We start from the raw sequence: 69,256 nt of genomic DNA, 5'->3' as shown, positions 1-69,256 counted from the left end.
ATCTCTTTTTAGACAACTCGCCTCTATTTTTTTTCATCTATTCTTGAGTAATTCCTGGGAATAACATGAAGAGGCATAAGTGACCTTCACCTGGACACAGGTCCAGCATTCCCTCTGATGCGCTTCAGTAAAATAAGGTGAGAGCAGAAACTGGTATATTTTTAGATGAAATTTCTTTGAGAAATAGTTTCTATTTTATCTGTAATCCTCTGGCTAATGTTTAAAACCAGTATTCATAATGCTGCCTAAGAGCTTTAGAATAAATGGATTTTAATAAAGAAAAGCTATTTTAGAGTGCTGTGTTGTAAGAGGGGCTCGGCAAAGAAGAGGAGTGGAGAGGAGACTAACAGATGAGGGGACCCCCAGGGCCCAGAGGGAGCAGCCGGGAACCAGACAGAAGTGAACGCAGGGCAGCAGACAGCCAGGTGCCCGTTCCTGGACCTCCCGTGAGGAGAGAAGTCAGCAGCAGCCTCAGAAGCTGGTTTAAGCCAATATGGGCAGGCCTCTTTCTAGTCCTGCAAGGTGAGGTGGGTGCCCTGCCTGCCCCTTTGCCTCTCCCTCCCCCTTTCATCTCCCAGCTCCTATCAAATGGGTATTTTTATTTGTGAAGCTGATACGTGTGCCTTTTGTTCTGTAACCATAATTAAATCCCTGGTCTTGGTGTCGGGTGCACAGTGTGTGTGCCTAAGACGCCCCACACACTGTGTCTCCCCTTTCCTAGTTCCACCCACAATTACTGCTGACCATTGCTCACACTCTGTGTCAGTCCTGTGAGGTGTGCCTTGAACTAGGTCGTAGCAGGAATGTTTACACCCCAGATGCGGGCATACCTGCAAATCAGCACTTGATTTATTGCTTTGCAGAGTGTCTTGACTCAATAAAAGGATAGAGAAAACGTTAACAGTGCAGATTAAACTTAATACTGTGTTGAAGCCAATACAGTGTGAACAGCACAAGAAAATGGAGGAAATATTCTTTTAGTATTAGAAAACTATAATCCAGTTCAGTCAAGAAGTCGTTGACAAACAAGAGAGGATCTGACTGAGTTTTGTGGCTTCATTTTTGTCTTATCCGTTAATGCAAAAAAAAAAAAAAAATCCACCAACATGGGCGTGGGAAGGATCCTCGCTGATCAATTACAGGCATGGGTTACCTGTAGAGACAAGAGTTCGCCAAAAATCAACAGAAGTATTCTGTGAGAATCAATTGGTTGTTTGGAAATTACAATGAAGAGTACTGTGTATTTTTTAAATTACTTGTAAACTATGTGCTCCAGACACTTTACTAGAATTTACAATAGGCTTGTACACTTACGTACATGCATATGTTTTTGCTCCTGAGAGCCAGCTGTTAGACCTTTACCCACAGTCATGGCCACCAGTGGGGTTCTGCCCTGGGATGGGTCAACCTTCATTGCTTATTCCGTCAAATTCTTGCAGTTTTTATACCTGCAGTTATGCAAAGTTCAGATACAAGGAGATTTACTTACTGCATGATGCACCCATTTTTGCATAGATTTTGGTGGTTTTCAGTGATTCTATTTGACTCTTATAATTGTGGCAAGTTGTGCATTTACTCAGCAAATGCCCTGTGGTCTGTGCTGAGCACATCATGGCCAAGGATGCTGTCCTGGTCCTCAAGAGGTTAGACCCGAGTGAGACCCTGTGAGGGTCATAGCAGATTCCCAGGTACTTACAGAAAAGCCAAGAGACACAAGACAGCCTCCTTCTCCTCAGCAGTGTCTAAGAGGCTAGTCCTCGCCGGCAACCCCGTCCCTCCTCTCTCATGGTCCTGACTCTCCAGGGCCCCTCCCTGTGGCCACCATCGCCGAGCCCTCTTCCCTCCTGGTCTTGGACCTGCTCTGCTCCACACCTGGGCTCACTCCGGAGCTGAGCAGGTCCTGAAGCTACACCTCAGGGGTCTGATGCTTCTAGAGACATTTGGGGTTGTCATGGGCACTCCTGAAGGGACAGAAGGCTGGCCCTGAGGGCAGGTGATTAGTCCCAGGACACAGTGTGGATGGGTGGCTAGGGTCACCTCTGCAAATGCCGAGCCTGGGCTGGGTGGGCCACCTCCCCAGACGGAGCAGGGGTGGAGGACCTCGAGCGTTTCAGTATGGACTACTTGCCCGAGCTGCTTCTGAATGGAACGCCCCACATAGTACACAGAGGGTGTATCTGTGACAATAGGTTTAAGTGACAGGATCATCCCAGAGACATCAAACGGGTGGTGGTGGGAGGGTTGTACAGCCACATGCCGTGGTCCTGCGGCCAACCTCCTCTTGGCCCTGGCCCACCATATGTGTGGTGGCCCAGAGAGAAGGAAGGCACAGGGCTTTCTGGTCATCGTTGGATCTTCCTTGAAACAAAGAGGCCGCCGGTGTGGCCTCCCATTCAGATCCCATCAGCAGCTACACGAGCCCTCCCCACGAACTGTCCACCATCCACGTGGGCAGTGCTGCTCTCCAGGCAGCTCTGGAGATTAATTAAAGAAAAAATAAACATCGCTGGGGACATTATAGGGCATGACACTTGCTGCCCTCTCTTTCTGAAGCTGTAACCATGATGGATGACCCATTGTTGGATTATTATGAAAGATGGACAAGCTTAGAATTTCAACAAAACCTAAAATATCATCAGTGAGCACAGTCGGCTTAATGGTTCATAAAGCAGCTGCTTGATTGCTGACACGATAGGTCTAGAAGGAGGGCCTGGCCTTTCCCAGCAACCTTGCCCTGAGAACATGGATTTTCTCCAGAGCCTTTGTTTCTTTTTCCTTCCTGTCCCACTCCTGGTGCTCTGGTACCTCCGAGATCTGCCTTCTATACAGGACCTGTTTGTCTGGGGCAGTTGCGTGGCTGCATTTTGGGAACCAACTGCAGGTGACCAGACTGGCTCAGCTCCTCCCACACGAGGTTCAGGCCTCGTGGGCAGGTGACACACTCCCTTGGGGGCACAGAAGTTTCAGGTGCCGAGGAATTGACAGCAGTATCTGGGCACAGGCTGTACATGGTTTACATCCGAAGCCTGTTCACACACAACAGGCGGTTAAGACAACAGGTTGGGTTTGGGTGGACCTGAAGCGCACCTGCTGCGTGACCTTGGATGGTCACCTCCCCCCCATCTCCAGAGCTGGGGTCATGCCATCCACCACAGAGGGCACCACATGGCACAGTGTAAAGAGGTGCCGAGCGTGCAGCGCCTCCTCGAACCGGCCCGAGGGCAGGTGGCCGCTGCACGTGTCCCTCTCTAGGCCCCTCTGGAGACCTCTGCCGCCCTGTTCCCTTTCTGTTCGCATCTCAGCACGACAGGCAGCCCGGAAGCTGTGACAGAGGGCGTGGTCTGCAGGGCAGAAGACCCTGGTCCAGGAGGTCTTACCTGCTGACAAGTGACAAGATCAGAAAGGAGGGACTTTATGTTAACCAGTGGCGGCAGGACGCTGTGATGAGCGGTGGACATTGAGTCACAGGTTTCCCGGAGCAGGCGAAAGCTGCCTCCTGAGCAAGGTCAGAGCGGTCAGTTCCTCTTAGCAGCCTGGGGACCGAGGGCCACGATGAGAACATGGATGTGGCAGAGGATGCTGACAAAGGCTCTGTGTGTTGCTGTAGCAGCAGCCGCCTCGGAATAATCACAGATGTGGCCAGTGTTGTTTGTTATTCCCATGATTAGGTTCAGCTGCGTAAACAGAAACCCAAAATAACAGTGGCTAAAACAAGTCAGAAATGCATTTTATTCCATGTTAAGGAAGCACAGAGGTTGGCATTCCCAGCTGACATGAAATTCACACCCGGGTCACTAGTGACCAAGAATGCTTCTACCCCATTGCTCATGGCTTCCCTTCTCCCTCCCAGAGTGGCTGCTGGAGCTCCAGCCTTCATATCTGCCCACTCCCCAGCTTGCAAGGAGATTTCCAGAAGCTCTCAGACACCACTCCTGCTTATACATCTTCAACTCCAGCTTACCTGTCCGCCTATACCGGCTGCAGCAGAGTCTGGGAAATGCATCAACAGTTCAGGTGACCATGTGCCCACCTGAAAGTTGGGCATTTGTATCCTAGATCAGCAGTACCCAACCATTTTGGCACCAGGGACCGGCTTTGTGGAAGATCCTTTTTCCACAGACGGGTGGTGGGGAATTGTTCAGGCAGTCATGCACGCTATCGGGAGCGGCGGATGAAGCTTCTCTCCCTCGCCTGCCGCTCACCTCCTGCTGTGCGGCCCGGTTCCTAGATCACATCCTTTACTATAATAAACCAGTAAATGTAAGGAGTGTTTCCCTGAGTTCTGTGAGCCACTGTAGCAGATTACTGAACCCAAAGAGGAGGTCAGGGGACCCCCTGTGTTATAGCTGGTTGGTCAGAAGCACAGGTAACAACCTAGACCTGGCACCTGAGTGGGGGCCATCCCAGGGGTTGACCCATCACCCATGGGATCTGTCAGAACTGAGGGCACCATAGGGTGCCCAGCTGGTGCAGGAAAAGCCCACTCTTTTGGTGCAGGGGGTGAGTGTGACTCAGGAAAGCAGGGGTTTTTTCTAGACTTCAGCTCGAACTAGCAATCTTTGTCACAGGTATTCATAAATTCTCCTTCTTTTTTTTTTTTTTTTTTTGCTGCTCTTCTGATGGAAAGTAGAAGCTCCCTGAGAGGAGGTGACGGCCCAATTACTGCGGGAAGGAGGAAGGAGGTGAGTGGGGAGGGGCCTCGGTCGTGCCTTCGGGAGGGGCAGCAGCTCTGACCGTGGGGAAAGGTGGGGGCAGGGAGAAGGGGTCCGAGACAGATGTGAGGTAGACAGAGGGAGGGCAGAGGGGATGGACAGAACCCTTGACTTCAGAGGGCAGGCTCACGGCAGGTGTGAGAGGACATGGTCGGCCTATCACACGACCCGTAGGAGAGGTTCCCCAGGCTGTAGGGCATGTGGACCTGGATTCAGACCAGGGGCTGGGGCTGGGGCTGGGGATCAGAGGCCGATGCTCAGAGCCGAGGGGTCGCGGTCACGAGCAGGACAGCGACGCGGGGGAGAGCAGTGCCAGGATGGAGCCAGGACGGTGACGCCGTGCGAAGGAGGCTGGTGAGGCCGGGTGGACCAACGAAAACAGGAAAATGTGGTGAGTGGGAGCCAGATGGGGAAGTGTTTCAGGAAGGAGTGGGATCTGTGGCCGGTCAGGAGAATTAGAGGGCGACAGGGAAGGGCCGCGCCATGCCATGGCCACGGGAGGGAGCGTGGTGCTGGGTAGACCGGCGTGGGCAGCCCCTGTGAGCACAGCCGCCAGCTGGCCCACATAGTTCAAAAATTCCCTAAACTGAGGGCTGTGGTTCCACTGGGGTCGCTGGAGGGCCTCCTGCCTCCTGCTCCACCCCTTGGTGACACAGAGGGGTCACAATTTACCCTAATTGCCTATTTCCCTTTCCTTCAGAAAGAGCCCAAGAAATATGAATTTTACTGGTGAAGTTGTGATCATTGGGGCTGTTCACTTGCAGCAGAGTTTTCAGGTCTGAACAGAACTCCTTCTCTGTGGGTGTGTGTGGAGGGGGTTCAAGCTGGTCTGTCCTGATGCCCTCCTCGGTCCAGGCTGGGCCCACCGAGGCCCCTGAGGAAATGCACAGGCGGCAGAGCGTGGGGCACAGAGCCAAGGAAGACAGAACGCTGGAGGACACGTCTGCACAGCAGAATTTCCTCCTGGATCACTGTCCGGTTGCCAGAGCCACGCGTCTGCCTGTGAGGGTACTAAGATCTCGTCCACGATTCATCACGAGACCAAAGTCCCACAGTGTGAGAGGGGACGGGCCTGTCACCTGGGCTTTCTGTACAAAAGGCCCTGCGGGAGGAGGGGGCACACCTGTGTCCCTAACAGGGTCTGGAGGGCCAGCCCCGAGGTCAGACACACAGGCCTGTTCAGGGGCCAAGCTCCGCCCGTTGAGACGTGACGACAGTGCTAAAGTCTGTGATTCTAGGTGAAGATTTGGGTACAGATGCTATCAGGGATGAACAAGGACAGCCAGTATCGCAGAGTAGATTTTTTGGGGGGTTGCGGGGGGAGGTGGCACACTGTGCAGCACGCGGAACTTCCCCGACCAGAGATCAAACCCGTGCCCCCTGCAGTGGGAGCGCAGAGTCTTAACCACTGGACCATCAGGGAAGTCCCGCAGAGTAGATTTTATCTTCACTAAGATGTGGTCTGCGCCAGAATCACCTGGGACTTTTGTGGAAAATGCAGATTCCTGGGACCTGTTGAGTAGAATCTGTGGTGGAGGCCCTTCAGTCTGCATTTAACAAGCTCCCTCAGTGAATCCCATGTTCATTGGAGCTTGAGAACCAAATTATTGGTGATTAAAGCAATGGGAGCTGAGTAAGGCTGCCCCTGTTCCCAGACAGGCGACCCTGGACACCTCCCTGCCCATCTGTCCGGACCCTTCTGGCTGCCAGACCAAAGATACCGCAGACTGGTATTTATTTCTCACAGTTCTGCAGGTCCAAGATCGGGGTGCCATCACGGTCGGGAGAGGGCCCACTTCCTGGTTCAGGGATGGCTATCTCCTTGCCATGGCCTCACTTGGTGGAAGGGGCCGAGGGGACCCCAGTCTCTTCTTACAAGGGCACTAATCCCTTTCATGAGGGCTCTGCCCTCATGACCTAGTCGCCTCCCGAAGGCTCCAACCCCAAACGCCATCCCATTGGGCATTAGGATTTCCCCATATGAATCTGGGGAGGACACAAACATTCAGTCCTTGCATCACCTAAGCCTCAAATTTCTCTTTTGCAGACTGAAGTAGCATCTCTCTAAGATTCTTTTTGTTTAAAGTAATAGAAATCAAAGCCAAATTAAATCAGGCAAAATAAAAATTAAACATAATTTTATTAGCTCAGGTCATTGAAAACGTCCAGGAGTTGGACTCTGGCAGACAGATGGACTTAGAGACCCACAGAGTCGCTGGACCCTCCCTCCCTCCCTCCCTCGCTCGTCTCCAGAACTGCTCCCTGAGTGCGGCTTCGCTCTCCAGAAGCTCCTCCACAAATGTCACCAAGACCCATTCTGGGCTTACCTCTCCCTCAAGCTGGTGATCTTGAGAAACAGACCTCTTCTCTCTGCTCCACACTTGAGTTCACATCAGCCTGCAAGGTGGTCTCCAAGACCGTGGGGTCGTGCTCACCCTGGGCCCATCACACATCAGAGGGACCAGGGGCTCGGGCTGGCCAGCCTCAGCCAGGTGCCTGCCCACCAAATCCCACCAGATCTCACCAGATCCAGGGAAAGAAAATGCAGCTCACCAGCAGAGCTCACGTGAGGCTTCCGACAAAACCCACAGCCGGCCTTCCGTACAGGAAGAAGTTGGTGAGCTTGTGCCTGTGAATGACACGGCCTGCATCTCTCAGAACGAGGGCTCTCCCGGTCCAGCCCCTGGTAGACGTGTCCTGTGTCACATTCACGGTTCTGCACGGCCCTGGCTGCTTCTAGGACACGGGACCCGAGCAGGTGGTGTCAGAGCAAAAGCAGAACAGTCCTCTTAGCTCTCTCATTCACATCTAATACCAGCTCTCCCGGCTCCGCAGGTGGACGTCCCATCCCTGCCGGGGCATCAGGTGTCAGGCAGAGACCTCGCAGAGGGTGTGCAGCTCCCCACGCGCATGGAGAGACTGTACTGGGTGCTCTGGGGAAGGATTCCCTGAGCAGGCTTCTATTCTGGAAAGTAGAAACAAAAGCCCCTGGTCGCTGTTTGCCAGAAGACAAAGAAATCCCATCGTCAAGGGCAGCACAGTGTTCAAACTTGAATAAAGTACCCATTGAAAATGTTGAAGGTTTCCTCGGGGAAGAGTCTCAGGGACATTTCCCTCAGCTGCTGTTTTTGTTGGCTGGCCCCACAAGGTGCTGACATTTACCTTGAAGGAAGGTCCGGAGGGACACATATGCAATGGGTGTTGACGGAAGGAACCCTCCGGTCAGAACAGGAGAGCCACACTTCCCAGAACCTCTCCTGGGGCCAGTGGCGCTGATCCTGTGGGCGTCTGTCGGGGCCTGGACACAACCCTCACCTGGCCACACAGGTGTGGTTTCATTCGCGTCCAATTCAGCTTTTAGGAAGGTAGTTCCTCGGGGCTCAGGGAACAGCGTCACGGTCACTGGCTCAACATCCCGATTCCCACCGCGGCCCGCGTAGAGCTCTCCTTAGCTTTGGGTCCACGACAAGGACCCTCTCCTACAAGCTCTGAGCAGATGCTATTGTGCATGCAGACCTGAGGGTCTGCCCTCACGTCCCGTCATCCTTGGCTCACGGTGTGATACCAGGGGGCCAGGTCTCGGCAGTAAAGCTGAGGTGGACCAACAGTTCCTCATCAGGTCCCAGTTTAACCATCTGATAAAAATCATGGGTCTGAACAGTAGGCTTTCTTAGAGGAAACGGTGCTTTCCCATCCTGGTAACAGACGACAGTGGGTTCCTGAGCTGTGAGGTTAAATTGTGGAGGGACTCTGGGCACCAGAGCCTGGCAGACGCGGTCATCAGGAGCTCCAGCCGGTGACCAGACAACTTCCCTTGCCCCCCAGACAGAATCTGCTTCTCTGAGGAGCTGGAAGGATGAGGGCCGGATATTGCTTCTGGCCAGTTGCCAAGTGCCTCTCATGACCCTGCCATCTTCCGCCTGTACCTCCTGACCCCGCTTATTCGAGAGAAATGCCAGCAGGAAGGACGAGCTTCCGGCCTCAGCTCTCACCACTGCTGTGCCCTCTACCCCAGACAGGCTGAATGTCCCCCAGCCAGATGCTAGCAGGGCTGCCCCCCGCCACCGTGGAGGGCCGCTCAAGGCCCTGAGGGGTCCGCTCAGCACCACCCCGGAGTGTGAGCAGTCCTCAGGGCAGTTGCTTAGGTGAACATCCAGGTCCACAGCAGCTGCCCTCCAGCCCAGAGGACAAGCCAGAGGTTTTCAAATTGTGGTGCTCAGAACAAGCTTCACGTCCCAGGAATTTTGGTGGGCATTCCAGGAGGGGCTAAGTCAACCCTACAGGTCCTCACTCCCACCCTGGCCTGCAGACACTGGCCTACTCTGCCACAGAAATGTTTGCAGTAAAGTTCCCAAGCAACCTGCAAACGCACAGCCGCTTTTGATGGCGCCCACTGTTCCCCACTCTTTCTTCTTGAAAGCAGATGGTTTCGTGTCACGTCATCACCAGCCTCACACAATCTTCCCAATCCAGGTGTAGTCTTGTGGACCGGCTGCTCGGACACGGTCTCCGCGGCCACGTGGGTTCCCGTGACACCAGCATGGGGCAGGGGGTGGTGTGCACAGCATCTCCGTGGATGTGGCCATCTAGCCCCCCCTGCACTGCAGGCATCAGTGGGGCTATTCAGTTCCTGGTCCCGACAGTCAGAGCCAGGGGGGGGCCAGGCCAGTGGGATCTCTGTGACTGGCCACCTTTCCCCTGGACTCTGGGGGCAGGCAGAGGTGTCCTAGCCTCCCTGATGGGAGCAAGCACTGACAGAAGAAGCAAGTTCTAGAGGGTCTCTCCGTGGCCTCAGGTGCCGCCCTCCGGTCTGTGTGTGAGAATCACTCATCCACCACCCACCACCGACAGCTATCTCTCTGGCCACACAATGTCCGTGGTTCAGTGACCTCTCAAGCAGCACAGTCCTCTTGGCCGTGGGTACCACGCTCCGAGCCAGACCAGCCCGCCTCCCAAACTGGAGTCTGCTTGCAGGGAGCACCCCTGTGGAGCCGCCTGCGTGGTCGGCCTGGCTGCTCCCAATCTAAAAGATCCAGGGTCTCCAGTGGGTCCCTCAGATCCTGCAGAGTTGTCGGGGTGTCCCTGGCCCCTCCAAGACCAGGGTCGAGGGATTCCAGGTCCCCTACCCTTTGCAACTCCTTCAGCGGCTGCATTTTGATGTTTTATCCACTTTTATTTACATATCCTCATATTTTTGGTTATTTATTTATTCATTCAATTAATCAAGGGCTGAACTTTAATTTTTTTTTATTTTATATCAGAACATAGTTGATTAACAATGTTGTGTTAGTTTCAGGTGTACAGCAAAGTGATTCAGTTATACATATACATGTATCTATTTTTTTTCAAATTCTTTTCCCATTTAGGTTATTACAGAATATTGAGCAGCATTCCCTCTGCTATACAGTAGGTCCTTGTTGGTTATCTATTTTATAAATAGCAGTGTGTACGTGTCAATCCCAAACTCCCAATCTATCCCTCCCTCCCACCCTTCTCCCCGGTAACCATAAGTTCGTTCTCTAAGTCTGTGAGTCAGTTTCTGTTTTGTAAATAAGTTCATTTGTATCCTTTTTTAAAGGTTCTGCATATAAGCAATATCATATGATATTTGTCTTTCTCTGTCTGACTTACTTCACTTAGTATGATAATCTTCAGGCCCACCTATGTTGCTGCAAATGGCATTATGTCATTCTTTTTAATGGCTGAGTAATATTCCATTGTATATATGTACCACATATTCTTTATCCATTCATCTCTCAATGGACATTTAGGTTGCTTCCATGTATTGGCTATTGTAACAGCGCTGCTATGAATATTGGGGTGCATGTATCCTTTCGAACCATGTTTTTCTCTGGATACACGCCCAGGAGTGGGATTGCTGGATCATACAGTAGCTCTATTTTTAGTTTCTTAAGGAACGTCCGTACTGTCCTCCTCCATAGTGGCTGCACCAATTTACATTCCCATCAACAGTGTAGGAGGGTTCCCTTTTCTCCACACCCTCTCCAGCATTTGTTGTTTGGAGATTTTTTTGATGACGGCCATTCTGACTGGTGTGGGGTGATATCTCATTGTAGTTTTGATTTGCATTTCTCTAATAATTAGCAATGTTGAGCATCTTTTCATGTGCTTCTTGGCCATCTGTATGTCTTCTTTGGAGAAATGTCTATTTAGGTCATCTGCCCATTTTTTGATTGGGTTGTGTGGTTTTTTTTTTTTGATATTGAGCCAAATGAGCTGTTTGTAAATTTCGGAGACTAATCCCTTTATCCACTTTTATTTACACGTCCACATATATTTTTTAACAAGTATAAAATCATTGAATCTAAACCACTTGTATGTTAAAAATCAAGAGGACTATTTCAAAGGGAAAATGGACTTGAGCTGCTCCCTGTCTCAGGGGAAGACCCCCCTTCCTATGAAATCCTTAAATGTGGCCTTGGTTGAACAAAAGACTCATTAAGTCAGGGCTGCTCCTGTCCCGATGCCCGGGACACAGGTGTGTCTGTCCCTTGCAGACTCCTGCCACTCCCTCCCCAGTGCCTTAGGTAGTCATGCAATTTCCTCATTGCGTGAGTTTCAGCCTGGCTTTTAGTCACACCCACAGGATTGCAGGAGGAAGAAACAGACCCCTGACTCTGTGCGGATACAGATTCCATGAATATTCGCCCTGACCTTTGCTAAGTCCAGCATCATTAGCACTGCAGACATTCAAACTCTCCTCAAGGCCGAAAGCAGGACTAGGCATCTGCTGTGCTTGCTTAATGAGCCATAAAATGAGCCGGTGGGCAATTGCTTCTCACCATCAAGCCCCAGCTTGAGTGACAGCCGCCAGGATGGTGGGGGGAGGGACGTATCTTGTCACAAAAGCCCGAGGCACTGCCTTCCTTGATCACAACTGACTAAAGGGAAAATATTTATATGCACACACCTCATTTCCCATTATCTTAAATTTTTTTTTCAGTACTTAGTTTCTCCATCATCATTTTGGGAGAATGTTAACACCATTAATCTTCCTTTCTTTAATTACGATGAGCCTGACTGAGAGGTTCCCAGAGGCCGGGCCTCTTCACCCCGACCCTCTCCCCACCTCTCCCTCCTCAGACCCACCTGTTCCACCTCCCACGCCCCTGGCCCCCCCACCCCCCCCAGGCTCTTCTGGCTCAGCAAGGAGCCCCTGCCCTGACCCCTCATCTCCTCTATGTTAGCAAAACCTGGATCGTTCTGTTAAAGAGAAATTTGAGGAAAACACACACCCATAATCCTGTTACTTTAGCACATTCTTTTTCACATTTGCTCACACCTACTACCATTTTCAGCACTAATGTGGACATTCCACGTGGCCTCTGTCTCAGTGCACAAACCACCTTGTTTTAACACATAATTGGCACTATTTTCTCAGGATCTAAGTCATGCTGAAACCTGTCGTAACACAATCATATTCCAGTAACTTCATCAGCCATGATTCACCTCCCATCACTTGAATGCTAAAATGTTCTTTTCCTCCATGTGTATATTTTACACGTAATGTCACAAATATCTTCAGGAATGGAAGCCTTTTTTTGTTGCTATTATGTTTTTATTTGTTTGTCCTTCAGCTGAGTAATTTCCTTCTGGGTCGATGGTATGAATAGCTTTAAGGGTCTTTTTTTTAATATATAAATTTATTTATATTTTATTTATTTATTTTTTGCTGCGTTGGGTCTTCATTGCTGCGCACGGGCTTTCTCTTGTTGCTGAGAGCGGGAGCTACTCTTCGTTGTGGTGTGCCTGCTTCTCGTCGTAGTGGCTTCTCTTGTTGCGGAGCACGGGCTCTAGGCACGCGGGCTTCAGTAGTTGTGGCCTGCGGGCTCTAGAGCGCAGGCTCAGTAGTTGTGGCGCACGGGCTTAGTTGCTCCGCGGCATGTGGGATCTTCCCGGACCAGGGCTCGAACCCGTGTCCGCTACATTGGCAGGCGGATTCTTAACCACTGCGCCACCAGGGAAGCCCCTAGCTTTAAGGGTCTTGACTTTCAAAAAGGTTGTGCAGAGTGCAGGGCTGCGACACTTGCACTCGGTGGAGACCTGGGTGGGTCCTCAGAACTGAGCCATGGCAGGCAGGACACTTGGAACAAGGGGCAGGCGCGGCTCTGGGGTCAGGTGGGGTCCCCTCCCCTTAAGGTGTCACGTCTCAGTGTTATCACCCCAGACAGTAGCCACCCTTGTGCACCCCCCTCACTGTGTGTGTAGCCAGGACCCAGGTCTAGGTTCTAATGGGAGAGTGTGGGGATAGAGGGCTCTTCCTCAGAGATCAGGGAATAAGGGCTCTGACCTCTCTCTCTCTCTCTCTCTCTCTCTCTCCCCCTCTAGAAAGGCTGCTGCCCTGCTGGGAGCAGCCAATGAAGAGGCAGAGGGGCCCACATGACATGGACTGGGGGCACCCATGGCACCCCTAACCCACCCCCTGACAGCCCTCAAGGCTGAAGACACAGCCAGGCCGCCAGATCCCCTGACCACAGAAAACATGAGAAGCCAAATGCTGTCATATTATGATGCTGGGTCCTGGGCAATTTGGTAAGTAGCACCGGCTTTGGACCACTTTATGGTGCAGTGCCTTTCCCTTTGTCAGGGGTCCACACAGCCATCTCCCCCAGTCAGCCTGCCCTGCAGCTACCCCTTGCTCTGCAACGCCGTGTTGGCCCAGGGCTGTCTGCACACCAACTCCCCAGGGCTCTGGTGTAGAAAGCAGCCTCTGTCCTGCAAGGGGGTCATGAGGCCTTTGGGAAAGTGACCCTGGGGCTCCCAGCCACCCCCAGGGAAGATGCAGCGATGCCGCTGGTCTCCTGGCGATGAGTGGGAGCCCTGGGCCCAGGAAGGACGGGAGCCCCCGTCCCTCTTACTCTTCGTCCTGGACGCACCACACTCGAGGGCTGAGGGCAGAGCCCGGCTCCCTGTGGGCACTTTGGGATGTGTGTTCAGTTAACGAAGGGGTGAGTAGACCAGAGGGTTAGACAAGGCCTCTGTGTAAGGCAGGTCCCCAGTCAGCCCCAGAGGGTCCTTTCCAAGGAGCCCCAGCCTGCCAACGTGGCTCCGAGTGGGTGGGTCGGGGGCCTTCGGGGGGCTTGCGGGAGGACAGAGCAGACGGCCGTCCTGCTGCTTCTTCTCTGTTCTCTTTCCACGGCCACCCGTCTGCCTCTGGGCCTGGAGCCAGATGCTGCATTCTAGATGGAGACAGAAAAGGAGAGGTGGAGTGTGGCCCCGGAGCGTCAGCTGAGGGTGACCCTTTCCAGACTCGCAGGGCCCAGCGGACATGGACCTGCTCTGGTGATTCTAACGTCAGGTACAGCAGGGCCCGCTGCCCTGGGTTTACTCACCTCCACGAAGCTGCTCCAGGATGGGGGCTGATGCCTAGCCTTCTGGGTGGAGAGGAGCAGGGGCTTCCTGGCCCTTTCGAGAATCCCTGCTCCTCCAGGCCTGGAAGGGGGCTGTGCACACGCATATACATACTAACACGCACGTGTGTGCACACGCACTTGAACACACGAACACACGTGTACACGCATCACACACACACATGTGCGCGTGCGCATCCACACACGAATACGTGTACACGTGTACACACTCACCCACGTCTGTGTGTGCACACATGTGTGTTCCTTGTCCCTCAGCTCTTCCCAAAGGGGCACATCCTAATTTCCTTGTGATGGGACTGAATGTCCAGCATCTAAGCTCTCAGGCACCGCTTGGGAAGGCCCTGCCCTATGGTCAGAACAGAGAGGTCGGGGCCCTACAAGTGGGCAGCCCTGCTCTCGCTGCTCCCCTGCCATCAGGACCCCAGGACCTGGGCCTTCTGGCCGCCTGGGCCTTCTGGCCGCCTGGGCCAGTGTTTCAGAGGGACCAGTACCCATGGCTCCAGGGCCTTACTCCTGGACTGACCCTGGTGTGTGCCTGCCCTGGGGGACCTCAGTTTACTCACTTGTGCAGCGAGCAGGGGGGCCACCAACCCTGGTGGTGGACGATGCGATGCCACTTGCCCAGATCCTGGCTGGTTTTTCCTGCATCCCTGCAGTTTTCTGACAAAGCGGAGGCATGTTAGCGCTTGACATGTCCTCACCTCTTGCTATTTTTGCAAGAGGCCTGAGCACAATATTTAAAAATAGAAATAATGAGGGAAAGCAGAAGCTCTGACCTTGAGTCCTGAGGCCAGGACAGGATTCCCAGTACCCTCTCTGGCTCAAGATGATAAATGATCATTGTGCTGTGTTTGCCCTCGGCTAATTTATCCTTGGCCTAGAGAGAAAGTTTCTGCTTTTTTTTCTCTTTGTGGGGGGAGGCTGGAAAAGTGCTTCAGGCCTAACCTCTGTGTCTGGTCTTTTGTGGCGGTTCTCTGCCTGGAAACGCTGTGCGGACCCCGTCCCAGGGGATCGGGGGTCTCACCCCTCCTATGCTGGCCAGAAGCCAGTGTGTCCCTACCACACATCTGGGGGTATTAGGGGAACGACCTCCCACTTCCCTGCCCCCAAGCTGCACCCATCCCCCTGCACAGGGACCGAGAAGGCCGGGGATCCTCCAGCACCCATGGGAGGCCGTGTGTCAGTGGGACCCTCAGGCATGGACGTCATACCTACCGTCCTCCCGGCCTTGCTTTGGTGTCCATTTGAAATTTGCGATGTGGGACACACTGACCCTTCCCCACTCTCCCGAGGCCCCACTGGGCTCCTGAATCAGAAGGACGTCTGCAAGGACCCGGGGCCAAGGCCTGGGACTGTCTTCTGGTCCCCACACCTGCATATGGCTGTGTACCGGCCCCCAGCCCAGGCCCTGTGTTTCTGAGGTGTATGCACACCTCTATATACAAGGTCCAGAGCGAGCAGAGCTTGACCCGGAAAACCGATGTTTCTGAACCTCACTTGGAGCCTGGGCGACCGCTGGCCTCCCTCAGCTGGTGGACACCCCCTTGGCCTCGGGGGTTGCTGCGAGGTTCCAGGCGTCCTGGGTCCTTCGGATGGAACGAGCTGTGGGAGGGTGGATGGGGGGGTGCCCTGCCCCATGTATACGTGTGAGCCGGGGGCTGCGGTCTCAGGAGTTGCCTCCCCAAGGCTCTTGGGACTGGCTGCCTGGGGCGGGGCTTCAGGCCCAGAAGTGTAGGACAGAATCTGCGAATTCCAAACCAAGTGGCAAGTGTGGTCTTAGAGTAACATTTTTTTAAAATGTGTATAAATGGAAACTTTATAAAATATTCTGTATTTAAAATATGGAAACCAAAGGGTCTCTTTCAAAGGGTCTCTTTAAAAAGAACCATCTAAGGCCAGGGCAGAAAACTGCAGATCTGAGCCCCTGTTCTGCCTCCATCTTTGCTTACCAGCAAACTGAAATGATTTTTGTATTTTTAAGTGGTTGGGGAAAAATATAAAGAAGAATATTTCTTGACGTGCAAATTATATGAAATTTAAATTTCAGTGTCCATAATAAAGTGTTATTGGGCCCAGCCTCCCACCAGCTACACCCGCAGAGGCTAAAATGTTCCGTGTCACAGACCACGCCCTCTTCCGCTCCAGACACCCCGACTTCCTGTGTTGGGCTTGCATGGAAGGCTGGGGCAGAGCCCGACGAGGCTAGGAAGCCAAGCATCCTTGGTTCTCCAGGTCCTCCTGGCAGAAGAGAGATGATGGATCCCAGGGACTGGGAATAACTTGCCCAGGAGGCCGCTGGATCATGGCTGGAGCAGACACTGCTTTGAGCACCGAGGCCTGGAGGCCAGCTGGACGGCCCCCACGTGGATGAAGAAATGGCCAGGGGTTTGCAGATGGTGTGAGTGTGAATGCAGTGGCCGCGCTCTCCTTGAGCCGGGCCGGGCATGCAGGGTGCGGGCAGAGGGTGGAGGTCGGGCCTCAGATGCACAGGGCCTGGGCCAACAGCTGGGCTGGCAGGGGTCCTCCAGGGTCTCTCAGGGTCTCTCTGCTGGGAGAGGAGCTTGCTGGCTGTCCCCTCCCCTTCAGCCTCCCCTCCCAGCTCTTCCCAAGCCGTGTGCCGTCCACTGGGAGGGCGGGCGGGCTGGTGGCTGGTCCAGGCAGGGGTCAGTTCCCCTTCTGTTTTGCCAAAGGATTTGGACTCTGGGATGAGATGAGACCCAGGCAGGTCCTGCACCACTTCTGCTGTAGACCGAACATTTGGGTCCCTGCCAAAATTCGTGTATTGAAACCTGATGCCCAACATGACTATTGCAGGAGGTGGGCCTTTGGGGGGTGATGAGGTCCCGGGGGTGGAGACCTCATGAGTGGGATCAGGGCCCTGGTGAGAAGAGACCCCAGAGAGCTCTTTTCCCTTTCAGCCACGAGGATACAGGGAGAAGGCAGCCGGCTAGTGACCAGAAAGTGAGGCGTCACCAGATGCCAAATATGCCGGCGCCTTGATCTCGACGTCCAGCCTCCTGACTGAGAAATAAATGTTACTTAAGCCGCCCAGGCTGTGGCGTTTCTGATAAACTCGCCTGACCACCCTGTGAGACCTGTGTGGACGGAGGGAGCTGAAGGGAGGTGGACACAGGCCCCCAGCCCACCCCACCCCTCCCGCCCCCTGCAGCGACCAGGAGGGAGGCGGAGCCGGGCCCCCTGGTGGGAGGGGAAGGAATACTCGGCTGCTTTGAGCTCAGTGCTTTCAGAAAACGGTTTTGTTTTTATTTTATTTTATTTATTTTTTTTTTTTTTATTTATTTTTTATTTTTGACTGTGTTGGGTCTTCGGTTCATGCGAGGGCTTTCTCTAGTTGCGGCAAGTGGGGGCCACTCTTCATCGCGGTGCGGGGACCGCTCTTCATCGCGGTGCGCGGGCCTCTCACCGTCGCGGCCCCTCCCGCTGCGGGGCACAGGCTCCAGACGCGCAGGCTCAGCAGCTGTGGCCCACGGGCCTAGTTGCTCCGCGGCATGTGGGATCCTCCCAGACCAGGGCTCGAACCCATGTCCCCTGCATTAGCAGGCAGATTCTCAACCACTGCGCCACCAGGGAAGCCCCCGGTTTTGTTTTTAGATCAGCTGGTTCCATAGGTATTTAGAATAACATTAGCCACACCCCAAATATTCACTTTGTTCTTGGTCCTAAGACACTGGATTGGGTTCACGGCGGGCGTGGCTCCAGGCCCGCAGGCCTCCGAGGGCGACATCAGCCCTTTGGGAGCCTGGTGACTTTGTCCAAGAGGTCACTTCCCGGGGACTCGGGATTGACAACGTCCCTCCAGTCACACCTGGCCCCCTGCTGCCTGGTAGTGCTGGCCTTGTGCCCAGAATCCGGGGGAGCAATTCCAGATCCCTGTGTTCCGGGGAGGCCACACCCCACTGTAGGCGATGCGGGGCCTTGGGAGGCTGCTGGGGGAACCCCAGTGCTGGGGGCTACCCCAACCATTCTGCAGAGTGAAGGATATGGATCGGGCAGGGGACTTCAGCACTGGGGCGAAGGCTCCAGGACTGCAGGGTGGGATTTCTGGAAAGTTCCATTGCTTTGCGTCACTGTGGCCACTAGTGCTTGTCCAGCCTTCGGCTCCTGCTTCTCCACTTCTCGTTGACCCTATTTTTAGTCCAAACTGCTGAGGCGTCTGAAAACATCATTCAGATCTCCTCCACACCTGCCTTCTGAAATGAGAGGCCAGGCTGAGAGTCAGACATGATGGGGGAGCACAGACCATTGCAGAGGCTGCGTCCCAGGGAAGGGTCCCATCCCCTCCAAGTCCCCTGAGGCCTAGGGCCAGTCGGTGGGGGGGGCTTTCTAAAGAGAACTCAGCCTCCCCACAGCCTCTCAGGGGCCCCTCCCTGGCTCCTCTGAGAAAATAAAGACCACTCTGCATGGCACCAGCGTGGACCACAGTCAGATCCTGTCTGGGGGCAGCAGCCTGTAGTGGGCTCTGCTCAGAGGCACAGGGGTGGGGTGGGGAGTGCGGCCTGGGAGGCACAGGGGTGGGGTGGGGAGTGCGGCCTGGGAGGCACAGGGTCCACTCTGTGGTCACTCAGATCACAGAGCGCCCGAGGGAAGTGGGCCAGCTTGACGCCCGGTTCTCCTCCCTCCTGTGAGCTGGAGACATGGGCTTGGGCTGTTGGCATCCTTTAGAGAATGGTCTGGACCCCCTACTCACATCTCTGCCACCTCAGTCCCTCTGCCCCTGGCTTTGGACCATTCTTTCCCCGGGGCTCTGCCCTGCCTCACCTGCCCTGGCCGATGCTTCTGAGCCTTTCTCTGACTCCTCATCCTGGAGGCTCAGCTGGGGTCCTGGGTGCTGGGCCCCCTCTGGTGGGCCCAAGTTTTCCTTTAATCTCTGGAGAGAGTGGAGACGAGGAGCCAAAGCTTTGAGGGGAAGTTGAAGCTGTTGCCTCTTTGGATCAAACACAGTGATTTCCCTGGAGTGAACTCGGTCCTTCTTTCCAAATTCTGTTGCAGCGCCTGGGAGGCTGGAGCAGGTCAAGCTTACGGGAGCCCCCGGGAGGCAGGCATCCGTCGACCTCGCGTCCAGTGGGAGCGAGCAGAGGGGAGTGAGGCTTTGGCCTTTACCCCTCGATGAGGGCCTGGACTGGAGGGGCGCAGATGAAGAAGAAGAATTGCTTTTGTTGTCTTCTGATAAAGAGAGCGGGGTTTGGCCAAGGAAGTTTGTGCAGGTGACTGCAGAGCAAAGTGGGGATAAAGGAGGCCAGAGGCCTCCGTGGGCCCTGGAGTGGACGCCATCCCTGCGGGGGTGGGGCAGGGGGCACGGGCGCTGTCCTTGCTGCAGCCACTTGACCGGCCGGGAAGCTGCAGAGAGGAACGCACTTGGTCAGGCCTCGTCCAGGGGCCCCTGCTCAAGGCCCGATCTGCAGAGTCTGCCCGCGTGCAGCCATGCGGTACCCCGTCCCAGGGCAGCGCACAGCCCTGTCACCATAGCGATGATGCAGAGGTGTGATAAAAGCCATCTGCCACTCGTAAAACACGACATCACTTTTCTGCAAAGCCAGAAGCCAGCCTGGGGCTCAGGCAAGCAATGGCCTATAAAATCCTGAATAATCACCTCAAAGCATACTTTCCAATGTAAAGAACATTCTAGGCAGCTGTTTCCAGATTATTTACGTGAAACCATTTTACACCCCTGACTTTTACCGTGTTCACTGTCTGACCCTTCCTAAACCCTCCCCTGTGGTCCTGCAAGCAGTCTCGGGAGCACAGGCCACTGTCCCTCTGAGTGACAAGTGGCAGAGCTGTGCTCCTGTGCCCTTTGCCCCCAGACGCATTGGCAGGCAGGGCCAGAAATGCCAGCGATCTCCAACTTGCCAGGGAGGAGGAGCTGAGCTCTGTCCTGTATCCGTTTCTATGGCACCATAAAGAACAGCAGGTTTTGTCTGGGTTGGACGCGAAACCCTAACTCAGGGGGTCCTCCCTGGCCAGGGCTGTGAGGGGACCCCTCTGGCCATGCCCCGCCAAGGGCAGAGCCTGGGGCTTGCCCCCCGACACCAGAGGAGACGTGGAATCTTCATGGGTTGGCAGAGGAGGAGATGGAGTTCTCAAAAAGGGCTGATTACTGGAAGTCATCACTGTGGCAACAGGGGTGTTGGATGGGGCCACCAGGGTGCACCTGAAGCTGGGGCGGGGTCAATGGGCCCCACAGCAGGCTGTTCCCCCAGGGAGAACCTGACGTCCCACCATGTGGCTTGTCAGCGTGAGGTTTTTGCTCCAGATCCAGAAATTTGGTAGCTCTGAATAAGAATTTTTGCTGTAATTTATTCTCTCACTTGAATCTTGCATTTGCCTTTAAATATCAAATCTTACTTGTCTGGTATTTGCATTTTCATCTCTAATCATTAAACCTGTAAATTACATTCATGCATAAAATAATGTTTGGTGAAGGCCTTTTAATTTTACAAAATGCCTCCTTCTAAAATTATTCCCCTACACCCCGGAAAAGACAAAATGGTGTCACTGGTAACTTGGAGACAAAAATATTTAGTAAGTCTTATCAATTTTGTCTTCTGCTATTCAGGTTAGCAGTGGACATCTATTATCCCTCAATTATTGAAAGGAAAGAGACAACTAAATTAATAACGTCTCTAATTACTGCGTCCTCATCCTGCCCAGACCCTGCCATCCCGGGGGCCATGGCCCTGGATGATTCAGGTGGTCCCAAAGCAGCACCCCAAATACTCTTGCGTGCCTTTCCGTTTCGATCTGAAGGCGCCTGCGTTGTGATATCTGTGTGTTCACAGGACAGAGTGCACTATGGTGCCAGCTGGACACCACAGCTGGGCCAATACGGCAAACAGTGCCCAGCCAGCACCCAGACCCACAAAACCTGCACCAGAGCTTCTGGGAGATGGGTGCTGCAGACGCCCTCAGGAGGGCCACTTCTGCCCCAGGTGCCCTGGACGCTCTGCCCAGTAACTGTCCCCTTCTTCTCAATCTGCCAGATGCCCCACCCTGCGGGGCCCTCGTGGAGCGCCCCCGGCCCCCGGCCCCCGGCCCGCCGTGCTCCCTGGGCACGGGGGGTCCTACACCACCAGCTTCCGAGCACTCCGCCTTCTCCCCTGCTTCTCCCGAGGCCACAGATCTGCGGGACCAGAACTCACTCCCCTAGCCACGCCGCCCCTTCGCTTAGAGGCCTCTTTTTCTTCTCTTTCCTCTCCATCAGATTTCACAGCATTTTGACTCTTCCACTGGTCTTTTCAAAGAAATGTCTTCTTGTTTTATTTACCATCTCCACCGTTGTTTGTTTTCTATGGCATTTGTTTTTGCTTTGTTCTGTAGGAATCCATTCCTTCTTTATTTGGGCTTAGTTTACTGTTCTTTTCCTAGTTTCTCTAACTGAAAGCTTAGTTCGCTTATTTTTAGTCATTATCATTTTTTAACAAATGCGGTTATCACTCCAAGTTTCCTCTGAGTACCCCTTAGGTGGCATCCTACAGGTTTTAATAGGTGCCGTTCTCATTTGTGTTCATTTTTTTTTTTTTAATATTTTTATTTATTAACTTGGTTGCACCGGGTCTTATTTATTTATTTATTTTTATATTTATTTTTGGCTGTGTCGGGTCTTCGTTTCTGTGCGAGGGCTTTCTCCAGTTGCGGCAAGCGGGGGCCTCTCATCATCGCGGTGCGCGGGCCCCTTCACTATCGCGGCCTCTCCTGTTGCGGAGCACAGGCTCCAGACGCGCAGGCTCAGTAGCTGTGGCTCACGGGCCCAGTTGCTCCGCGGCATGTGGGATCCTCCCAGACCAGGGCTCGAACCCGTGTCCCCTGCATTGGCAGGCAGATTCTCAACCACTGCGCCACGAGGGAAGCCCTGTGTTCATTTTTAAATGGTCTAATTTGCCTTTTGGTTTCCTTCATAACCCCCAAATTATATATAGCAGTGTTTTTATTTGTGGTATTAATTTCCAGGTAGAAATATTTTTAAAGCTTAGCTTTTTTTTTTTTTTATTAAACTGCACTCTGTTCAGTGAACAGACTGTAGATGATGTATGCATATGTATCTGTATATATGTATATGGTATATATACGTACATACTCCATGAACCAACTGTAGATTATATATGCTTATGTATCTGTATGTACATGTGTCTGTGTGCATACACACACATACACACACATACACACATACACACACACATACTCAGTGAACAGACTGTAGATTTTCTTCCTTTGGAGTTTCTTGACAATTTTCCTTATAGTCAGTAGATGGACAGTTTTTGGTGGCTATTCCATATATGATAGAAAATAATATATTATGTATTTGAGTGATACAAAATGTGCAAAATAAAGTCAAGCTTTTTTATTGTTTAATTTGCTCGTTGTTTTGGCTTCTTGGTCTGTCATTTTTAATTAGAACAAAGGGGCTCTATTTTCCAAAGACCCCTCAGGCTGTGGCTCTGAGGACGAGGACAGGAGAATGAATGGGCCAGAGTCCCAGCAGGAGGCACTCAATGGGCTGGCTGGTGGGGCCAGCGGGGCCAGGTTCGTCCACAGGACGCTAACCCCACTGCGGCCGCCCCTCAGAGTCCCCCAAGCCCAGCACAGATAACACTGGTCTTATTGTCCCCCTCTCCTATGGAGGCGTCCCTCCTGCTAGTGGTCAGTGTAAATCCCTCTCGCCAGGCCCATTACCCCAACGGCCCCAAGTCCCAGGCAGGCGAGAGAGGGCAAGAATCTTTCCATGTTTTCTAGTTCCCCCTGACAAGGGTTAAAACCCCAAACCCCGTGATACCTGGGTACACGTGGATGTCCACCCCCCCCCAGCTGCCCAGAGACAAGCCTCCTCCACCAGCCCAGCTAGCCCCACCCCCAGCTCCCAGAATAGCCTGCGGCCAGGGCTGGCCTGTGGTAAACAGCCCAGGAGCCTCCCTGGTGGGTCTGGGATGAGTCATCCTTAGGAAAACACAGCGGTGTGACTGGGACCTGAGCTGGTCCCTCCAGCCCTCCTTCGTCCACTCCAGGCTGGACACGGGCTGGCCGGGTACAGAGGGGCTGCAGTGGGGAAAGCAGGCTTGGTGTCCCAGGAGGAGGAGGCATGCCAACCTGCAGGCTATGTTGCTCCCCTTTCTACCCCCCCAACTCAGGAAGGAGGGTCCTGGGCCCTCCTGGAATGTTCCCCAGCCCTGCAGGACAACTGTCACCCTGCAGCTGTCGGCCCACAGGTCCCGGGACAGTCCTCCCCCTCCCGCCCCAAATGCACGCTCGAACTTCACGGCCCAAGTCTCTTCCCAGCCTGTCCCAGGTTTCCGGGTGCCACTTCACAGGTGACACTGGATTAGGCTCCAGTGCTGGTCCCACACCCCTCACATGACACCCACAAGTGAGCGTGTGCACCTCTCCCCTTCTGCACAAAAGCAGCCACTGCCCTGTTCTCCCGTCTCCAGGCGCCCCCGGCAGCCCTTTCTGCTTGAAAAGACTAACAGAGCCCCCTGAGCCAGGCCCACTGGCGGCTCCCCACGGCCTGGGGAGATTTTGGGTGGAAGGAGCACCTGGCACGTGGGGGAACCAGGGGCCCTAAATGGGTAAGAGGCAGGTGGCGTCTCCCCTGTGTCTGTCCCCAGGGACCTCACCTCTCTCTGCCTGGAGCACTCCTCCTCACTGGGAACCCCCATTTGTCCTCTGGCCCAGTCCCAGCACCTCCTGTGAGGTGCACCCACCCCTGCAGCCCCAGTATCCTCCTCCCGTCCTTGCAGCGCAGCTGCTGCGCCTCGAGCCGGGGCCTCAGGTCGGATTTCCTTGGATAAGCCCAGGTGAGGCCACACAGTGGAGAAAGTGGCTCCTGCCCAGGGTCCTCAACAAACACAAGGCTCAACATCCAGGTGACCCCACTCAGGACCAGGGCCGGTCCTGCCAAGGACTCCAGCCCCACACACCTCCAAGTTGCTTATTCCCTCCCATGCAGGTTTCTAGTCAAACGTCCTTTTCTCAGGGGCCGTCCCCCTGTAAATAGCAGTCCCCTCACCCAGAACGTGCATTATTCCCTCTCTGTGGTACCAACCTTATTTTCCTACGTAATTCCTGGCACCACCCGGCGTATTTAACACTGGTTTATTGGAGCGCCAGCCTTTGGGAGGAAAAAGCTCCCAGTGCTACTCCTCAGTCTTGGATGAGGCCGTGTTTAACCCCCTGGTGCCCTTCCTGGAGTAACCCCACCTGTCCTGGCCTCTGCCCAGGGACAGTACAGCAGAGGCCTAAGGGAGCTTCGGACCCTGCGCATTTGCGTGCATGTGTGTGTACCTGTGTGTATGTCTCTGAGTGTGTGTGCGTATTTGTCTGTGGCTGTGCCTCTCTGTGTGGGCATGTGTATGTGTGCATCTGTGCATGTCTGTGTGTGTATGTGTATATTTCCTTGGATGAGTCCATTAAGCCAAATCAAATTACTGCTCAGAGCAAAATATAAGGAACCAGGCAGAAAGACCTGGCCAAGAGTTTTCCATACTCTGACCTCCTGTGGTGAGTGCTCTGTTTTCAAAGGCTTTTTTCACGTCACCTTCGCCTCTTGACACCTGACCCCAAGCTGGATGGTGGCTTGTGGTCCCTTCTTTGACACATGCCCTACATCTGCCCAGGGCACGGGTGTGAACAAGGCACTGATCTTAGTGGAGCATGTGCATTTTAGGGGATACAAACCATAAATGAGAACAGAAGACGGTACAGTATCTTCACATGGTGATGGCGTTGCTGGGAAAATAATTAGAGTGGTGGGATGAGAGGAAGTGGGGTGAGGCTAGTGAGACAATGATTTTCCAAGGTGATGGTTGAGATAAAGCAAGAACTGTGCACAGGAGCCATCCAGTGGTGAGGTCCAAATAATATATGTCCCAAGAGAATGATGGGGGTGGGGGGAGAGGTAACCTAACTGCACAGGGAGCCCCAGTGAGGCCCCCACTCTTAATGTCCATGGTTCATGGGATCCGCCCACCCCACGTCCACCCTAAGGACACTGAACATGGGAGGCCCGGGTGGGTGGGTGGGGTGCTGGAGGCTATAGAACCCCAAGGCCAAGGGAGACACTGTGGTGACCACAGACCTAAGCTCCTTCCTGCCTGGTTCCCCCTCCCCCAGATGGGGGGGTGCTTCTCAACCTCCATCTCAGTTTGCACAGCACCTCCTTGGCCTCTCTGAGTAACCCTGTCCAAAGTTACCTCTTCTGCACACAAATGGTGCTGTCAGTGTGAGAGGGAGGGAGGGAGGAGCTCCATCTCCAGGGGATGAAAATGCCCCCAAATGCTCCATTTCCAGTCAAATCCACCTTCACCCTCTGGTCCCCACCCACCCCCGGCCCTGGCCCCAACACATCCTCCAGATCCAGTTCCAGGAGGGCCCAGCCCTTCACTTACTTCAGATGGCCTCAGAAACATCTATTTCACTGACTTGCTGGGCTGGGACTCCCCTCCTTCACCCCAGGTATCTAATGGGCGCCTTCTGAATGTCAGGCACTGGGCCAGGCACTGAGATTCAATGGTGAGTCTCAGGGAAAATGGACCCTGAATTCATGCAGGAGAAAACTGCAGTCCTGAGAAGCCAGTACAGTCAATGGGAGACTAGGGGTCCCACCCCAGGTCTCCCACCAGAGACTGGCCTCCCCTCAGTCCTGCCAGAGAGGCTTCGTCCTTGGAAACTTGCAGCCCCTGAAGGGCAGGGGGCAGTGAGCCTGGTGGTAGGTGTGTTTGTGACGTCTCCTTTGGCCAGGTTCACTTACCTTCCCAACTATGACTTTAGGCGGAAATGCACATTAGTATTCCCTACTGGGGGGCTTCCCTGGTGGCTCAGTGGTTAAGAATCCGCCTGCCAATGCAGGGGACACGGGTTCCAGCCCTGGTCCGGGAAGACCTCACATGCCACAGAGCAACTAAGCCCGTGGGCCACAACTACTGAAGCACGCGCACCTAGAGCCCGAACCCGGCAACAAGAGAAGCCACTGCAATGAGAAGCCCATGCACCTCAACAAAGAGTAGCCCCCGCTCGCCACAACTGGAGAAAGCCTGTGTGCAGCAACAAAGACCTAACGCGGTCAAAAATAAATAAATTAAATAAATAAAATTTAAAAAAATATTCCCTATTGGGGGCTGGGGGTCCAGAAGCTGTGTGGGCACAGAAGTACCGCGCCCCTGGCTGTAGGTGGCCAATTTTGCGCATCTGGCGAGGCCAATTGATACACACACACACACACACACACACACACACAGAGTCCCGCCCAAAGCGAGGGAGGTGTCACCTCTCGCACACACCGGGCACCTCTCTGTGCCAAGCGAATTCTAACTGGGGCGCCGGCGCCGCCATAGTTAAGGCGCAGGCGTGGTCCCCTCGAGGTGGGATGGGGCCCCAGCGTGCAAGAGCCTCGCCCCGGTGCGGGCCTCCCCTCCGGGTTTGGGCCAACACCCCGCTCCTCTCATCGTCTCCAGCGGTGGCGACCCCAACGCCCCCTCCTCCTCCCCTTCGCCGGCCGCCTGGGGCGCGGCACCCGCCCGAGGCGGGGGCGTGGGGCATAAGGTCGCCGCCCAGAGGGAGCTCATCCGGCGGCGCAGACGCCCAGCGCCTCCGGGGAGGGACTTGGCCTGGGTTCTGGCCCTCGGCTTATCGGGGAGGAGCCGAGAGGCTGCAGCTGGCGGCGGCTTGCCCCGGGCGGGCCGAGGTCCTGGGCGCGGCAGCCAGGCCGGGGAGCCCTTCTCGGCAGAACCCGCAGCGCGGGATCAGCGCCGTCTGCTTTCCTCTCTGTCTTCTCTGGTCAAACCGCGGGAAGAAAGCGCCCTCCCTTTAGCGGGCCGGGAGCTGCAGAGCATCGCGGGGCGCGGCCGAGGGGAGGAGAAAACAGAGGGAGCAGCGTAGGCCCGGGCTCGCGGGGCTGCGGCTCCGCCAATCTGCGGGCGCTGACGCGGGGGGCGGCTCCGCGGCGCTCGGATATCTGACCGCCCGGGGAGAGGCTCGGCTGTGCGGGGGCTGCGCTCCGGGGACGGCCGGTGCACCTGCCCGGGGACTTCGCCGGACGCTCCGTGCGCCACCCCCCGCTCCCGCCCCCTCCTCGGTCCCCGCGGTCCTGCGCCCTCATTCCCCTCCAGGTCCCCGCCTGCGGGCCGCAGCGTGAGAGAACCGAGCCCTGCCCGAAGGAGCCGCCCCTTCTCCGCCCGGCCGGCCCGGCGCCTAGCGCGGCCCACGGAGCAGCGCAAGAGACTGCGCCGAGCCTCGGATCGGATTGCGCCGCGCGGTCGCCGCCACCCCCCACCCCCACCCCAGGCCGCCGCGCCTTGGCCGGGATGGGCCTAAGTGTCCGGCCCCTGAGCGCCTGATGAGCGCGGCCGCGGCCCCGGAGACCCAAGCGGGCCGCTACGTGCGCGGGGCCTCCCCGAGCTGCGCCCCCAGCTTCGCGGACGAGGGCCGCTGGGCCCGGCCGGCTGAGGGCGCGGCCGCTCCGGAGAGGCGAGAGGGAACGGCCCCGAAATGGCCCGGCGAGCGGGCGCTTTGGCGGTGGGCGCCCTACGCGTGGGACAGCCCCGGGACGAGTAGCTGGCCGACGCCAGATGGACCTTGATCCGCGCCGCGGCACCGCGTTCGTGCCAAGCCAAGACTAGAAGGGCACGGGCGGAGCGCGCTCTGGGGGCGCCCGGAGTTCCAGGCCCCGCTCGCCCGCCGGGCCATGAAGATGATCCTGGTGCGCAGGTTCCGCGTGCTCATCCTGATGGCGTTCCTGGTGGCCTGCGCGCTGCACATCGTGCTGGATCTGCTGCCCAAGCTGGAGCGGAGCGGAGCGCAGCCCTCGGGGGAACCCGGCTGCTCCTGCGCGCAGCCCGCGGCCGAGGCGGCGGCACCCGGCTGGGCCCAGGCGCGCGGACGCCCGGGGGAGCCCCCGGCTGCAGCCTCCGCCGCCGGCGACGCGGGCTGGCCCAACAAGCACACACTGCGCATCCTGCAGGACTTCAGCTCCGACCCTTCCTCCAACCTCACGTCCCACTCGCTTGAGAAACTGCCACCCGCAGCCGAACCGGCCGAGGGTGCCTTGCCGGGGCAGGATCCCGGCGCCCTGCGACCCTTAGACTCCGCTCACCGGCCGCTGCTCAGAGACCCCGGTCCGCGTGGACCTGTGCCGCCCCCCGGCCCGAGCGGGGACGGCTCCCTCCTGGCCAGGCTGTTCCAGCACCCACTGTACCAGGTAGCCATTCCGCCGCTAACGGAGGACGACGTCCTCTTCAACGTGAACAGCGACATCAGGTTCAACCCCAAGGCGGCGGCAGCAGAGAACCCAGACTGGTGAGTGGGGCTGCGGCTGCTGAGGTGGGTGCTGGCAGGCCCGACCCCCAAGGCAGCCATGCGCCCCGTGAGAATAAAGATCCACCCCAGTGCCCCTTCCCAGAAAGTGCCCTTGCACATCCCAGGCGCTGTGTAAAGAGGCTCAGGGTCAGAGACTCACAGAGGGCGTGGACCCCATGGCAGAGGCCGCAGGAAGGGGAGCTTTGCGGGGCGGGCAGCGTGCAGGCTCTGGGCACTGCCTTTGTCTCCAGAATGACTGCCTCCCTGAGAAGGGCTGCTGGGTGGTTTGGGAGCTGTTTCCTGTGGCCACTGGCCTGGAAGGCAGACATGGCAGGCAGGAGCCGGGAAGAGTCAGCTCTGCATTTGCAGGAAAGCAGTGCTGGCCTGCAAGGCCCTGGTCACAGGCTCACAAAGGGACTCAGGCAGTGAGTGAAGGTGCTTCCTTGGGAAGCTGCTGCCTGCCGGTGCGTGGCAACACCGCTCTGGTGGACATGTCGGGAAGGTCTGGAGAGGCCTAATGAGCCTTGTAAACCAGCCCCTGAGAAAAAATTAGCAGAGGGGCATGCTGGCCCCCGTGAGGCATAACCAGGGGGTTCTGCCCCCGCCCAGGCTGCAAGGGGGTGACAGCTTCCTAAGAGGCGAGTAGCAGCCCCCAGGAGCATCTCTTTAAACTGTCCTGGTTTAAACTCCTCCCCCAAGGCCCTCCTCAGCCACACAGATCAAAATAAGCAGATGCTGCCGCCCTGGGTGGTGAAATATTAACCAACAGCAAGGCCAGGATAAATAAGTACCTGCAAAGGTTACACAAGCAACAGAGGGGAAAGGCCAGGTTTCCAAAACATCTCAAAAATCCTTTCTCCTTTGCAGTTGGACCAGACCCAGTGTTTTCTGTCTAAACACACCAAGGTGTTCCGTGGCCTCTGAGCTTTGTCTGCTGGCCAGGTTCACGGAAATGCTCAGAAATGTGAGAGGCAGAGCAGTGTGCTGGGCCTGGGCCCCTTTGCAGGAGAGACAGCCCAGAGCCACTGGTCAGGCATGGGGCCCTTGGGCAACTTCTCGGAGCCCATCGTGTCCGTTGTGGGCAGAACGTGGGGCTGAAAAGGCCTCACTTGTAGGTGAATTAGCGCTTAGACAAGTTCCGCTTTTACCTCCAGCATCAAACAGGGCCTGTCCTCCCCCAGACTGGCCCTTTGGCTCAAGAGACAAGGATGGGCCATGTTGGCAGCAGGTCCTCGATTTGGGCCTCAGCTGGAGTGAGTGCCACTTTCCTCTCTCCCCACCCAAGGCTGCTTCCTGAAAATCAAATTTAGCCTTTTGAATCATTGCTGCCCCAAAGCAGAGCACCCAGCGAAGGTTTCCGCCACACTGGGTTCATCTGCCCCCAGGAAGCCGGCAGCCCCTCGCACCCCAGGCTGACATCATGCTTGTCAGGCTGTTTCAGTGACCCTGGGACAGACGCGGCGGGGCCTAGCGCTGACGGTCTGGGTTTGGTCTGCTTTAGTTATAGCTGTCTGTGGCGTCTCCCAAGGGTAAGTGAGAATTACAGGCCTTCAAATATATTGTTAGTTGGTGGAACAACAGCCACAGAAAAAGTGCGGCCGTCGCAGGGTCGTGTTTGAGTAGAGGCACCTCTGAATAAATCTATATTTGTTTGGATTCAAGGTGAAAACCTTGGCATCGATGCCAACTCCCCCATCCATCTCGAGACCTTGCTGTTCTGTTCTTTCCCTGTTGACCTGGGTCACCTTCATTTGTGCAGGCCACACGAAGGTCCTGAGGATGAATTCCTACCCACGGGGGACGCGGCCGTGGACTCCTATCCCAACTGGCTCAAATTCCACATCGGCATCAACCGCTATGAGTTGTACTCTCGGCACAACCCAGCGGTGGAGGCCCTGCTGCGTGACCTCGGCGCCCAGAAGATCACCAGTGTTGGTAGGTGCCCTCCCTGCCCGGCCAGCTCTCCTTGCTGGAGCATCACCTCGTGGGCGAGTTATACTGGCAGCCTTCCCAGAGGAGGCACCTGCAGGCCTTCGATGCTGTCGGTATTTGGGGGCAGCGGGAGGCTGCTTTCTGCTGTTGCAAGATGAGCAAGGCAGGGCAAGATGCCGCCCGGCCAGTCCTGTTGTTCTGTTGTGGGGGGCGCACCACGGGTCCCCACCGCGGGTTAAGAAGAGGCACCCCTGGCAGCTGCAGGGAGACGCCTTGGAGAGCTCAGCATCTTCTGGTTGTCTGGGGAGGCTCTGCCTCAGAGCCCACCAGGTGCTCCTGGGATTTGTGTGGGCGGGGAGTGACAAGGGCTCAACTCTATCCAGGGCAGAGCCCCATACACTGAGTAGTTCGGAGGAGACATCTCTGAGTACTTTGGGATCTGCTGAATCAGAAGTTTCAGGGCATCCAGTTACTGATTTCAGGAAAATGTGTCGGGAGTGGTTTCTGAGTGTGGAGGTTGGATGCCATTGTTCTCAGGCCTGCAGGCAATTGTTTGTGAAGGTCCCGATTAGTCACTAGTAGCTCCAAGGGCAGAGGGGGTGGGCAGAGGCCCTGGGTGGGAGGAGCAGTCCCAGGAGGCGCGTAGGGCGGAGGGAGGCCCCAGGAGCTTGAGTGCTGGGAGCAGGGGGTTCCAGGCACTGTCTTACTGGTGTCTGGGCCATCCTGAGGCTGAAAGGGCTCTGCTAACCTGGGCTGAGGCCAGGGAGCTGGGGGTTGCCTGCGAGGCTGGCGCCTGGGTTTCCAGAGCTCTTTAGAGGCTGTGTTGGGTGTCTCCGCCCGGCGCTGAGCTGTTTGCCAGCACCACCCTCTCCCTAGCGTATAGTTGTTCACCCTGAGAGAGAACTCGCCGGGGCACGACGGTGGTCTCCCCTCCTTCTTGCTGCCCAGGAGGAATCTGAGTGCCTCCCGGCCCCCAGCCCCACCCAGCCCTCCTCCTGTGCTGGAAGGCAATCCGTGTGGACGACGAGGACCGCATGGGAGAGGCCACAGCTGGGGTGTCCCCTTCTCTCCTGAGTAGACGAGGCTGTTAGAGAAACATCCAATGCGATGACCGTTTGTCATCTGTTCAGTGGATTCTCTTGAGCACCTCCTGCATCTCAGGGCCCCTTTCTGGGCAGTGGGAGTTGGGGGTGAATCCAGCCTCAACAAGCTTCTGCTGCATCCTGACCTGCACATGCTGACGGACAGATAAAGTCGAGAGTGATTAGCGAGGAGGTGACCTCCACCTGGGAGGACCAGGTCTTGAATGGGGCGAAGGCTTTCGTGATGGAAGGGGGCAGGGAGCGTGGGCCTTTCGGGAAAATGACAACAGCGTTTTAAAATTAGGGTTTAGGGAAGTGCAGCATTCATGCTTGCAGGCTGCTGTCTGCCCCGGTGTCCCATCTGTCAAGTGGGCTCAGGCACATTGCATCTTATGTCAAGAAGATGGACAGTGCACCCAGGCTTGTAGAGTATTACCTCGGGCTTTGTGCAGGGTCTTGGTTAGGGGCAGGGCTGCAAGGATCCCACAGGCCAGCCGGGCTCACCATACCCCTCAGGGGACAGACAGCCTCCCAGCTCTCACTGGACGTTGCCCTGTGCAGAGAGCAGAGCCCAGGAGCCCAGGGAGCCGCTGGAGGCAGAGGACAGGCCTCGGGGGTTCACAGGCAGCTTTGCCCGCCCTGGGCACCCTCCTCCCCTGTTCTGCCGGGGGCCTGGCCTTGGGGCACCCCCACCCCCTTTGGTCCAACTGTCCTGGGCAATGGTGCCTAGGCTGCCTGACGTCCCAGAGTTCTGGCTTGCTCTGCGCCTGGCAGGGTGACCTGGGGTGAGTGCCTGCCCATCTGTGTCCTGTGGGCTGTTTGAGCTGATCTCACCCGCTGGACTTACCCTGGCCTAGCTGGTCCTAATGGAGCATGTTCCTTGGGGCCGTGGGCCGGTCAGAGCCCAGGCTGGCATTCACGGGTGCCTGATGAGCATGGTAAGGTTGACTTGATGGGACCGGGTGTCATCACCCACAGCGAACAGCAGGCCTGGTGTGTCCTAGCTGCCCCAGTCACGAGTCAGCGTGACTCTGGGCAGATGGGTTAACTTCTGTGGACCTCCCCGCGTCTCCTGTGGATCACAGAGGTGGTCATATCCTCGACCCTGTAATCTCCAGCTTGCAGATCTGAAATCATAACCCATTTGACAGCAAAACCCGACCCAACATGAATGGACATGGAGGCAAAACCTAAAATGAGAAACTGTTTATAAGCCCTTGTTTTTCTCACTTGGAGTGAATGTTCCCATGGAGTGCATTTAATTCCGGGGTTCTCCCCCGACCCGCTCAGGGCTACAGAATCTGGGGGATGGATACACCACCTGCAACTCTTGTCATCTGAAATTTTTAAAACCCCTGAACACTTCTGCTCCAGAGATTTTGAAGACGGGTGTGGACCCGTGAAACCTGCCTCACGGGGCTGTTGAGAGGTTTTGGTGAGGAAGAGGAAGAGGAAGAGGTAGGAGCAGAGGCTAGGCAGCGTCCCCGCTGGTCACCTCTGCGTGGGGCGGCCAGCACTGGGCAAGCTGGAGCCTGCTGAAGGCCTCGACCGGACGCTCAGCCCCGCTATGTGCGGCCTTGGGCCTGGAGGTGCCTGGAGGTGCTCCCAGCAAGTTCACACTTGAGAGGAGGCCCTCTTCCTGAGGAAGCAGGACATCTTCTCACCTGGAGCCCAGTGCAGCCTCCGGGAGCATGGCTGCAAGTGTCCAGGCCCAGGATCCTGCTGGGCGGGGAGCAGGAGAGGGGCTGGCCCAGCCAGGCTGCAGGCGTCCCCGGGGATGCACGCCTTCTCGGGGGTGTCTGCCCCCACATCCAGCTGGTCGTTTTTGTTGAACACCCAGCTGCTGAGACAGCAGCCTCTGACTGGGCCCTTGGCTTAGCAGAGCCACTGGGTGGGTTTGCAGACCGGGGTCCCTGGACAAGAGCTGTCTGCTGCTGGAGGCCCCGCCCCTGGCACTGCTGCGACCTGGGGGGGCGCAGCCCTCGGAGGCCCCATGGGAGCCGGGAACCTGCCTTGGGAGTCAGGGTTCAGCAGCGCCATCCTTTTGAGCTTAAAATGGAAGAAGAGCTAGAAATCCAGCCGATCTCCCAACCCCATCCTGCAAATCAGGGAACAGGCTTCCGGGAGGGCAGGCTTGCCCACGGTCAACACATCTCTGCCCCCAGCTCTGGACTGTGTCTGGACCCAAGCGGTCACTTCAGTCTTGGAACATGAGCCCAGAAATGGTGTGGCGATGAGAACGGGTCCTGCGAGGCCCCCGATGCTTTCCCTCAGAACAGTTCCGTCAAGGCTCCCGTTCAGACCCCTTGATCCACTCACAAAACGCATGTGGCCAGCGGAGATTTCTTTAGAGCTGGGCTCCCGGCTGCTTGGTAATGGCTATTAGCCGCCTTTAAAGAGCCTCGGGACCCTGAAGCCAGGCCTGCGGAGGCTTTGGCTGGGCCAGTGATAGTGTTGATAATTAAATCACTATTGTGCACAACCATGGATGCAAAGAATAAACGACACAATTAACTACTCTGTACTTGGAGTTACTTAAAAAGAAGTCACTCAGCAGGAGAGGATTCGGGCAGCCTCTGGCCTGAAGCACAGACCCCACAGTTGCTCATCCAGATCAGGACAAAGCCAATGGGGGTGCTGAGCAGTGGAGACGGCTCCACAGGACAGAAGTCCTGGGCGCTCACTGACCTGCTAGGACAGCAGCCCTGGGGGCCGTAGGGCCGCCCTGCCTAATGAGTGGGCTCCTCAGGAAGGTGGCTCTGGGCCCAGAAAGGCTGCAGTCCCCCTCCTACCCCGGGGACACCACCGCTTCGGGCCCCAGTCCCAGGAGCCTGGCTCGACTGACCCGGAGGAAGGGAACTGAAAATGCCCAGTAAGCTGGACGCCCAAGCCCAGGGCCGGAGGGGCCTTCAGTCATCCTGGAGGAAGGACAAAGGCCACCCCAGGGGACCCGGAGAAGGTGGTGAATAGCTGAGTTCCTCCTCATCTCTCTCCGCTGTCGGGTTGAAGGTCAAAAACAAAGCCTGTGCGGTGCTGACCCAGCTGCACCCCCCAGCGCTTGCTTTCTCCATTTTGAACTGTTGGCAGCCACGGCTCCGGAATCCAGCAGGCGTGTGTTCCGGCTGGGCTCCGTCTAAGTCCAGGGCGGGAGCTGGTTTCCACCTGGGGCAGTGCTGTGGTTTCCCTTTCAAGAAGCAGAACTCCCCCAGGAGGGGTGCGCTGGATTGTAGCAAATCACGGCGTCAGTCGTACTCCAGGCTGGAAGCTGTTGCTTCTCAGACATCCTGGGGCCTGTGTCACGCACTGAAGTCTGGGCCGCACCCCTGAGTTGGGCCGAGGACCCAGGCCGGAGCACAGGCTTACGTGGGGCAGGTGCCCACGGGGCTGGCCCCTCAGTGCCTGTAAATGGACGCGCTCTCGCCTTTCTCCGTGGCTGTGGGGTGGCGGGGAGAACAGAGAACCCAGCTGCTCCTGGTGTCACATTCTCCAAATCTGAGCCATCCTTGGGCCAGGCCTCGCTTCTTCTGACCCTTAAATCAAGGCAGGGGCTGTGAAAACAGCTGGACCAGCGTCCTGACCGTGACCCCTAAGGACAGACGTTGGTCCTACTTCACAGGTGAACTGGCCGAGGCCGAGGGCACAACGTCATTGGCCCTGCTGGCACCTGGCAGCACCTCCCACACAGAGGTGTCTGTGTGGTCCACCAGTCTCCAGAAGACGGAGTTCATTCATTTAAAGTCAGGGTGGCCCATCCAAATGCGGGTCAGGGATCTTGTTAGGAATGGGGAGGGTACAGGCTCGGGGAGCTTCACCCACAGACCTGGGTCACGCTGTCTCCGATGCTGAGTCCAGGGCCCCTTCAGATGGAGCTGCTGACCTGGCAGCAGGAGCCAGGCAGGTGGCCGGGGACCTGGAGGACAGGTCTGGCCGCGGCACCCATGGAGCCCTGCAGCCCCTGAGACATCTGGGAACTTGGACCTTGAGGTCCTGCCTCTCTCGCCCCTGAAGTCCGCTGACCTGAACATGCCCGACGCTGTTCCAGGTGCTTCACTAGCGTGACCCCGGTCACCACGAGAGCAACCCCGGGAGAGGGTGCAACGCGTCCCGTGCTCACCTGAGTCCCCTGAGGCACCGACCAGTGGGTCTCAGCCCTGGCCCCAGCCCCATGGGGGAGGCTGGGTGGGTGTGCTGAGCCCCCTTCAACAGAGGGGGCCGAGGTCGGGGCAAGCGGAAACACCATCTAGGGCGCCAGCTGGGGCCACCGCAGACCCAACCCTCCAGTGTGGCACCCTCCCACCACCTCTGCCGTCAGCCCATTTTCCCAGGCCCCGTCCACCCTCCTTAGCACGGCTGCTCTGGCCCCTGGTTGGCGCTTCCTGACCCTGAAACATCTGCCTGCCCCAGGCCTTGGTCGCGGACCCTCACCACTCCACTGCCACAACCCTCACATTTGCACCCATACCCCGACCTAACCCCACAGCCTCAGGTCACCGCTACCCAGGGGTCCCCCCAGACCCTGGAGCAGTGCATCATCAAGCTCACGGGCCTGCCCCGAGGCAGCAGGTGACCCTGTATTCTTTCCCTCCTATTGCAGCCATGAAGTCGGGGGGCACACAACTCAAGCTCATCATGACCTTCCAGAACTACGGGCAAGCACTGTTCAAACCCATGAAGTAAGTGCCGGGCCGGTGGGGGTCAGGTGTGGGGGGCTGTGGTCGGGAGTGCGCAGGTCGTGTGATCTGTGTCTCAGCCTCTCAGCTCTGCTCTCCTCGCCCGAGAGCAGCCAGACTCTATGTCTGTGAATGCGCATAGCCGTGCCCGTAAAACTTTATTTCTAAAACTAGTGGGTCAGCTGATTTGACCCCTGATCCCTATTCTAGATAAAATAGAAACTGTGCTACAAAAATCAAAGTGAACCCCTCAGTGGCATCTGAAAACTGTGGGGATGGTGGAGAAGGAACGTTTGGAAGCCAGGCTACTCCCGAAATGAGCACCTGTGGCTTGTGGTGTCCACTCTGATGGTCCTGGCACTTGCTTGTCCCGCACGGGCCGAGGTTGTTTGCCATCTTTGGTTAGTTTCAAACAGGGCCATTTTTGCACTGTTGAGACGGTTCATTGTTTTTAAAGCATGAGTTGTACCCCCAAAAGCCCATGAGGCCATTCAGGTCATGTGGGGCTGCTGGGCTAGGTGGGGACTGCGGCAGAGCTCCAGGGCATGGGCCCCCCCAGAAGGAGCAGCTATCCGTGACCAGGGTGGACGGCCAGCCTGGTTCACACAGGACAGAACCCCAACGTTCACACAGAACCCCAACATTCATGAGGGGTGATTTGGGCAAGGTGAGGCCTAGGCTGCACGTGGGCTCCTTGGGGAAGGTTCTGGAGGGGAGGGGGCTCCTCATAGAACTTTCTGGCCACCGTGGGCTCCTCTGTGCCCTCTCAGACTGTAGCTGGAGTAGAGGGGCCCCTTCCAGGCCTCTTGATGTCGCAACAGTGAGTATGGAGCTGTGCGGGGAGGAGGGTGTGCCAGGCAGGGTCGAGCTCGGATGCTGCATGGACGGCCAGGTGACAGGTGGGCCTGGACCCCTCCCTGGCAGGAATCCGGGACAATAGCCGAAAACCACAATGTCTTTGTTGCCCCGTCGGCCACACAGGCCCCCCGTCTTCGTGGTGTATTGTCCACAGTCCAGTAAGTCGTCTCCAGGTGCGCCCAGAGCTTTGTAAGTTGAAGATTCTGAATTAATTAGGTGGTAGTATTTTTCCTCTGAGATCTTGAAGGATGTATGCTGAGAGCATCTAGAGAGGAACAGCCCTGAGGTGGGAGGTAGAACCTGGGGGGCCTGCAGAGTGTAATTTACGTGGTATGTGCATGACCATTTAAAGTTGTTTTTTTTTTTAAATTTATTTATTTTTGTTTTTGGCTGCGTTGGGTCTTCGTTGCTGTGCGCAGGCTCTAGGCGCGCGCGGGCTTCAGTAGCTGTGGCTCGCGGGCTCTAGAGTGCGGGCTTCGGTAGCTGTGGCGTGCGGGCCTAGTTGCTCCGCGACATGTGGGATCTTCCCGGACCAGGCCTCGAACCTGTGTCCCTTGCATTGGCAGGCGGATTCTTAACCACCGTGCCACCAGGGAAGCCCCACCATTTAAAGTTTAATGGGTATATATTTTTAATAGACGTTGAAAAATATTTAAATAGCACATTAGCCCGTGAGTTGCTGAGTATTCTTGCTTTAGTGTTAAAGTAAGATTTTTTAACAGCTTTATCAAGATGTAATTTACATATTTCATAATTCAGCCACTTAAAGTCTACAATTCAATAGCTTTCAGTATATTCACGGAACGGTGCATCCATCACCACAATTTTAGAACCTTTTCGTTACTCCAGAAAAAAACCTTGTCCGATGTTGCCCTGCCTCCAGGCCTGGACGACCACTAGCCTACTTTCTGTCTCTGTGGACTTGCCCATCTTGGAGTTTCACGTAAACAGAATCACACACTATCTGATTCTTTGTGTCTGCGTCTCTCACTGAGCATCATGTGTTCAAGGTTCATCCACGTTGTGGGCGGTGTCAGAGCTTCCTTCCTTTCTGTGGCCGAACAATACCCTACAGTGTGGATGGACCACATTTTACTTGTACTTTCATCCGTTAATGGGCATTTGAGTTATTTCCACTTTTTGGCTGTATGAATAATGCTGTATGAACATTCATGTACAGGTTTTTGGGTGGACATACGTTTTCATTTCTCCCGGCTGTATGCCTGGGAGTGGAATTGCTGGGTCACATCATAACTAAGTGTAACTGTTTGAAGAGCTGCAGACGCTTTTCCTCAGCGGCTGTGCAACGGGTAGTCCCACCAGCTGTCTCCACGCGCTGCTCGTCAGTACTTGTCTTTATCCACCTTTTTGGTCTTTGCCATCCTGGTGGGTGTGTGAGATGGTGTCTCCTTGAGGTTCTGACTCATAGTTCTCTACTGACTAATGGTGTCGAGTGTCTTTTCATGTCTTTGTTGGTCATTTAGATCTTCTTTGGAGAAATGTCTGTTCAGATCTTTTACCGTTGTTTAGTTGGTTGTCTTTCCATTAGTAAGTTGTAAGAGTTCTTTATATATTTTGGATATAAGACCCTTATCACATACGTGGTGTCCTTTGAGACACAAGTTTCTCATTTTGAGGATGTTGGATTTAACTATTATGTTGTTGTTGCTCGTACTTTTGGTGTAGTATTTAGATTTTAATATCGAAAAATGTACATGCTGGGTAATAGTGGTGCAGGTGATGTGTGTGGCTGAAGTTTAGAAGCATTGGTGTATCCACAGAGACAGCAGGCCTGGCAAGGCCATTGTTGTGTGACCTCCAGTAAATTCATTCCCCCTTACTGGGACTCAGTTTATCCATCTGTCAACAAAGGCATTGTAGGAAGAGATGTGAGGTCTAAACTCTATTGGATTGGTTTAGGACGCAGGGCACCAAGTTTACAGAAGGAAGCCGGGAGGAGCTGGTGTTTGGCAAGTCGGGGTGGGGCTGGGCAGATACACCGGAGTGTGCGGGCTTTGCAACAGGATTCAACCTGCTTCTTGGAAAGGAAGCTTCCAGGTGTGCTCATAGCACTAGCTGTGACCACCTCCTGGCAGAAATCTGCGTTCAGCCACCCCACTAACACTGAGCCCGGCCTGGCCTCCTGCCAGGCGCAGGGAATGCAGTCGTGACTCAGGCCCGTCACTGCTGCTCAGGGCGGGACGGAGAGCAGTGTGTCTGCCCCACCGCGCAGGGCCTGGTCCTCAGTTGGTGCTACACATACGTCTGCAGAACAAACTAGAGAATGAGCCACTGACGGCAGACGGGAGACTGAGGGCTGGTGAGCACTTGGGAGGCAGCTGGAAGGTTTCTCAGAAGTGACCTCCAGCTGAGGCCTGAGCACAAGTGTGACGGTCAGGTGGACACCACCCCAGGCCAGAAGGCCAGCCTGGAGGAGGCGGCACATTCCAGGACCGGGTGGCTTCTACAGTCTGGAGGACCAGTGCTGTTGTGCAGAGGACTCCATCATGTGGCTGTTTATACTGAGGTTAATTTAAGTGAGATGAAGTGACAACCTAGTCTCTCGGTCACACCAGCCACACCTGAGGCATCAGTGGCTGCATGTAACTGGCGGTGCCGTGTTGGACACGCCCAGCATCACAGAAAGTTCTGTGGGACAGTTCTGTGTTTGAGCGCAGAACTCGAGGGGAGACGAGTCCAGGCAGCTGGAGAGGGGCAGGGGCCAGACTCTGCAGGGCATCTGGGCCTGGATGTTTGGATTTTTTCCAGGAGAGTCAGTCAGCCACGTTATGCGGGGATGGAGGTGGGGAGGGTGGGAGGGCTTATCGGCTGTCAGATGAGAGGTGCTGGCGTCTGCGCCTGAGGAGGCGTGAGGATGGGGGATGAGCGTGGCTCTTAGAGACGCTTGGGAGAGGCAGACCCCCTGGGCACGGTGACGGACGTGGTCGGGGCTGGGAGAGTGAAGGCTTCCGACCTAGGTGCCAGTGGCCTGCGGGGCCGTGTGTGTGGGGGGGGGGGCGGTCCAAGCAGGGAGCAGGTGCACGTGGAGGCGCCTAGAAGGTGAGGCCTAGCCATAGAGAGTATCCTTGCTGTGTGACCTTGCAACACTCCCTCCCCTCTCTGGGCCTCGGTTGCCTTACGCTGCACGAGGCTGGATTACAGGAGGCTTCGGGACCCTGCCCTTCTGGGACCTCTGTATCTCCGGTAAGGAAGACAGTAAGTTCAGCACCGGTGGGGCTCCAGGAGCCATTGCAGTCCCCTCCCCGAGTCAGTCCTTGCTCGTTGATTGTCTGGGTGTGCTGGAGTTTGCAATTTTGACTTGCAGACATTCGAGGGATGAGGAATATTTGGTGCACTTGAACAGTGGCTATTTAGGGCGCAACAGCTGAACGCAGGCTGGAAACGGAGCTGCAGCCGCGCTTCTGCTCAGGTCACTTGCCAGCAGGCGACCCGTCGCTCCCCGCGGCCTGGCGAGGCTGCTTTAACGGTCCGTCTTCACCAAAACAGCTGGGCTGCCTCCTGAGCGTTTGGAATCCGGAGCTACAGCGCCCTCTGTGCTGTGTGTGTTTTGGGATCCAAAGCGTGTTCAGACGCAGGGAGGGAAGGAAAGCACACCTGCCCCCGCGGTAGCTTTGAGGGGAAAATAACTCCAGCAGCAGGACGACACCTGCAGTGCAGACGGGCCGGTCGCTGGTGCTACACAGACCCGGCATTGCTCGCAAAGCAGAAGAAAAGGAGGAAAACCCCGCAGGCCGGGCTCAGTGAGTCTGGAATGGGTCATTTCGAGTCTGGCTTACTGAGCACTTGTTATCCAGGGCTCAGGAGCTGGGGGGACAGTGAAAGGCGCCCCCAAAGAAGGCACCCCCCCAGCCTGGAGGCAGATGGGGCCGAGGTCGTGGGTGCAGGAAAGGGCGCCACGCCAGGCACAGTGCCTCTCGGACCCAGACAGGGAGGCCACTGTCACCCTGTAGACCTTGTTGTGGACAAGGAGACTGAAGCTCAGAGTGCCCGAGGGCCCCTAGGGGCACCGGCCAGCAGTAGATGTGGCTGGAGTGGCCACTGCACTGTCCCTACTCGGATCTCAAAGCAGTGGCCATCATCGTCTTTGATGTCATTAACATGTGGGTTCATTTCTGGTTCCTTAATTCGTAACAACAGTTGAGCTCTAAGCCTATGCGTCCACACTGCGTGAGCGTCCCGGGCTGCCGTCGGGAAGCATCACGACCTGGGCAGCTTAGAGAATCAGGAAGCTCTTCTTCCTCAGTTCCGGAGGCCACAGCAGAAACCACGGTGTCGCAGGACCGCCTCCCCCGAAGGCTTCTGGAGGGTCCTTCCTGCCTCTTCCAGCTTCTGGGCGTGGCTGTCGATCCTTAGCGTTCTGTGGCTTGTGGCCAGGTCACTCCCTTTTCTGCCTCTGTTGTCACATGGCCTCTCCTGCGGGTCTGTGTCCAAATTCCCCTCTTCTTATAAGGACACCAGTCACTGGACTCAGGGCCACCCTGACCCACTATGACCTTTTCTTAATGAATCCCATCTGCCAAGTCCCTATTTCCAAATAAGGCCACAGTCACAGGTCCCCAGGGTTAGGACTTCAACATACCATTTTTGGGGAACACAATTCAACCCTTTCCAACGTCCAGGTAAGACTATATTCCGTGTATACCCACACCTCTTCCCAGTGCCTGGGTGACGAAGGTAGGAAAGAGTTTTCATCTTCACTGTTGATGGGTTCACCCGCCACCCCGCCTGCCTTGGTCTCCTCTGTATGTTGTATGAGGAGGGTCAGTTAGATCAAGGGCAAATATTATCAGTGCTGGTAAAATCCAATACAATTTTAGCTTTACCGACACTTGTAATTCCCCACTTTCCCACCTTCCTAAAATGTACGTTTCTGTCGAGTTGGAACATTCATATGGAAATGCACACAGATGGTAAGCGGATGTTTACAACACACGCCAGTAACCAGGTGACCAGGTAACCAACACCAGGTCAGGACCAACTGACAGCCCCCAGACCCCTGTGGCCCCTGCAGTTTCCTGCTCCCAGGGTGGCTCCTGCACCCCGGTTCCCAGCGAGTGCATCCCCACCCCCTGCCCCCGCCCATGCTGCCCACGCGTCTGAGAGATGCCTCTCCCGTGGCCCGTTGTTCTCGTGGCCAAGCCACATTCCGTTGTGTGAAAACCTCCGGTTTCTTCTTCCCTCTCCTGTTGATGGACTTGTGGGCGGTTTCAGTGAAAGGATGTTGTCAGTGGAGCTGCCCTGCCCGCTCTCGTACTTCTGAGGGCTCATCTGGGGGCAGGGCTGTGCCAGGAGCACAGTGCTGGGTGGCAGGGTCGGGCTCTGGTCAGCTTGGCTTCAGTGGCGCTGCTGTCCGGGGCAGCCATCCTGTGGCCTACACTCCAGCAGCTCATTCCAGGGCAGGGTGTGGTGCCCAGGCTGGACGCCAATGTCTGTGACGGCCGTACACAGAGCCTGGACAGGTCACAGGCCGTGAATGCCCTGTCCCTGTGGACCAGGCCAGGCCTAACCCCACGTCTGGCCCTTGGGGCCTCACTCCCTTTGTTTGCGGGCAGCAGCTCCCCTCTGTCCAGCTCTGGGCGCCTTGGTCCGGAGGGACAGCCGTGTGTGTGGCCTTGCGGGGGGAGGGGCCTGTGTCTGCACGTCCGTCCGGGGGCTGCTGCCCGCCCTGCAGGGACACACGGCCGCCTCTGCCCACCACGCGCCCCTTGTTCGTGCCACGGCCTGGTCCCCCTGCGGCTGCCACGCTCGGCCGCGGCTCTGCCCGCCAGTGAAGCTGTTCCCACACCTGCCCAGGCTTGTTAGGGTTTGACAGCCTCCGCTCTGGCCGGCGAAGCCAGTGCCCCTGTAGCTGACACGTCGCGTTTTACTTTTATCACCAGCTCTCCTTCAAGGAGGAGGAAATTGAGGCTCCGAGGGTTTAAAGGTGAATCAGGAGTGGGAGGCCAGCCAGGGCTTGGTTCCAGGCTCTCGGACATCAGGTCCCAGGCCTGTCAGGCACCGTCAGGCCGGGGCTCGGCCGGCTGGGGACCTGGACGCGGGGTCTCTGCTGGGGAGGCGCCATGCTGCCCACTCCTCCCGGAGGCGTCGCACGTGAAGAGGCTCTAAGTACCTGCACTACTTCTGCAAAGAACAGGGGTGTGTGTGTGCGTGTGTGTGCACGCGCGCATCTCCCGGAGAAACCATCCCTGAGCAGCTGTTTGGAGGCCCAGGAGTTCCTCGTAGCCGAGGTGCACACACAGAGGCAGCTGCAGAAACACCTTCTGGCCAGCCAGCCTTTCTCCCCGCAGAAACCAGAGCCGCCCCCCAACCCCAGCCTGGCCCGCCAGGGGGCAGCGCGGGCCTGAGAACAGGAAGTGCTGGAGGGCAGGGCCTCCCCTGGTGATTTCGACCTCAGCCTGCTGAGCCCCGCTCAGGCCCCGGGCTGGGGCCCAGGGGCGTGAGCGGGCAGCCTCACTGAACTGCCTGCCCTCCAGGCCCCGCCAAGGCCCCCCCCGCCCATGACCAGTGTGTCCAGCTGGGAGTGGCGCTCAGATGGGCGCCCTCTCGGCTGTCTTCCCAGTGCTTGCACTGCCTCTGGTTAGTGACACGGTGGTCCAGACCCGCTGCCGGGCCCTGAGCAGGCCCTGCCCCTCGCTGGGGCGCCTCCGCACTAGGACCGCATCCAGCTGTCGTGAGCACCGGCCCAGGGGAGCCCACTCGCTACAGCCTCGTGAAATGAGCTTCTCCGGGGCCAACACAGGGCAGGAGTCACAAGGGACTTGACTCTGTGAGGTTATCTGTCCCTGGAACAGTTGTCCGATGTGGGAGGCGACAGGAGGGGCTGGCTCTTCCCTGACACCTCCTCCCTCCCCCCTCCCTCCAGGGCTGGCAGGCAGAGGGGCTACGGTGGTGTTCTCCGTGGTCCCCACGTGGCCACCGCGTCGGTGGACCTGGGGCTCTGTGCCTCGTTATCAAAGCATGAAACCACTGCACGCTATTTCCACTCATCACTTTTACGAGGAGAGGATTTAAAGAGGCTCCAATGAAAGGCTGTGCTCCCCTGGCCGCCAAAGAGGGAGCCGTGGCCACGCTTATACTGCAGCACAACTGCTGCTACAGCCCTGCATGGTTAGCGGCCGTCCCAGATTAATGTGTAAAATGCAGTTTTGTTGTCCATGACCCTGTACTGCGTGTTGGTCTCCAGGACCAATTTATATATGAGTCAAACAGCGCCTCTCCTATATTTAATCTCTTTTGATGCTCCCGTCAGACATGCCGCATGGATCCTGTACAGCGGGGGCTGGGCTGTGAGCCGCAGAGCTGCCTCCTTTGCTGAGAGAGGCAGGTGCCACCTCCTGTGGGCCCTGAGCTCCCCTGGGCCTCGACGTCCTCGCCTGTAACAGGGGGCACACCAGGAACACAGCAGGGCGGCCGGGCTGGCTGTTTCCTCCCTGAGCCACTGTGGGATTTAAGTACAGATGGGGTCGCTGGGTCGTTCTGGAACTCTGCACCCCTCTGGCCTGGTCTCATCACCTCAGCTGGTCGCTGGTGCCCAGAGTCCCCTTCCTGCACTTACCTCGGGGGAGGGCCCCACCTCCGCTCCGTATCCGGGGCTGCCCAGTGCCCTGCAGTTTGTCCACAACCTCAGTTGACCCCCCACCGAGCCCTGGGTGTGACGCATCTATGTCTCCAGTAAGCACAGGGCCTAGTGGACCCAGGGGAGCTTCGGGCTCCAAACTCCTGCAGTTAACGTGTGCAGCCCAGCAGGGACGCCGTGCGGGGCTCCCATGGGCTCAGAGCAGCACCCGGTGTCTCCACGTGGCCCCTGCCTGAAGGAGCAGGGCCTCTGAGGGCCGTCCTGGCCTCTGCGGGTGGTGCAAACAGAAAACGTCCAGAGCGGCAGCGCCCGGTGCGCCAGGCCCAGGGGGGCCTCCTCGGCCAGCACAGGCCCTGTGACGGGGTGGGGGGGGGGGGGACGGGTCCTGCGGTTGACCTGTGAGGGTCTGAGCATGCAGGGGGCTCTCCAGCAGCTACTCCAGGTCCAGTCCTTGGTCTTTGGTGCATCTCCACGGCGCCCCCCCCACCCCCACGCCACTGGGAGTGATGAACAGACACCAAGTCTCACGTGGTTGATCACCTTGCAGGCCCCCAGTTGTAGGGTACTTAGGTTGTCTCCAGTTTCATGGGTTACTTTTATAGTCAGAAAGCCGTGGACTTTATTAATTGAAAAACAAGTAACAACCCATCACAGGCTTTTGAGAGACTCTCCCGAGCTTGTCAGCAGCGGGGCGGAGCTGTTGGCCCCGTGGAGGCTCGGGGCAGAGCAGCCGGGACCCCGGCTGAGGCTGCACGACCACCCTGGGCTCTCTGCCCAACGGCACCATCGGGAGCCAGCTGTCCACCTTCGAGATCCACCATCACTGAGAGTAAGTGTCTTGAGGAAACGAGAGGCCAGGAGAAGACTCTGGGGGACAGAGGGGCTCGCCTGAGATGTGGGGGGTTGTTGCCTGAGGAGCGTGGTGCCAGGCCTCGGGGAAGGGTCGCTGGAGAAGGGGCTTCTCCCGCTCCAATCCTTGCTTCGCTTCCAGGGTCCACTGCAAGCCTTCTCCCCGGGGTCCAAGCGTCCCCACGTCCCCATGTGGAGGACATGGTTGCCCCTGTCCAGCTGAGCTCTTAAGCCCCCAGGAAAGGCTGGCCTGGTGCTGCCCAGTCAGGGGCTCCCAAGGGTCCGAGGCAGGGGGACCTCGAGAACAGCACAGCACCACCGCCTCCCACGTGCCGTGGGCGCTGGCACACTTGAGCACTGGGAGGATTCTCTTAGTTGGTCCCCACTGCAGCCCCAGGGGCTCGTCATCCTCGCCCGTTCAGACAGGACCCAGAGGCTCAGGGAGGGAATGGCCGCCCGCAGAGCTGCAAGGCCAGTGTCATGGCCAAGGGAACCGCCTGCCCCGGGCTCCCGGGTGGCTCCATGCGGCTGGCCTGGCCGTGATGCTGGGCCGCTACTGTCCATGGGCTCGAGTGGCCAGGGCACGGTCACTCCGGCTCCCCAAACACCCTGCTGTTTCACCGTCGGCCAAAACTGCCTGATTTGGGCAACCACAGGAGTTCACTGTCTTCAGCTGCTCCTGCAGCTGGGAATTCCTTTGCTTGACAAAATAAAAGAAAAAGGAAATTATTAACAATTCTATAACAGTAGCAGGGAAGCAGGCAGGGAAATGGGTAAATGGTAAGAAGTCAGTAAAACCTGCAGAGAGCGCAGTTCTGGCCCCCGCGCCCTGCTTTGCCCCCATCGAGCAGGTGGGGGGCTGTGCCGGCTCCCAGCGCCCCCAGCCTCGTCAGGACGCCCGCCCCAGCTGACCATGACAAATGTTTCCTTGGGAGCTTCTGGAAAAGATTATCCCCTTTTTTCAAATCAAAGCAAGCAAGTCATTTTTTTCCGCAAACATCCTCCTGAACGGCAGCGTGGAGATTCTCCCTGGTGTTAGGGTCTCTGGGGGCCGTCCCTGAGCTATCGTGAAAGGGGAAGAAGGTGAAAAGAAGGAAAGAAACTCTGGTCTTCATTCCCACATGCCAGAGAAGAAACCAAGTCGGGCATCTCAAGAGCACTTTGATCAGCTGGTTGTTTTTTACACCCTAAAAGGAAATTTTGCAGACCTGACATCTCCTTAAAAAGCCTCGAAAATAAGCTGGAATCGACCCCTACGCTCAGGATTGAGTTTGTTTTTCGTTCAGCAGGAAAAACAACATCACAGCAGTAGCCTTGGTGCTAAATATTTAATACACAGTTTAGTAGATTTGAGCATCTTGTTTTACCTTGAATAAAAAGATGAGTGACGGAGGCTTAAATACAGAAAGAAGAACTAGGGGCCTGTGCTCATGGTTGCCAGGGACAGAGCATTCATTTCCACTCTAATTTCATTCCTTAGTCATGTCCCCAAATTCCGGATGAGCTGGCAGACAAGTATTTAAAACACAGTAGATCTTAAACTTTCAAGCAAATCTCTTTCCCCCCCGGCCCCGACCCTTTGCTTTGGAACGCAAGTCTGAGTCACTGCAATTATTTTTAAATGGAAACGACTTCAGACTTTCTTTGCAGTTACAGATCTTTGAATTGTTTTTAAATTGGTTTTCATGAAATTGACCATAAGAGGTTTGAGTCTCTTCTGAGTTAATTTTTCCACCCAACCATAAGTGAGCAACTTGTCCCCTGTGTCCTACTTTGAACAGCTGTTGCTGTGTCTCTTGGAGACCCAAGGGGAGGGGGATCAGCGGGTGTGAAGGCCCCTCGTGATCACCTGATGGCGGCAAATCGCTCACTGTCCTGATGCTCTGGCTGTGGCTCACGGCGTGGCCGGTCGGGGCATGGGCAGGTCTGTGGGCGAGTAACAAGTTGCTGGGGGAACCCCTCCTTGAGTGTGGTCATCATGAGGCCCATAGCCTTCAGGGAAATCCTCCCCCAAAAGAAAATAGGTTGGTAGGAGTGAACAACAGGTGCTGGAGGTTCTGAATAGGAAGAGAGCGTGCTTTACCAAACAGATCCCCACCCCCGCAGGGGCCAGGACAAGCGTTGCCAAAACTGGCAGGAGATACTGACGGGAAGGTCTCGCCGAGGTAACTGCCAGGGAGCGGCCTCCTCTCCCTTCCAGAACGTCTACCAGCCGAAAACCTGATATTAAACAGCTTAATATATCTCCTTAATGACAAGGTGCTCGCTGTCTGCCGTGTGCGTGATGGGAAGATTGTCCGAGACAGAAGGGCTGATTTCTGCCTCCTTGCCTGCGCCGGGTGAGTCCGGATCCACTGCGCGTCTTGGAGGAACGAGCAAGTGTCTGTCTCCTCGGGTGTTTTGCCGCTGAGGTTGGCCTGGGGGCGGGAGCCAGAGCCTCGTTCCCACGGTGGCCTCTGTCCCCGGGACATCAGGCCACCTGGTTAGGACAAGGGTCTTTGCAGAAGTGATGGAGTCAGGATCTTGGGGTGAGGTGGTCACCTTGGACTCCTGGATGGGCCCGAAATGCAGTCACGTGTGTCCTTGGTTTGGACACAGAGAAACCAGAGGAGGGATGTGGTGATGGAGGCAGAGCTGGGGCCGAGGAAGCTGGAAGAGGCTGGAGGGACCCCCCACCCCCGGAGCCCCTGGGGGGAGTGTGACCCGCCCACGCCCTGATTTTGGATCCTAGTCCTCAGAACTGTGAGGGATGAACTCCTGCCGTGTGAAGCACGTCTGCGGTCACCTGTTACAGTGGCTGCAGGACACCCATCCACGTGCCTCCTGGGCCCCCAGCTCCTGGAACTAGGAGGAGCCATCCCAGGAGGCGGTGGGGATACAGACGCCGCCAGGCTCTCCGGTCCACGTGCCTCGCCCGGCTTTGCCGCTTCCCAGCGGGTGACCCGGCTACAGTGCCTCACCTGTGAGGTGGGTCTAGTCACACTGCCTGCCTTCCAGTGTCCTGACCTGTGTGCGTCAGTGTGGGTGGAACGCTGACAGCAGAGCCGGGTGCTAGAAAGTTCTACAGGAGGGTTTGCTGTCATCAGTAGCTTACTGAATAATGGATAGAAGAGGGCCAGAGGAGGCTGGGTGCACGGGGACCCAGGGTCGGACCCTCGGGAGCACCGCCGTCTGTCTGTGGGCGTCTCCAGGGCTGAGCGGGTACCTGCAGTGACACCTGAAGGTGTGCCTTTCGCGATTGTCACGTGGCCTTGGAAGTGCTCTCATTCTTTCTGCCTCTGTCTTGCTGGGTCTGGGATGCCGGTCCTTCTGCATGACACACAAAAGGTGTATGTGTGGCCCACCTCTCTCTGGGCCTCAGTTTCCCATCTGGGCTCAGGGATCTCGGGGGCCCTTAGCTCTGACGAGGACACGGAAAAGCCTTGTGACAGCTGTGTGTGCCCTGGGCAAATTGCACAGTTGCCCCTTTTCCAAAGTTTCACCCGACGGTTTCCTGTTCTCTCTCCTGGCTCCCGCATCCCCATTCAGCTGGCCTTGGCTCGCCGTGTGCAGCTCGGCAAGTCCGTCTCTGCACACGTTGGTGGGGCAGCCAGCAGCAGGGGGTATGGCGGGGCTCTGCTCCCCTGGCGGCGTCACCCCGAGCCGTCTTACCTGCCCCACTTCACAGAGGCACCAAGGGCGCACCTGCTCCGTCGGCCTGGAGAGGGTGGCAGCCAGGGCAGGCCTGTGTGAGCAGACCCTTCCCCACCAGCTGTCCTCCCAAGGTGTCCAGTGGAGAGAATATGGCCCAGCCCACTCCCCACCCCAGTCCCCCCATCTCAATCCAGGGGTCCCCTTGGACTAAAGCAGGGCCTTGGACCCCAGTGCTGGGCCCTGTATCGGGACCCCTCTGTTTGTGAGCTGAAACCTCTCACTGGCTGTGTAGAGGTCTGTAGGACGTCTGTAGGACGGGGACACTTCACAGGGGTCGTGAGGACCCAGGGAGTGAACGCACGGAAAGCGCTCAGCAAGGCGCTCAGCTCAGAGCAAGAGCCGGAAAATGTTGGCTTTTATTCCTTCGTGGGTTTTGGTCATAAGCTGCCAATTTACTCTGTTTTTAATCAGAGCAAGTTTTCTGTTTTCCCACAAGTTAAAGAATGCTGAGATGTTGACAGTAGCAGTGAGACCAGCAGGGGGGCTGTTGGTCTATGGGAGGGGACGAGGGTCTGACAGCTGTTAAGAGGGGTGCAGCGGTGCAGACCTGCTGGGGGCTGGGCCACGCGTCTGGCAGGAACTGGACACGCTGCTGGGCCCTTCCTCCCACCAGGAGCCAGGACCTTTCTTGGGGACGTGGGGGCGGTTCTTGCAGCCGCACCTCTGGGGCTGCAGCCCCTTGTCCCCTGTGAGCCTAGGCACCTGACCTGGCGGCCGGCAGCCAGCGTCCTCCGGCCTTGCTGTGCGCAGAGGTGGTTCTGATCCCAGAGGAAACGCAGGCTTTCGAGACCCACGCCCAGAGCCATGTCTGACCTTGGGGCCTAAAGAAAGAGCCTAGGACTGGGTCAGACACCCGGGTCCTGACCCAGGGCCGGCCATTTCCAGCTGTGTGATTCTGCAGACGTCCCTCCCCCTTTCCCAACCTCAGACGTCTGTGTCATTAAAACAGGGGCAAAGATCAGAGCCTTGAGGGGCGCCCCAAGGACAAATCGTGCAGCCCAGGGAGGACACACGATGTGTGTTGGATTCTGCCCCCTCGGCTTATGTGAAAACAGAGGTACTTCTCTCAAAACATTCTGCGTCACTTCTTAAAAGTGTAGTGCATTTCAGCGTGACCAGATCTGGAGGAAACAGACGGAATTTCACAACCTCTCCAAGGTTGCTAAATCACTGTGTCCTTTGTGCTGCTTTGGTGTTGCCAAAGATTCCATACGCCTTTCCTGTTGCTGCAGTAAAAAAATTACCACAAATTTAGTGGCTTAAAGCAACACAAGCTTGGTCTCTTACGGTTCTGGAGGTCCGAAATCTAAAATGGATCTGTGGGCTGTGGGCTTCTGGAGGCTCTGGAGTTGGCTTCCTGCCGAGGAATGCAGGCTCCTCTAGAAGCTAAAAAAGAAACAGATTCCCCCCCAGAGCCTCCAGTGTAGCCTCTTCTGCCTTCAAATCTCCCTGTGCTTCCCTCTTATAAGGACGCTTTTGATGACATAGGGTCCATGCAGATAATCCAGGATAATCTCCTCATCTCAAGATCCTTAACTAAATCACATCTGCAAAGTTCCTCTTGCCATTTAAGGTACCCGTATTCACAGATTCTGGGGATTTAGATCACAGATTTCCTGGGAGAGGTCAACATAGCAGTCATTCTCACTTTAGTGTGAATAACCACAATCAGGTAGTGTTGTGCTTCCTTCCGAGCTAAGGGAAGTCCCTCTAAAGGAAGGGGGTTTGGGTGTGGTCAGCTCTGGAGAGGAAGGAGAGAGGGACATGCAGGAGGCCCTGAGAACTGGTACCAAGCAGCCTCTCACTAGGGTTTAGCGGGTCTGGGCTTTGAGGGTATCAGGGACCGCCCTCCAGTGCCTGCTTTCTGGTGGCCTTGGGGCTCCATCTGACTGTCTGAGCCAGGCGGAGTGTGAAGTTCCAGGGCCTTCCTGAGAGGAGGAGTGGACCCGAACCTTCCTCGGACCCTGGCCCTTCCCACTTCCACCAGTTTCTACCTTTCTTCCCTTTTTAACCCCAGTTGCCGTTGCCAAAGCCATCTTTCACTTCAACAGGCACCTAATCCGTGGTTTGCCTCATTCCTCAGCTGCTGTCTGACCAGGAAGTCAGCCTTAACACCTTTTCATTTTCCTGCCTTGCAGTCCCGAGGCCAGGGTGCCCCACTGAGCTCCGAGGCAGCGGGAGGGGGCCTCCAGGTGCTGGCTGCTCCACGTGTGAGGGCAGTGGGCCCCGGGAGGCTCCTCCCGTGAGGTCTCAGTGTATCCCAGGGGAGGGGCTGCCACCGGCCTTGCTCCCTCTCAGTCAGTGGGGGAGGGCCGTGACTCCTGGGCTCCAGGTGCCGTTCCGGGAAGTGCTGGTCCCTGGCCCCTGGGCTCCCCACCCCTCGTCAGGGCGAGCCCTGGGTGCTCAGCCAACTCCAGAGGGTCCGATAGCATCTCCTTTTCACATCTCCATGCCCCCCTCCCAGGAAGATGCCTGGGGCGGGCCACACCCCACACCTGCCCTCCTGCACCTGAGCGCACCTTCCGCCGGGACACCTGGAGGAAGAAGAGGCTGCCAGGTGACCCGGTTCAGCCAAGTCCAGTCTCCTGCCTGGTGCTTTGGGTTCAGTAGTTTTCCAAAGTACCTGCTGTTCCCCAGTGCAGCCCAGGAAGCGGCAGGAAGGTGGCCGGCCCCCCATGGAGGGGCTCATGGTCCACCTTCTCCCTACTCAGTGCAAGGAAAGAAGTCCCAGCCTCCCCAGTGGGACCGGTGCCCCTGGCCCCTGGCATCCCACAGACGCTCCCAGGTTGTCCCTTGCTCAGCACCTGGGCCCTGAGGTGTGCCAGCGTCCTCCCCACAGCAGATAAACAGAACTCTGAGACTCCCTGAGTTGTCCCAGGCGTGAACTGGCTGGTAAGGACCTCCGCCAGGAGGTAAGCAGAGCTGCCTTCCTGTGAATGGCCCGGGGACGGAGGTCACCGGAAGACCCCAAGGCGGGAGATGGGAAGGAACCAGGAACTGTTCTGGAACCTGGTCACAGTGCCTTCAGGAAGTGGCAGCTTTTCCCAGAGCAGCAGGGCTCAGAGCCACCTGCATTCCACGTGTGTGACCTGCTCAGAGGGGTGGGCCAGGGTGAGGGAGAGGGAACAAAGGCCAAAGCACTGGTGATGGTGATGATGGAGATGGTGATGATGGTGATGACGGCCTGGCCGAGAAAGTGGAGGAAGGAAGGTCCACTGGGAGGGCCGGCAGAGCCCTGTTGGGTCAGGGGAGCCATGAGCTAAGTGGAGAGGCAGAGCCTGGGAGACAGAGGGCAGAGAAGGACCCAGGCCCCACCTTCCACCCAGTGAGGATATACGGGCAGACAGAGGGACGGTCAGAGGGAGCAGAGGCCTCAGAAAGGCCGTCCGCTAGATCTGCACTGTCCAGGACAGTAGCCACCAGCCACATGTGCCTGTTAATGTGTAAGTCAATTAAAATAAAATGTGAAAGTCGGGTCCTGTGTCCAACATCTGGGTGTGCCTGTGAGCTATAGAGCATGTCCATCGCCGAGGAAAGTCCTGCTGGGCTGGGGAGGGCAGTGCAGACCACGCCGAGAAGCAGAGTCAGTGACCCGGAGCCCCTGGGCGGGGCGAGGCTGGCTGACCCCCTGGCAGCACAGGCGAGAGCTGTGCTGCCAGCCCCGGCATGGCTCCGGGGCCTCTGAGGGCCCACAGCTTCGTACGTTTTTGTAGGGTTCTCTTCGAGGGGCTCTGCCCCAGGAGCTGGTGGTGAGTTGTGATGTATTTTCCAGCGAAAATAATTCTTAATTCCAGGACAGACTGAAAAACTAAAAGGCCGGGGACGTATCGGGGGGGGTTTGCAGGCTGTGCAATTGGGAGCCGCTGCCTTGCGGGGAGGGCTGTTCTGCGGTGTGCAGGGAAGAAAGCTGGCTTAAATCTGCAGCAGCCCTTTTCCACTTAAAACGTCAAAGTCCGTAGAACCAGTGTTGTGTAGACAGTGCTTGGCTCGACCAGGGATTCTCAGTTGAGCCAACCACCACCTTCAATCTCAGAAATACCCAGCCCTCCAGCCGTTGCAGACCCAGGGCATGGGTGGCTTCCAGTGAGGGAGGCTCACATATTTAATTCGACCCCCAGTGTTTTTTAAAAAAGGAAATTTACTTGCCGGCATTTAAAAGCCAGGAGATTCCACCAGGAAGCCGGGACTTGGTCTCCTTGATGTCTCAGGAGCCCTGGCCAGCGCGGCCTTCCCTTCTCCCGGGCGCCGAGCAGTCCCCGCCCTGGGTGCCAGCCCCCTGCAGGGTCTGCGACTGGGAAGTGCACGCCAGCCATCTCCAGCTCAGCCGGGTGACTAGGTGGCCTGTGCCTCGGTCACCAGCGGCCATCTGCAGCGTATCCCTAAGTGGCTCACGAGGGGACTGGTGCAAGGCCAGGGTTGTCCCCAGCCAGAGTCCTGCCCAGGCCAGAGTTACACCGGCTGGAACTGTGAACGCTGGTCTGTTCACAGAGCCACAAGCTGGTTCCTGGAAAGGCTGATTCAGGTGACGTTTGGGGAAGCACGGGGAAAGGGGCTCGTCCCGTCAGGAGCTCTGAGAGCACAGGGAGCGAGGGACCCCCCAGTGGACGTGCAGCCCGCTGGACTGAGGCCTGGGTCTGGTCCTCCCCGCGTGGCCTCAGTTTCCTGAGGGTGGCTCTCCAGTACTCAGTACCTGTGCGTGTGCGAGTGTGTTTAGCAGTGACGTCGGCTGGCAGTTGGGTCCAGATGCTTGGGGTCGGGGGGTCTCTGGTCAACTCGAGCTGCATTTTGGAGAGTAAGGACTCAGGGAAGACAGGCTGGGAGAGTTAACCTGGGGAAACGTGGTGAGTCTCCTGTCGCTGGCGCATTCAGGCCCATACTGGACAGCCTCCGCCTTGAGTGGGAGGTGTGGGCCAGGTCATGTGAGGCCTTGACTCTCGCCCGATCTGTGTTTCCCAGCTCGGAAGATCGCTGGCATTTGGTAAATTCTTATGAGGTTGAGGGTTGGGTTTCCTCCCTGGGTGCCGCCAGGTGGCCACCTGGGGAAATTGTCCCTGGCGGTGGAGGCAGGGCACGGAACGGACCTGGATCTCACGCAGGGAGCGTGTTTGCTCCCAGATGACTTTGGACAGTGGGCACACGTCCCAAAATGTGAGGTCAAACACTGGCCCTCACCGTGTTTACCCCCAGGCGCCTGCTAAGCACTGATGTTTACAGGGTGATGTCCACCCTTCAGCAGAGCCCTGCACGTGGCCTCCTGCCCCTTGGCCGGGCGGAGGGGCTGTCTGCCGCTCACGGTGGGGCCCGGCACATTAGAGCCGACAGGCTCCTGGCGCTCCTTAGTCCTTACATCCTGGGGGGACGTGGAGTCCGGGGAGGGCCAGGCGGTGCCCCCCTGCCCACACACACTGCGACGGGGGCGGCCAGTGCAGCGCACGGCTTCCCGGAGGTGGTGTGGGGCGGAGCACACGGCTGTCTGCTCACCAGCCTGGGAGGGGCGGGACCAGCGGTGGCCGTGCTCACCGTGGCGCCGTGGAAGGCTTGTGAAGGAGCTGCCTCGGGCGGCGGGGGGACGTGCGCTGAGAGCTTAGCCAGCAGCCCTCACAGTGCAGAGCGTGGCGCTGTGCTGCGAACCCCGTGGGCGAGGCTGCAGCTCTGGTGAGCCTTCACGGTGCTCAGGTGCGCTCCAGCGGGGCCGTTACCCAGACTCCGAACTCCTTTGACCGAGGACTCCTTTTGTGCTGGGCGCCTGCGGGCCTGGTGGGGTGGGACACACATTTGGGAACGCCGACTGAGCCGCTGGGAGACATGGAGGGAAGGTTTTTCCAGGGAGATGGAACAGCGGAGCGGAGGCCTCAGAGCAGAGGCCCAGGAGACAGTGTGGTGACCTCACCTCCACTCAGGGACATGGTGAGACCCAGGGCAGGGGCGGAGGCAGGCCACTCGTCTTGAATGCCAGGGTGCCCTGGGGACACGGACAGCGGTCACCTCGCGGGCTTGAGAGACGGGTCCTGCAGTCCTCGTGCCTCCTGCACACCCCCGGGGAGCCCTCTGTCCAGGCAGCGGCCGGGCAGCGAGAGCAGGTTGGGATCAGTTTGCACAACCTGACCCGGGCCCCGGCTCACACCCGGGGAAGTCGCTTGCTCAGGGCGGGTCCTCTGCTGCCTGGCCACCCTCGCCAGCAGCCTCTCCTGAGAAATCTGCGTTTGGTGGCCTGGATGGTGGGCGGTGGTGGGGGGGTGTTGATCATCATTTAATGACCAGCCCCTGTGGTTATTAAAGCCTGATGGGCAGAGTCTGCCTGTTTCCACAGTGCAGACACTTCTAGGCTTCAGGCTCCCAGCACGAGGTCGCAGAGGTGGGCTGGGAACAGGTGTCCCAGCACGGGTTTCCACCTGCAGACAAGAGGAGCAGCCTCAGCTCAGGAAATAGCTGGGACATCGTGAGATCTAAGTGGTTATTCTTAAATGCAACTTATTTAGCTGTAGGTTTAATTTTTTTTTTTTTTTTTTTTTTTGGCCGTGCCACACAGCTTGTGGGATCTTACTTCCCCAACCAGGGATTGAACCCGCACCCTCGGCAGTGAAAGCTTGGAGTCCCAACCATTGGACCACCTGGGAATTCCCTATATAATTTAATTTTTAACGATGACTACATCTAACAACTTGTTCCCAGAATCCTTGGGAATTTGACAGTCAGCTCCCCGGAGTTGGTACGAGCCCCACGCCCCCTTCCACTGGGAGGATTTCCCTATGATAAACTCCTGTTTTGTTCCATTTTCTCCAGGCAAACGAGGGAGCAGGAGACACCCCCTGACTTCTTCTATTTCTCTGATTACGAGAGGCACAACGCAGAGATCGCTGCCTTCCACCTGGACAGGTGAGCCCTCCCGCCGGCACCCTCGTGGCATTGTCACCCCATGGCCGTGCCCTGCTGTGTGCCTGGCCGACAGGAGTTGCCCAGGTGACCCAGGGTAGAGAGCCGGCCGTCGGGAATAAAGGAGAGAAAAGAGGAGACTCACAGGGCATCAGCCTCTCTAGCAAGACCGAAGGTCATGAGTCTCACAAAACTGGGCTCCTTCCCTCCATGATCACCTGTCTCAGGGCAGCTCTGCCAGCAGAACGCAAATTCCTTCTGGCCTCACAGGCCCCTTGCTGCTAGGGAGGAGGGTAGGCAGCCAACGTCAGGGGTCTGGGACTAACGGAGGAGAGTGAGGTGTCCACTCAGCTCCGGTGGGAGCGGCTGGAGGGTACGGAGGTGAGGACTCCTTTCCCTGTCCTTCTGCCAGGATCCTGGACTTCCGCCGGGTCCCTCCCGTGGCCGGCAGGATGGTCAACATGACCAAGGAGATCCGGGACGTCACGCGGGACAAGAAGCTGTGGAGAACCTTCTTCATCTCCCCAGGTAACCTCACTCCCCAGGTAACCTCACTCCCCAGGTAACCTCACTCCCCAGGTAAAACCTGCCCCTGCACCACGTGCGGTGCTGGCTTCAGCTGCTGTGTTCCAAGTCACCGCGTGCCACACACCCTAAGTCTAAAAGTTGCCAGAAGCGTCTTGATCATTCCTGACTCTGCCCCCTGGGCTGGCATAGGTGCTGTTTCTACCAAAGGCAAAAGGAAATCCGCAGCCTCTTGGGGGGTGTCCTGCAGGTGGTCCAGCGAGAGGGGAACTCCGTTCTTTGGACTCCCCCAGATTTAAAACATCCCGGAAAGGCCCTCCCACAGTGGCAAGTGCCGGTGGGGAGCAGCAACTTCACCTGGTCCCCTGGAGGGTTGGCCCTGGTTCCCCTCGCACTCGGGTACCCTGCACGCTTCATGTACCATGAGGTGCTGACGTTTGTGAAAACCTCCAAGACTTCATATTATAAACCTTAAATGCACACATAAACGTAAGTCTCGCTCTGCTGAGTTACCTGCCCCAGCCTGTGCAGATGTGGCACTTGGGGCTCCACGATCCGCCCGTCCCTTTCCCAAGCACTTCCTTTGCGCCAGACCCTGCGCTGAGCTGCCCCAGGTGCCCACACTCACTAGGCTTGAGCCGTGGGGAACTCTCTTGTATTTCATCCTGGAACATTTTGAGTTGTCCCGGTGACACCGGCAAAGCAGAGTGGAGTGGCCCAGCTGGGACACCGAGATCCACAGAGAGTGGACCTCGCGCCCCGCGCCCCTGCAGGAATGCCTCGGCCATGCCTGGCACCCACCCCAGTTAGTACATGCCGACAGAAGCCACATGAGGCCCTGGATTGTCTGTGTCTGAGGACCTGCTGGCGAATAAAAGCCCGGCCCAGAAGCTCCTTTCTCATAGATTGATGTTCGGATTGACACACTCGGCACGCTTCCCGGCTGCATTCCTAAATTCATCAGAATTGAGGCCCGCACGTCCTTAATTTCATGAAGCCCCATCCTTGTCATCCAGTGCCCACCGAGAGCCTCGACTGGTTCCTCCTCTCAGCGCCCATAAAGAGAGGAAAGTAGGGCAGAAACCCACCCACTCGCCCGAGGCAGGATGGTTTTCATTCCCTTTTGCGTCAGTGTCTCACTCATGTGACCAGAAAGCAAAGGGCAAGGTGAGAGCCTTTGTGTCGGGAGGGGTCTCTGAGGGCTTTCCGGTCGCCTTGCCCGTGCCCGAGCTGCGTGGATGGGTGGGACAGGCCTGTCCGGGGGCGTGTGCCCCTGCCTCCGTCATGGCACAGGTGGGAGGGTTCAGGTGACGCAGCCACAGCGGCAGGAGCCCCAGCCTCGCCGAGCACCGGCGTGGGATTCCTCACTCAGGCCCTGGGGTGGCCCGTCGTTTCCACATCCCCATTTTTAAATGGCTTAACTGACGTTTGGAGTCTGAACTATCCCCATGGTTGAGATGGTGACCGTGTCTGTCCCCCGGAGTCCCCTCCCGCCCCTGCGTCCCCCAGATGGCCTGGGACCCACCTTCTATCTGTGTTGCTTCTGCCAGTGGAGGGTGGGTGGCGTTGGGCATGTTCTTTGTCTTTCCCTCGACGTGGTTATTTTGAGAGTCATCCACACTGTTGCCTGTCCCCACATTTTCTCTTTCATTTCTGAGCTCTGTCCCGACAGTTGAGGGCCCTAAGCAGAAGGGATGATATAACTTGCCACAAGGAGAGGGAAGGATTGAAGTTTGAAATCTCGAGAAAGGGACACAAATCAAGGGGTTTCTGTGCTGGATTTCACTTCCTCTGGGGCAGAGGGGCCTCCAAGCTGATGCCCGCGCCGTGTTCTCCTGGGGAAAGGCAGCCTTGGCCTGGGCTTTGAGTGGGGACTCCTTTCTACAACCAGAAGATGGAGTCAGTCGTTAGCGTAAGCAGATGAGCTGAGATGCGGGCGTCCCACCCTGTCCTCCGCACGAATCGTGACTGTCGGTCTCCCTGGTTGTCCCCGCGTACACGGCCTGATGCCGACAGCCTTCCTCACCCTGAGCAGAGCCGTCACTCTGCGGTCGGTACCGACAGCTGGACCCACTCAGGTTCCCAGCTCCCAGCTGCTCTCCCAGGCCCCGCGGGTTTATCCGAGAATCCTGCTTGGCGCCCGAGCTCCCCGCCTGGGTCGCGCTCCTGAACCCTCTCCTCGGAGCAGCTTGGCCTGCCACTCCTGACACCACCCGCTCTGACCAGACTGTTTCTGTTCCCACCGCCCCTGCTCTGTCAGCCAGATTTCTTCCTGAAAGCCCTGCGAAAGGTTTGGTTTTCTCTTAAGCAGCAGGATAACAGGAGCCAGCTTTGATCTCATTTTGGAAAATGAAATCTGTTGGGATTCATTTGGACCACTTTGGCTCTGCTTGCACTTCTGCACCCATCGGAGGCCAAAATCGCCATAGATGCCGAGCTTCCCTGGAGACTTTAATCCACGCCAACTCCCTTCCGCCTCCAGGGGCCTGAGTGGAGGTCAGGGAGCCCGAGGGGGTGAGAGGTGGAGGCGGCCCTCCTGCCGGTGGACCCGGGGCAGCAGTTGAGTGGCCGGAGGTGCAGGGCTACGTTGGGCTGTGGGACAGCTGAGTGCCTGCCACTGTGGGGCTGCGCGGAGGCCAGCAGCTGGAGCCCACGTCTTCTACGGAACACGTTTCTTGTGCTTTCCCGGCAGATATCTATGGACGTGCCTCATATCCCGAGCTCAGCCCGCGTCCTCCTGTGCAAATCTGTGGGCTTCTACAGGGGCCCCGTGTGAACCCCCCAGGAGCCTCTCCTGCCCCCTCCCAGCCACTCAGCCCCACTTTTATTTTTTTTTATTTTTTTATTTTATTTTTTTTAATAGTAATCTTTTATTTATTTATTATATTTATTTTTGGCTGTGTTGGGTCTTCGTTTCTGTGCGAGGGCTTCCTCTAGTTGCGGCAAGCGGGGGCCACTCTTCATCGCGGTGCGCGGGCCTCTTCACTATTGCGGCCTCTCTTGTTGCGGAGCACAGGCTCCAGACGCGCAGGCTCAGTAGTTGTGGCTCACGGGCCTAGTTGCTCCGTGGCATGTGGGATCTTCCCAGACCAGGGCTCGAACCCGTGTCCCCTGCATTAGCAGGCAGATTCTAAACCACTGCGCCATCAGGGAAGCCCCAGCCCCACTTTTAAATCGGCTCTTTTCCTGCCATGTCGGCCGCTGTCTGGCTGGGTGGTCACTGGGCCTCTGTCCACACACTGTGGTCAGTGTCCAGAGTCCCACTGAGGGCCAGAGGGGTTCCCAGAACTGCACCCGGGCATCCTCAGGCCCCTCCCCAGAAGCCCTGCCCCACATGACATCTTGGCAACCTCCAGCCGGCAAACCCCTGAAACATTCAGAGAAGGGCGTGCCTGGAGCCTCCGGGACCCTCAGGCTGGCGGGTGTTGGGACCTCCTGATCCTCTCTCCGAGACGAGGCTCCCTGCCCAGGCAGCGCATCTCATCCAAGTCCTCTGGGGGCTGGAGCAGGCAGGCCCTCCTGGTGACCTGGCCCCGGCCACCCCGAGCTGTCTGTCTTGAGTGTCATTATTAAGATGAGCCAGGACTACCTCCTCAAGCCCCCTTCTCTCCACGTGCAGGGCGCTGCCGTGACCGGCCCCTCACTCCTCCCTCGGGTCACAAGTTTAACACTCAGCCTCAAAACTGCTGCAGTCCCCGTTCAGAGGAGACCGAGGCACAGAGAGGTGAAGGGCCTCCCCCGAGGCTGCACAGCTGAGAAGCGAGAGGCTATGGGCTATCGGAGCCCCACCCTGGACGTCCCTTTAGAGACTGGATTTGGGTCTCTGATGAGGAAGAGGCCGTGGGCCCAAGGGACTGCCTCTCTTTTCACATGAATCCATCTAAAGCCAGCTTAGGCTATTAGAGGGACAAATTCCAGGGCTCAGAAAAGTATTTTCCTCCTGAAAATGGGCTGAGATTGAACTGTGTCCACACAGACGAGATCTCAGGCTGATCTTCCTTTGATCGCCCGACAGTCATGACTCAGCAGCAGCTGCGAGACCCTGAGGTGGGGGAAGCGGGGTGTGTGGGAACTGGCTCCCATCCCCGTGTCCTGACCTGGCTGAGACCCTTGAGTGTTCAGAGGAACCGCCAAGCCTGTGCTTCCATTCCAAGGGGTGTGACTGCTGCCTGTAGCCAGAGAAGGTCACAAGTGTCACTCGGGCAGGATGTGCAGCAGGAGGGGGGACCCCTGGCCTGGAAACCAGCCATTCGCGCAGGGAAGGGGCTTGCGGTGGTGCCTGGGGCTCTGGCCCTGTATTTCTGCACACCCCAGTCTCGGGGTTTGTTTCCCCAGCAAAGGAAGGAAGTGATTGACCCTGAGAACATGGTTCCGTTGGTAAATGCACGGACAGACCCACCGCGCCCAGCACTGAGGCATGGCTGCGGCTTGCTCCCCGCCCAATGCTTCTCAAATCACTCTTCTTTGTGGGGATATAATCCACACGTCGTAAACCCAACATTTGAAGTGTGCCGTTCAGTGGTTTTTAGTACATTCTCAGTGCTGTGCAAGTCACTACTCTCTGATTCCAGGACATTTGCTCACCCCAAGAGAAACCCCGTCCCTATTCAAAGTCACCCCCACTCTGCCCTGGCAGCCGCCAGTGTTTCCGCATGGATTTGCCTGTTCCCAGTGTTGCACGTAAGCGGTGCCTGGCTTCAGCCACTGGGCATAATGCTCATGGTTCATCCACATGGTAGCAGGTGTTACACTTCATTCCTTTTGTGGTTTAATATTGTTCCATTTTATGGATAAACCACACTGTGTAGATCTGCCCATCCCTTGACGAGCATGTGGGCTGGTTCCCCTCTGACTGCCGGAATGGCCTGCTGTGAACACCTGTGTGCAAGTGTCTGTGTGGATGTGTGTCTTCATTCCTCTCGGGCGTGTGCCTGGGAGTGGGATGGCCGGGTCACGTGGTAGTTCTGTGTCCAACTTTCTGACTGTTTTTCACAGCAGCTGCACCATTTGACATTCCCACCAGCACTGTGTTAAGGATCCAATTTCTCCACACCCTCAACACACTAGTTATTATCTGTTCTTTTGATCAAAACTATCCTACTGGTTGAGAAATTGTGGATCGGATTTGCATTTCCCTGGTAACTAACGGCGTCGAGCATCTTTTCGTGTCCTTGTTGGCCATTTCTATATTTTCTTTGGAGAAATACCGTTTGAACTCCTTTGCCCATTTATTGATTGGGTTGTTCATCTTTTCGTTACTGAGACGTAGGAGCTCTTTATTGATTGGGTTGTTCATCTTTTCGTTACTGAGACGTAGGAGCCCTTCTGTGTGCAAATACTGGATGCTTACGGTTTGCGAGCATCTCCCCCCCGGCTGAGTCTCACTTTTTTTTCTTGGTATGAGGACCTTTTTCAAGCCACTGGACAGAATCTCCACAGACTCCAGACTTAGTTTCGAGGGTGCCGAGAAAGAGCTCAGGTTCAGATCCGAGCTCTAAGTCCCGAGCTGTGTGGCCCCGTGGTCTGTGATGCGGGGTTGGAGCAGGCGGCTGAGGTCAAGCGTGAGAGTGTGGGTGAGCCCTGCCCAGGGGAGGGCCGAGTCGGATGTGGTGCAGACACGCTGGCCCAGGACGGGTGCCCGGGAGGGGCCGGCACGGGGACGCTGCCCGAGGGGCCCCGCTGACGGCGTGTCCCCCACCCACAGCCAACAACATCTGCTTCTACGGGGAGTGTTCCTACTACTGCTCCACGGAGCATGCCCTGTGCGGGAAGCCAGACCAGATCGAGGGCTCGCTGGCTGCCTTTCTGCCTGACCTGTCCCTGGCCAAGAGGAAGACCTGGCGGAACCCCTGGCGACGCTCATACCACAAACGCAAGAAGGCAGAGTGAGTCGGGGGCACGTTGGGCCGGGGACTCCAGGATCCTGACTCCCCGGGATCTCCAGAGGGCTGGCTTCTGCCTGACCTGCAGCAGGGAACGAGCTCGGTGTGAGGAGCGGCGGGGCCAAGTGTGTGGGAGCAGATGCTCAGATGGGCCCATCGCTTGGGAACTGGGTGCTCACTGGCCACTGGGATCTCTCCGTGTTAGGACGAGGCTTCAGACCCCTGCTCTTCTTGCAAGAGAGACACAGTCCCTCCAGCCACGGAGACGTCCTTGCAAGTGTGCTGTCCAGCCCCCCCCCCCAAATACGTGGCCTCCGCGTGGTGTGGCTCCATCACCTCCCAGCCCCATGCTCCTGTTAACGCAGCCTCAGCCCACCGCTGGCGGGTGTCATCTGCAGACACTTTGTTCTGCGGTGACACCTTTTCTCACCCGGTCCCTCTTGCTGCCCCGTGAACCCGGTGTACCGAGCCGGGCAGCCCCAGAGGCTGGTTGGGTCCTCCTTGTGTACAGAGGAGCCTGCGCCTCTCATGCCGGCTCCCCTGCAGGTGGGAAGTAGACCCTGACTACTGCGAGGAGGTGAAGCAGACGCCGCCCTACGACAGCAGCCACCGCATCCTGGACGTCATGGACATGACCATCTTCGACTTCCTCATGGGTACGTCCGGGGCCACCGGCCTGCCCTGGGAACGCCTGGCACAGATCCACCGCGGTCCTGCTTGTACCTGCTTCCCCCGGCTTGGAGGCCAGACGGGGGAGGGAGGGGACGCTTCTGAGCTGCACACAGGCTCCCAGCAGGCTTGTCCCTACAGGCAACATGGACCGCCATCACTACGAGACCTTCGAGAAGTTTGGGAACAAGACGTTTATCATCCACTTGGACAATGGGAGAGGGTGAGTCCTTCCAGACGCAGGGAAGGGCTGGCCGTGTCCCCACCCAGGCCTGGGGGAGCGCGCGCTCCGTGGGGAGGGACGGCACAGGCCCCAAAGGCCCCCCTATGTGACACAGGGTTCTGGCCAGGACTCCTGTGAGCCTGTGAGCTGGGGAGACTGAGGCCTGGAGTGGGTGTGTGTGCAGGGGACAGGCCACTCCAGTGGTCAGAGCTGCAAGTTCTCAGACTCCTCAGGGGAATCAGCTCTGGGCACCTAGGCAGTTACGTCTGTGGGTCACTCGTTCACAGCTGTAAAAGATGCCCCTGCAGCTAGACCCTAGGCTGACCCGCCCTCGAGCCTTCTCCACTCAGCCTGCCCAGGACCTCTCACTTTTGAACTTCTGCTCAGTCCAGTGGCCAGAAGGTCAGGCTGCTTTCAGGCACCTGCCTCGTCCCAGGCCCTGCACCTGGGGCTGGACAGCAGGGGCCAGGCCGCACTGCCAGGCCCCCACGGACCTCACAGCCTGGCAGGGCCCACACGGGTACCGCCTGCTCTGATGCTTCTGTCCCCATGCTTGGGCTCTGCGCACGGTGTCCCCCTGCAAGCGGCCTCTCCACAGCTCTGCTCTTCTTCCCGCAGGTTTGGAAAATACTCCCACGATGAGCTTTCCATCCTGGTGCCTTTACAGCAGTGCTGCAGGTGCGGCTCTGCCCCTCCCCGAGGGCCCCACCCCTGGGCTGGCCCTGTCACTGCGCAGGAGGCCGGAGGCTGCCGCGGCCGCAGATCAGGCCAAGCCTTCCCATCCCCACCCTGGCAGTTCCCAGAGCTCCTCCCAGGACCCAGCTCCTTGTCACCCTAATAGCCCACCTTGCAGAGGAAGACACCAAAGCCCCGGGCTCCCACTCTGCCACCTTTCTCGGGGCTCCCAACCCAGCTCCTCCTTTAGCAGATGGGGAAACAGGCTGTGGGGCTAAACACCTGCTCGGCTCCGGGGCAGCTCCGTGTCGCCCGGCCCAGACAACGAGCAAGCCAAGCCGAGGCTGCTTCCCTCCCCCCAACCATCTGCCGGGAATAACGAGGGCCCGTTGGACACTGCTGGGCCCACACGGGCCCCTCTTGGAGGCAGGACCCTCACCGCGTGCTTCTGAGAGGCCGGGGCTGGAGTGGGCCAGGGGCCGAGCCGGCGCCCCTGCTCGGGGCAGCTGCAGCTGACGGCCAGGCTCCTCCTCCCAGTGCCGGCCTGACGTCGTTCTCCCTGCAGGATCAGGAGGTCCACGTACCTGCGGCTGCAGCTCCTGGCTAAGGAGGAGCACAAGCTGAGTCTGCTGATGGCCGAGTCCCTGCGCGGGGACCGCGTGGCCCCCGTCCTGTACCAGCCACACCTGGAGGCTCTGGACCGGCGGCTGCGCGTCGTGCTGCAGGCGGTCAGGGACTGCGTGGAGAAGGACGGCCTGCACAGCGTCGTGGAGGACGACCTAAGCCCCGAGCACAGAGCCTCTGCCAGGAGGTAGTGACCGCGAGCCGTGGCCAGGCCAGCTGCCGGGCACACGGGCCAACGCAGGAGCGGACGGGCTGCCCGGGGACGCGTGCCCCTCACTTTGCAGACCAGGGCGGGCCGGCGGGAGCACGCTGCCCCCGTGGACAGCGGCAGCCTGGCGGTGGGCCACCACCCTTTCGTATGGAAAGGAAGTCTTTATTTACTATTTTGTATTTATACCTGGTGTAAATGTACATAAATAGAGACATCTCTGCAGACCCCGACCACCCAGCAAATCCCACGGAGGGCCGCCCAGCAGGGCCAGGTGCTCCTGCGAAGGGCTCCCACTCTGGACCGAACGTACAGTAAAAACTCTCCTCGCTCCCCGGGGCTGAGAGTTGTCTGGGGCTGCAGGAGGCTCCTGAGGCTGTCACGGACTCACGTCGACCGATGAACACCATGTAGGCGTTGGGCGACGTGAAGGACCCATTTCCTGGCTGCCCAGGCTGTCTTCACAGCACCTTCTGACTTGCTTCGGAAGCCTGTGCACGTGTGTGACACGGTCACGTGGCCAGGCAGCTGGTTACTTTCACGGCATTTTCGTGGAATAGTTTGCAATGTGGTAAAAGTGCAATAAAGATTCAGCAAGTGTGTGCTGGGGCCTCGCTGGGGTCTGGGTCCCTCACTCCGTGGTGCTCAGCTGCCTGCCCACCCACCCTCCAAAAGAGTGAGTCCTAGAACCAGGTGTGGCCCAGTGTCCAGGCTGGAAGGAGGGGCTTGGGGTGGCGGGGACAGCCTGTCCCGCTCTTGGTGCGGCTGCTGCCAGGGAGCTGAGTGGAGATCCCTGAAGTCACACGTGGGCCCCAGAGTCTCTACAGGCCTGGCATCACGTGGGCACCGTGTTTACCCAGCAGGAGCCAGGACAGTGGTGGCTGGACTGGCCACGGGGACGGCGAGGGAGGGGCTGAGCCAAAGGTGGCCTGAGAGAGCCAGTCCCCCAATGCCCTGCTGGAGGGAGGGGACACTGGCCGCCTCCCAGCCCGAAGGCTGGGGCGTGTGGGCGGGGCCCAACCCTGGAGGGAGCCTGCCGGACGGCGAGGACTCACGTGAACCTCAGTTCATGGAGCAGAGAAATCACAGCCCCTGTGCCTTTTACTAGAGGTTCCCTCACCTGCCACCCCACAGATCTCCCCACGCGCACAGGAGGGGAGGCCATGTGGGGATGCGGGGAGGACACGGCCGCCTGCAAGCCGGGAGAGAGGCCTCACCAGAAACAACCCCAGAACAGAGAGAAGAGTCTGTGTTTCAGCTGTGCCGTCTGTGGTGTCCTGGTACGGCACCCAGGGCATGATCAGAAATACACATGTGGTCTTTGTCCCCCATTGCTGACAGCTTCTCAGACCGTCAGAATTCCCTGAGCCAAAGACAAAAGAAGAAGGGTGTGGGGGAAGCCAGTTATGGGGGTGACGAAGAAGAACAGAAATGAGGGTGTGGTGGTTACGTGGATTTAAATCTGTGCTTCTCCTGATCCAGAGTCACCCCTGTTCAGGTACAGAGAGAGAGACACTCACAGAGGGAGATTTCCTTAACCATGCGAACGTCCCTCCCAAAAGGGCAATTTCTGCGCCATTGTTTCTCAAAATAATCAGCTCAAAATAATCGTTATGCCAGAGAGGCACACGTTAGGTGACATCTGCTCCCCCTCAAAGGCCAAGCAGTGTCACAAAGGAGGTTCCGAGCTCTGCAGAGCTGCCCAAGGGGCCCAGAGCTGGACAGCAGTTAAAGCCATGGAGACAGGTCCGTTCAGCAGCATTGCAGCGGGGACAAACAAAGGCCTCGGTGCAGAACTGGCTCAATTCCCAATGCAGCCTGGAAGGTAGGGATTGACAGCCAAGGAGCAGGGGAGGTGGGGGATGGGAAATCACTGCATCAGGGGTTCTGGCTAAACCAGGATTCTCGGTGATGGCGGGCCAGGGGTCTCTCGTCCAACTGAGTTAACAGGATTCTTGCTACAATTGGGTGATGCAAAGCCAGACACAGGAGTCGAGGCCTTGCTGGGAGGAGCTTCGGAGGAGGCTGACTGACACCTCTCGGGCAGCACAGGGTCTCGTCCCCTTAGCACACAGCAAGCAGTGCTCTCAGAGGCTCCAGAGCTGGGGCAGCGGCCGAGACGCCAGTGGGAAGCCGGGAGGTGAGGCTGGGAGAGACAGACATGCAGCAAACAGACTGTGCACACACACCTCGAGGCCCCAAGGATGCTGCCGGGGGGTGTGGGACCAGGAAGAAGTCAAGAAAAAGGAAAACGGGACGGGGGATGGGACCCCGGCGTGATGATGAAAGTTACCAAACAGGGCTCGGAGTACAGTCCCCAGGAAAATGGGAACAGCAAGGACCCAGTCCTTCTGTGGGAAAAGGCTGTGGCCTCGTCAGGGTGAGGGCAGGCCTAGAACGGCAGCTGGGAGAACAGGTTACTTCCGGGAGACAGTCACACAAGGAAGGAAACACAGTCGAGGACGGTCTGGCTCGGCCATGTTGAGGTTCACAGACATGGCCCTGTCAGCAATCAGCACTGTTTCCCCAAAAGGAAAATGTGATGCAACTGAATTGGGAGGGGCTGGTCCTCTCTCAGGTAGGAAGTTGGTAGGTATTTTGTAAAACTTAAAAATGAAAAGCCTGTCATTTAGAAGCATGGAGGTAATGCACAAACGAGACAAAGAACAACACCCCCAGGGAGACTTACAGAAAGTGATTTCTCTGGGTCTTTGCTTCGAGAACAGGGGTGAGGTGGGCAGGGGTCTGCTCTTGTCCATGATCTGATCTGTAGTGTTATTTGACTTTTAAAACTGTGTTTATCTATTACTTTGATACGAATTCAAACAGCAGGTAAAGCTGCTGGATGGGAGGAGAGATAGGGGCAGGGCCTGAGCTGTGAGCCCGGCGAGACCAGCACGCCGCCAGCCCAGGGCCCTCCTGCCTTGTCCCGTGTGCTGCTCACGACAGCCGTGCAGGTAAAATCTGAATTCCATTCTGCCCATTTTCACCATCTAGACCGAGGCCCAGACAGGTAAAGGGACTTTCCTGAATTAACGCGGGAGCATGTGGTGTTTGGGACCCAGACCTGCAGAGGGAGGGGCTGAGGTGGCGAGGGTGCTGGAGGAAGGCCGGAACAAGATGAAAGAAAAGGTTTTCGGTTAAATTCCTCTAGGTGAAAGTCTGCTTCCCCACAAGAGTTAGGCAGCCTGCTTGGCCCACAGTAGGACAGCACCTGCCACAGGGCTGAGGAGAAAGGGTTAAGAATTCAAACATAATTAAAAAAACCAGCTGGGGGGAAATCAAAACAAAAACCCTCCTTCAGTCGGCCTGGGGCCTGGTTGTGGAGAATCAAGAGGCAGGAGGCAACCCCTCTGAGGGCAGAGACCACTTCCTGAATTAAAACAAGTAAATGACTAAATAAATCAGTATATAGCTGCGGACGCGTGCAGGACCCCTGCCCCGTGGGCCCGAGGGACGGAGAGTGTCAGTGGGGCTCCAGGGGTGCAGGTGGTGGGCTCACCCTCACTGCCAGGCCCCACCCACAAGCCTGAGACGGATGAAGGGCAGGGAGGCCCGAGGAGGGGGCTGGCAGAGGGCCCTCATGGGCCCTGGCCCTCCCCGGTGCCTCCCACCTGGGAGCAAGTCAAATGTGCACATTCCTGGAGCCAGTCCCCCAAAGACCATGCCCAGAGGTGCAGGCTTCCCGGGAGGCCGGACGCAGTGGCCCCCAGGCCACCCTCCGGAGGTCCTGCTCAGCCCTCACGGGAAGCTCTCCCTCGAGTCAATGTCCCCCCCACCCAAAGGGACCATGACAGAAGCAGGTGAGCAGAGACGCCTCAGAAGCCTTGGCCTGGGGGACCAGAGGGGGCTTGAATGAACCTCACCTTCATCAGGAGAGCAGAGTTCCAAAGCCCCTGTGGGCGGGGTCCCCACCTGCACAGAGGGGTCTTTCTTACTCTTCTTGGAGCTGGCTTTCAGGAGCTGGGGTGTGGGCTGGCCCGGGCCTGGGACAGTGTCCATCCCGTCCCCAAGGGGAGGGGCAGCTCCTGGCCTCTCGGCTGTGATGGGATAAGCGGGGAGAGGACACCGGATGAGGGGCCTCGGGGCCGGCTGCAGTGCGGGGTCTGTGGGGTGCACACCAGGCCCAGGGCGGCCCCGCTAGGCTTCTGCGGCGGCTCCAGGCAGCCAGCCCTGCCCAAGGCCTGTGCCCTGTCTCGTCCCTGCTGCAGGTCGCGGCACCCCAGCTACACTCAGCTGGATGCATTCCTGTGGTCACTGCCGTCCTGGGGGCGCCTGGGAGGCCTGCGCTGGGGACACAGCCCATGTCCGGTCCCCTTGCACCATCTAGAGGAGAACCTGAGAAAAGCAAGACCAGCCTCCCCAGGGCAGAGATGACCAGAGTCTGGCCTCAGAAGTCCCCTAGGTCCTCAGGATCAGAATCCAACACCTCAGAAGCAGAGGGGGTACAAAGACCCTCAGCTGCCTGGCACATGGGTCCCTCAGCCA

The 69,256-nt window shown here is 57.3% G+C and overlaps 1 protein-coding gene and 1 long non-coding RNA gene across 3 annotated transcripts; both read left to right on the top strand.

The window, feature by feature from the left end:
- The first annotated feature begins 13,823 nt into the window (after positions 1 to 13,823).
- On the top strand, positions 13,824 to 17,131 carry LOC132348889 (uncharacterized). The gene is made up of 3 exons (XR_009497581.1): positions 13,824 to 14,031; positions 16,152 to 16,502; positions 17,023 to 17,131. It is a non-coding gene; the product is annotated as an uncharacterized LOC132348889 (long non-coding RNA).
- A 9,627-nt stretch (positions 17,132 to 26,758) lies between these two features.
- On the top strand, positions 26,759 to 65,368 carry FAM20C (FAM20C golgi associated secretory pathway kinase). 2 transcript variants are annotated; one of them, XM_059896532.1, is made up of 11 exons: positions 26,759 to 28,408; positions 30,168 to 30,343; positions 36,017 to 36,095; positions 55,873 to 55,965; positions 56,375 to 56,490; positions 62,192 to 62,372; positions 62,575 to 62,646; positions 62,916 to 63,025; positions 63,180 to 63,261; positions 63,880 to 63,939; positions 64,502 to 65,368. In XM_059896532.1, the coding sequence occupies exons 1-11, from the start codon at positions 27,798 to 27,800 to the stop codon at positions 64,749 to 64,751; spliced, it is 1,830 nt and encodes a 609-aa protein (XP_059752515.1). In that variant the 5' UTR covers positions 26,759 to 27,797; the 3' UTR covers positions 64,752 to 65,368. The 2 variants fall into 2 exon arrangements, with proteins under 2 accessions (XP_059752515.1, XP_059752516.1); XM_059896533.1 differs by lacking the exon at positions 62,575 to 62,646 and having other exon boundaries at positions 26,762 to 28,408.
- Positions 65,369 to 69,256: the final 3,888 nt, after the last annotated feature.

The sequence above is a fragment of the Balaenoptera ricei genome, chromosome 15 (genome assembly GCF_028023285.1).
Source record: "Balaenoptera ricei isolate mBalRic1 chromosome 15, mBalRic1.hap2, whole genome shotgun sequence".
NCBI lineage: Eukaryota > Metazoa > Chordata > Mammalia > Artiodactyla > Balaenopteridae > Balaenoptera > Balaenoptera ricei.
Note: the sequence above shows the minus strand (reverse complement) of the source record. Positions and strands in the feature narration are given on the sequence as shown.

Excerpts from the sequence above, each read along its gene's own strand:
- FAM20C (XM_059896532.1), top strand. The coding sequence starts at position 27,798 with ATGAAGATGATCCTGGTGCGCAGGTTCCGCGTGCTCATCCTGATGGCG. Across the intron at positions 30,344-36,016 it reads CCAGAAGATCACCAGTGTTG|CCATGAAGTCGGGGGGCACA; the intron begins GTAGGTGCCCTC and ends CTCCTATTGCAG. Across the intron at positions 62,647-62,915 it reads CCACGGAGACGTCCTTGCAA|GTGGGAAGTAGACCCTGACT; the intron begins GTGTGCTGTCCA and ends GCTCCCCTGCAG.